This window comes from Penicillium expansum (assembly GCF_000769745.1).
Source record: "Penicillium expansum strain MD-8 chromosome Unknown contig225, whole genome shotgun sequence".
Lineage (NCBI taxonomy): Eukaryota > Fungi > Ascomycota > Eurotiomycetes > Eurotiales > Aspergillaceae > Penicillium > Penicillium expansum.
In genome coordinates this window covers 1-60703 of record NW_015971274.1, presented here as the reverse complement: position 1 = coordinate 60703, position 60703 = coordinate 1, and the positions used below count along the sequence as shown (strand labels likewise).

The 60703-nt window shown below is 48.9% G+C and overlaps 21 protein-coding genes across 21 annotated transcripts; 10 read left to right on the top strand and 11 right to left on the bottom strand.

Moving 5' to 3' along the window:
* Positions 1-2693: 2693 nt before the first annotated feature.
* Positions 2694-4577, bottom strand: PEX2_070090 (uncharacterized protein; the record flags this gene model as incomplete). The annotated part of the gene is made up of 5 exons (XM_016744280.1): positions 2694-3502; positions 3582-3996; positions 4070-4148; positions 4212-4354; positions 4428-4577. The coding sequence occupies 5 exons, from the start codon at positions 4575-4577 to the stop codon at positions 2694-2696; spliced, it is 1596 nt and encodes a 531-aa protein (XP_016599993.1).
* Positions 4578-4925: 348 nt separating this feature from the next.
* On the bottom strand, positions 4926-6160 carry PEX2_070080 (putative DnaJ domain protein Psi; the record flags this gene model as incomplete). Its single annotated transcript, XM_016744279.1, has 3 exons — positions 4926-5222; positions 5285-5955; positions 6013-6160. The coding sequence occupies 3 exons, from the start codon at positions 6158-6160 to the stop codon at positions 4926-4928; spliced, it is 1116 nt and encodes a 371-aa protein (XP_016599992.1).
* Positions 6161-7009: 849 nt separating this feature from the next.
* On the bottom strand, positions 7010-9924 carry PEX2_070070 (uncharacterized protein; the record flags this gene model as incomplete). The annotated part of the gene is made up of 4 exons (XM_016744278.1): positions 7010-8685; positions 8751-8872; positions 9172-9325; positions 9390-9924. The coding sequence occupies 4 exons, from the start codon at positions 9922-9924 to the stop codon at positions 7010-7012; spliced, it is 2487 nt and encodes an 828-aa protein (XP_016599991.1).
* An 898-nt stretch (positions 9925-10822) lies between these two features.
* cpa1 (carbamoyl-phosphate synthase (glutamine-hydrolyzing) CPA1) lies at positions 10823-12187 on the top strand (the record flags this gene model as incomplete). The annotated part of the gene is made up of 1 exon (XM_016744277.1): positions 10823-12187. The coding sequence occupies one exon, from the start codon at positions 10823-10825 to the stop codon at positions 12185-12187; it is 1365 nt and encodes a 454-aa protein (XP_016599990.1).
* Positions 12188-12379: 192 nt separating this feature from the next.
* On the bottom strand, positions 12380-14002 carry PEX2_070050 (uncharacterized protein; the record flags this gene model as incomplete). Its single annotated transcript, XM_016744276.1, has 10 exons — positions 12380-12587; positions 12648-12812; positions 12880-12937; positions 12996-13141; positions 13198-13307; positions 13372-13693; positions 13746-13770; positions 13828-13842; positions 13895-13923; positions 13974-14002. 10 exons carry the CDS (start codon positions 14000-14002, stop codon positions 12380-12382), a joined length of 1107 nt encoding a protein of 368 aa, XP_016599989.1.
* A 214-nt stretch (positions 14003-14216) lies between these two features.
* Positions 14217-15912, top strand: cwc2 (active spliceosome conformation promoter CWC2; the record flags this gene model as incomplete). The annotated part of the gene is made up of 7 exons (XM_016744275.1): positions 14217-14596; positions 14858-14883; positions 14947-14975; positions 15048-15115; positions 15166-15291; positions 15347-15383; positions 15448-15912. The coding sequence occupies 7 exons, from the start codon at positions 14217-14219 to the stop codon at positions 15910-15912; spliced, it is 1131 nt and encodes a 376-aa protein (XP_016599988.1).
* A 373-nt stretch (positions 15913-16285) lies between these two features.
* On the bottom strand, positions 16286-22289 carry cpcC (putative protein kinase (Gcn2); the record flags this gene model as incomplete). The annotated part of the gene is made up of 9 exons (XM_016744274.1): positions 16286-16584; positions 16655-17093; positions 17152-17576; positions 17632-18634; positions 18687-19016; positions 19069-21132; positions 21192-21395; positions 21897-21921; positions 21997-22289. 9 exons carry the CDS (start codon positions 22287-22289, stop codon positions 16286-16288), a joined length of 5082 nt encoding a protein of 1693 aa, XP_016599987.1.
* Positions 22290-23983: 1694 nt separating this feature from the next.
* Positions 23984-24981, top strand: PEX2_070020 (uncharacterized protein; the record flags this gene model as incomplete). The annotated part of the gene is made up of 3 exons (XM_016744273.1): positions 23984-23998; positions 24047-24186; positions 24237-24981. 3 exons carry the CDS (start codon positions 23984-23986, stop codon positions 24979-24981), a joined length of 900 nt encoding a protein of 299 aa, XP_016599986.1.
* Positions 24982-25690: 709 nt separating this feature from the next.
* On the top strand, positions 25691-27897 carry PEX2_070010 (uncharacterized protein; the record flags this gene model as incomplete). The annotated part of the gene is made up of 2 exons (XM_016744272.1): positions 25691-25736; positions 25790-27897. 2 exons carry the CDS (start codon positions 25691-25693, stop codon positions 27895-27897), a joined length of 2154 nt encoding a protein of 717 aa, XP_016599985.1.
* A 332-nt stretch (positions 27898-28229) lies between these two features.
* PEX2_070000 (Zinc finger, C2H2) lies at positions 28230-28925 on the bottom strand (the record flags this gene model as incomplete). Its single annotated transcript, XM_016744271.1, has 1 exon — positions 28230-28925. One exon carries the CDS (start codon positions 28923-28925, stop codon positions 28230-28232), a length of 696 nt encoding a protein of 231 aa, XP_016599984.1.
* A 488-nt stretch (positions 28926-29413) lies between these two features.
* ppt1 (protein serine/threonine phosphatase PPT1) lies at positions 29414-33095 on the bottom strand (the record flags this gene model as incomplete). The annotated part of the gene is made up of 8 exons (XM_016744270.1): positions 29414-29644; positions 29707-30566; positions 30637-30749; positions 30815-30945; positions 31455-32185; positions 32238-32673; positions 32766-32846; positions 32946-33095. 8 exons carry the CDS (start codon positions 33093-33095, stop codon positions 29414-29416), a joined length of 2733 nt encoding a protein of 910 aa, XP_016599983.1.
* Positions 33096-33443: 348 nt separating this feature from the next.
* spt4 (transcription elongation factor SPT4) lies at positions 33444-34016 on the top strand (the record flags this gene model as incomplete). The annotated part of the gene is made up of 4 exons (XM_016744269.1): positions 33444-33521; positions 33580-33777; positions 33857-33909; positions 33983-34016. The coding sequence occupies 4 exons, from the start codon at positions 33444-33446 to the stop codon at positions 34014-34016; spliced, it is 363 nt and encodes a 120-aa protein (XP_016599982.1).
* Positions 34017-34549: 533 nt separating this feature from the next.
* On the bottom strand, positions 34550-36209 carry gatA (4-aminobutyrate transaminase gatA; the record flags this gene model as incomplete). Its single annotated transcript, XM_016744268.1, has 4 exons — positions 34550-34596; positions 34659-35821; positions 35873-35908; positions 35959-36209. The coding sequence occupies 4 exons, from the start codon at positions 36207-36209 to the stop codon at positions 34550-34552; spliced, it is 1497 nt and encodes a 498-aa protein (XP_016599981.1).
* A 1777-nt stretch (positions 36210-37986) lies between these two features.
* Positions 37987-39344, bottom strand: PEX2_069960 (uncharacterized protein; the record flags this gene model as incomplete). The annotated part of the gene is made up of 3 exons (XM_016744267.1): positions 37987-38418; positions 38473-38794; positions 38848-39344. The coding sequence occupies 3 exons, from the start codon at positions 39342-39344 to the stop codon at positions 37987-37989; spliced, it is 1251 nt and encodes a 416-aa protein (XP_016599980.1).
* Positions 39345-42179: 2835 nt separating this feature from the next.
* Positions 42180-44353, top strand: PEX2_069950 (sugar porter family MFS transporter; the record flags this gene model as incomplete). Its single annotated transcript, XM_016744266.1, has 6 exons — positions 42180-42202; positions 42278-42558; positions 42617-42761; positions 42821-43014; positions 43082-43537; positions 43596-44353. The coding sequence occupies 6 exons, from the start codon at positions 42180-42182 to the stop codon at positions 44351-44353; spliced, it is 1857 nt and encodes a 618-aa protein (XP_016599979.1).
* A 910-nt stretch (positions 44354-45263) lies between these two features.
* On the top strand, positions 45264-45836 carry PEX2_069940 (uncharacterized protein; the record flags this gene model as incomplete). The annotated part of the gene is made up of 2 exons (XM_016744265.1): positions 45264-45409; positions 45497-45836. The coding sequence occupies 2 exons, from the start codon at positions 45264-45266 to the stop codon at positions 45834-45836; spliced, it is 486 nt and encodes a 161-aa protein (XP_016599978.1).
* Positions 45837-46507: 671 nt separating this feature from the next.
* PEX2_069930 (bestrophin family protein) lies at positions 46508-48411 on the bottom strand (the record flags this gene model as incomplete). Its single annotated transcript, XM_016744264.1, has 7 exons — positions 46508-46881; positions 46935-47108; positions 47161-47510; positions 47571-47696; positions 47760-47844; positions 47907-48054; positions 48157-48411. The coding sequence occupies 7 exons, from the start codon at positions 48409-48411 to the stop codon at positions 46508-46510; spliced, it is 1512 nt and encodes a 503-aa protein (XP_016599977.1).
* Positions 48412-49316: 905 nt separating this feature from the next.
* PEX2_069920 (Aldolase-type TIM barrel) lies at positions 49317-50621 on the top strand (the record flags this gene model as incomplete). Its single annotated transcript, XM_016744263.1, has 3 exons — positions 49317-50328; positions 50384-50457; positions 50535-50621. The coding sequence occupies 3 exons, from the start codon at positions 49317-49319 to the stop codon at positions 50619-50621; spliced, it is 1173 nt and encodes a 390-aa protein (XP_016599976.1).
* Positions 50622-51669: 1048 nt separating this feature from the next.
* Positions 51670-52875, top strand: PEX2_069910 (ankyrin repeat domain-containing protein; the record flags this gene model as incomplete). Its single annotated transcript, XM_016744262.1, has 1 exon — positions 51670-52875. The coding sequence occupies one exon, from the start codon at positions 51670-51672 to the stop codon at positions 52873-52875; it is 1206 nt and encodes a 401-aa protein (XP_016599975.1).
* Positions 52876-52997: 122 nt separating this feature from the next.
* PEX2_069900 (glutathione synthase) lies at positions 52998-54596 on the bottom strand (the record flags this gene model as incomplete). Its single annotated transcript, XM_016744261.1, has 2 exons — positions 52998-54240; positions 54295-54596. 2 exons carry the CDS (start codon positions 54594-54596, stop codon positions 52998-53000), a joined length of 1545 nt encoding a protein of 514 aa, XP_016599974.1.
* A 659-nt stretch (positions 54597-55255) lies between these two features.
* Positions 55256-59531, top strand: PEX2_069890 (putative SNF2 family helicase/ATPase; the record flags this gene model as incomplete). Its single annotated transcript, XM_016744260.1, has 2 exons — positions 55256-57669; positions 57734-59531. 2 exons carry the CDS (start codon positions 55256-55258, stop codon positions 59529-59531), a joined length of 4212 nt encoding a protein of 1403 aa, XP_016599973.1.
* Between the last annotated feature and the right edge of the window lie 1172 nt (positions 59532-60703).

The window sequence follows — 60703 nt, the reverse complement described above, 5'->3', positions numbered from 1 at the left end:
TCCCTCCCTCCCTCCCTCCCCTGCACCAACCCAGCTACACGGGTCCTGTGTGTGGCACCTGAGCAAGACTTGCACCTTTACGTGGTGCTCAGGATGAGTAGCCTTTATGGTGAAACCAAGCAAGTCCTCATTATCTAGAACTGGAATAGAACTTGATACTGGATACTTCAATATGTACTGTGCTTTTGTAAACGCTTGTATATTCCTATTGACTGGTAGTTTGACTTGCCCTGTACGAATAGCCTTGGCCTCGGATAAATACAGCGTGCTTGACGCTGCCTACGTACAAACGGTCACAAAGTTGAACTTGGAGATCTGTGTGTCAAATCTGGATACAGGCCTATGTGCTCCTACTCTTCATATCAAGGTCCCGTCCCTACACCTGTCTCTTTAAATGCACGTTGTTACAACAAACTGCCACACATTTCAACAAATCTCCGATCTATCTTAAATTACAGTGAGTGTTCACAATTCTTGGCCAGTCCCCTTCCTCCATTTGACCAGACTCAGACTCGTGAATTGTGGCACCTCGACAAGCACTCCCATATCAGAACCTGCTAACCTTGGATCTCATAGATAACAAAACTTTCTACTCCTGGGAAATTCCAACAAAGAGAATGGCCTTTCCACGCCGTTCTGGCTGGCTCGCAAGACTGTCGCCGTTTGCTACCCCTCAACAGCCCCGAGTGAGCCCAGGCAAGACAGGACGGTTGGTGACATACGATATCACTTCCGAGATGCAGTGCCCGCTGTTCGACAGGTTGCGGTGGTGCTTTGAGCTGGACTCAATGTGCGGATACCAATCTACATGGGGCCTTCCTGATCAGCGCTGGACCGAGGATAGAGAGCAGTTCTCTCAAGGGAACAAGGAGGCAGCACTTTAAGTGCATGAACTTGTTGAGTCAATCCCATCTATTGCTTAGTTATTGACACTTGCTAATTTGGGCTTTTATCGCAGTCAAGCCCTTTTCAGGCCGACACCCACCCAGCCCTCTATTCAGACCCCTGAAAAATGAGAAACGAGAAACCAATGAACGAACCCTGCCTCAACCATAATACATCACAGCAATCATTGCCTGACATATCATTTAAGGTGTTCATGGGCACTTTGCTATGTCTTCCTACAAAATGGTGGCCAAACATGCCAATCGTGCAAGGGAAACGAGACGATGAGACCGTGAATGTGGAACATCTACCACTGCGACGCCAGTCATGACTTATGCAAAGCACCCTCTTGTACGGATGAGGTCTTTCTCGTTACAGAATCTACATTTACTAACCAGGGGACCCTTCTCAGTGATAGGATGCCATTCTGAAGTTATGGCAGATCTGCCAATTACTTGTATGGGAGCTAGTGCGATGGTATTTTGCATCTAGGCCCCTGGTGATGTACTCTACTAGTCACCAATATTAATGGCAGTTGCCTTCCATTTTCATACAATCACAATCAAATCTTACTATCACTCTTTTACTTCATCTTACTACACCACAACGCCAATTGACGGTATACCAGATGAATGACAACCTCGGACGATCCCTTCTTAACTAAATATCAGCAACTTCGTCAACCTCAACCACATATATCGATGGTCTGAACACTGGAGAGCTAATTGGGATTCTTTGCGCCATCCAGATCATGAATGAGGTTATTCTCCTACACTGGAGAGCTTTCCACACGCTGGTTAGACGCGCCACTATACTCAGTGACACCATGTCAGCACTACAAGCCATCCAAACCCCATGGAACAAGGCTGAACAACAGGTCATCCATGTTATTCTACAAGCCGGCAGGATCACCAAGACACCACAGCACATCGATTTGACTATAGTGAATACCTGGGCACCGCTCAATGCCCTGTCCGGAAACAACACCGTCGATCCGTTGGCCAAGGAGGCAGCTATACTGGGAAAGGCACATCTGTTACTCTTTGCTATCACTGGAGAGGACACACATCAACCAAGAAATCCACGATCAATTACCAACATACGCTAAGGCTTTTCGATTCCGAGATGATGACCTATGCGTCTATAGCGAGCTGCTGGATCGCCCACAATTGAGATAACTACAACAGAGCATACCAAATTGCACAGAATGTTTTGTTTGCCATCAACTTGTCGTCTTGACCTTTGTTTGCCGGGCCCTTTCATGAGGGTCATATATCATTCCGCTGAGGCTTTGGATGGGATCACTCGAAGTCCTAGATATCATCGAAGTCAAGGAGCCTTTTACTCTCGATGTTCCCCATGCTATCATATTCATTCTTCCTCGCCTCGAGGAGCTCAAGATATCTGGAAATGAGTGAAAAGGCTGATAGTCGTTGGCTGTAAAGTCTTGATCCTTATGCGCCTTGCTGAGATAGACCTACTCTAACCCAGCCCTTGAGCAGACTTCGCTTTTTCATATCAATGTCCATCTGAGAAGTAATCGCACTAATGATTCGACTTGCTAGATCCACATTCATGCAATATCCGAGAGTCAGAAGTTTCTTAATGTTCTGTACACCGGATTGTTCTGTATTTTAACTTCATTCTTCCTCGTGCCAGTACTAGGTCATCAATTATAATACTAAAAAGGTCCATGCTTTAGGACTTCTCATCAAGAAACTCGTAAGACGAACACTCTGAAATCAAGAGGAAAAAAGTTGGCAAAGGTCAACGGTAGTAAATAAACCATCCAGTATCATATAAACCAATCATTCTTTCTTGTTGTGCACAGGCTCGGCCCGTTTACTTCCAATGCCAGACGACCAAGAAACAAGAGCGAGTCGCCAAAGCACCCACATAAACCCAAGAGAGATAACTACACAAGTGCCAAGCTCGATGTGTTTACCCTGGAAGTAGCCATTGCCCTCAAGTCGTAGAACCGGCACATCGATCTCCTCAACAAGACGATCACCTGCAGGCTGAAGCTGGTAAAATAGGGTTCGCGGACCGAACAAGCCGTCCCAGCCAAGGTTTGTGCGGTCGAAGGGGTTGATACCCATCTTCGTATCGTCCTCAGTAGTACAGGCCCAGAAGACAACAGGCCAAGGGACGTGGGCAGTGCGGTATCCTGTTTCGGATGGCGGCAGGTAGCGCAGGTGTAGAGGAATAGTGGCAGTCCAATTCGAGGGGTCTGGTGTGCTGACCGCGTCTTCGATCTCTGGGGGGGTTGCTAGTTCGAGGAGCCAATTGGAGCCCCAGCGCTGAACAACCCAGTCTGGGGCTTCAAGATCCATTTCACCTGCCAAGGCACGCAGGGCGACGAGATTGTGTGACTCAAGGAAGAGCGGATCTGTTGTTGCGAGCTGGTATTGATCTCCAAAGATGGTGGAGGGGAGTGTGAGGTATGTGTGTAGAGCACAGGTTGCGTCACTGGGTGCTGGCGGTCGTTTGAGGGATGATCGGGGCATGGATATGGACATTTTTGGATGGAGACCAGTTGGAGGAGCGAATGAGACGGTGTAGCTCGATGGTTCAGTGAGAGGTTGGTGGCGGGAGGGGAATGAGAACATGGTTGGTTCTATATAAAGGTTAATCGAGCCATTTGGGATAGATTTAGACAAAAGGCAAGCGATATCAGAAATTCCGAGAGCACATACTTAGCTTCTTGTCCTGTCCGACAACCGCTAACAGCCCGCCCATCTTGATCTCCTCTGGCTCAAGCCCTGCGTCGGCGCCCAAGAGACCGAACTCGACTTGATCGGCGGCGGATGCTGGCTTCTTAATTTCATCCGTCCACCCGCCTGTTGGTGGCCTAGTCCAAAGCCCGGATACGGTTAAGGTGTGCGAACTGCTGTCATAGTCGATATCGACCGAGTCTGCAGAGAGGAGAGCATTGGCTCCGGTGTCGCACTCGGGGCCATCTGTAGGACTCTGGTCACAGATAGTATTCTGAATATATTTGACTAGAGGCTGGATGGAAGGGAGGTGAGTGTGATATTGTAGGGAGGTCGAGGAAGCGAATTGTGTCGAGAGAAGCGGGGGTGTAATGAACGATTCCTGTGTAGCAGATTCCTGGTCAGATCGAACACATGCAAAACATGGCCAGGGAATTTCCCCGAAAGAAAAAGAAACAAGTGTGAGGTACCTCCTGCTTCGAACAACCCTTGTATTGAGCGTCTTTGTTGGGCGCGACTATCGTGCGGAGCAGCGTGCACAGCGCCTCCCTATCGATAACCAAATCAGTCAATCGCATTTCCCCCAAGCCCAAGATGTAGAAATAAGCTCACGAAGACGATTCCGACTCGAGCGGAGTATAATGCACGTGCAGACCAGGCGAAATCCGGCTGCTGAATGGCACGACAGCATCAAAAGACCTCTCGGAGGCCCAGCGGAGGTGGAGCTCGTGAGATTGCTCGAGGACAGTACGCAACTAACACAAGAAAATAGCCAGGTTAGCGATGCCGAGTTCTTAATAGGTTCTGCGATCGATAACCCCTTCTCACCTCCTGTGGGAGCTCGTCTAGTCCGACCGTAATGCGATCCTCCCGTGCGGCGTCCAGGCCGCGGACGGAGAGGGATGACGCGGTTAACTCAGCTTGCTGCGGGTCGAAGCCGGCATCGACGCGCTGGATGAAGGTGATTCTTCGTTTCATGGTTTATGTGAACAGATCAAGGGATATCGAGTGAAACGAAAGTAAACAAAAGTGACGAATACCAATGTTGGTTTCTCCAAGGTGTCACTGGTTTCTCCGCATTCGCTCAATTGGGTTAGACTACAACACATGCGTATATTACGTTATTTGGTCAAGTCAACCTTGGAAGCCTTCTAAACTGTCCGAGTGGGCAACCTTCTATTCATACAATTCATACATGAAGTCTAGCCTGTCGAACAAAAGAAATTATAACCTTATACAGATGTTTGTTCGTGTCATTGTCATTGTCATTAAATACTCCCCGTTCACCCCAAACGCCAGGTATATGCAATTAAATCAAATCCTTTTTCAAGGCAGCACATCCCGGAGAATGTCTTTTTGGGAGCTAGTCAAGCTAGTGGGGAAGCTGACATTGGCTCGGATTATCAGGTCGCCGCGGTTGCTGGGGTTCTTGGAGTTCACCATGCCTAGACCAGGATAACGCTCTTCGTGGCCGGGTTGGGTTGGACCGGGTTTGGACACACGAATTGACTTCCCGTCGATGGTGCGTACAATGCGGTCCCAGCCAGTCAGTGCTTCCTTCAGGCTGAGATCGACCGCTGTGATAAGGTTGTCACCAGAACGTTTGAAACTAGGATGGTCGATCTGTAAATGGTTGTTAGCAATGGTTCGTCAAGTGTATTTGTCAGTCAGGAGCGATCTCATACCTCTTTTACAATCAAGTGAACATCCTGTCGTCCCCCTTCTTCCTGGTCTCCAATGTTTCTGTACTTGATCTTTGAACCAGCACGCAGCCCAGGCTTGATGTTGGCTTCCAAAGTCACTTCCTTGGTGGTGAGCTTGCCCATACTATCAAAGGCCTTGCTCTTCGTCTTGACCTTTTTAGAGGTACCATTGTAGATTTCCTCCAAAGTGAGCGGTAGGTCTTTCTCGATGATAGTTGGCTCAGGTGTAGGTGCGCGTTTCGGTTTCGAGTATCCCGGACGGCTGCTACGGAAGCCAGCGCCCCCACCGCCGCCGCCCAGTCCTCCTGCGAGCATCGAGATAATATCTTCTTCATCCATGCCGCCCATGCCACCCATGCCACCGCCGCCGTCCTTGGCAAATGTGCGGAAAGTGTCATTGGCATCGCTGAAACTGAACCCACCGGCACCGCCAGGACCTGTGGAGAAGTGGAATTTCCGGCCTCCTCCACCGCTAGGCATGCCGCCGAAGTTGAATCCTCCGGGCATGCCACCGTCAAAGCCACCTGGGCCGCCTCCGCCTCCCCCTGGCGGGGGCGGTGGGGGGCCGCCACGCATCAGGTATTCGAGGCCGAACTGGTCGTAGACCTTACGCTTCTCGGGATCGGATAGGACTTCGTAGGCTTGCGATACATCTGTTTAAGAAATTGTTAGTCATATCTGGAAAATCGAAATTGTGCGGGGTAATGTACCTTTGAATCTATCAGCAGCCTGAGGATTGTCTTTGTTCTTGTCTGGGTGGTGCTTCAATGCTGCCTTGCGGTATGCTTTCTTAATCTCATCTTGCGTGGCATCGGGCTTGACGCTCAGAGCGTCGTAGAGCTTGCTCTCGGCAACCATAGTGCGGGGTAAGATTTGATTTATGAGAAAATGCAAAAGGTATTTCAAAGGGCGTGGCCTCAAGGCGGAGGTGTACACTTATGAATCAACGGTGATTTCTAACAGGAAAAAGAATCCTGCATGGGAACTGAGAGATGGTGCGGTGTACTTCGCGAATGATGTAGAAGGTTCGATGCAGAAATGCAGAACATGCGTATTAGAGGGAATTGAGGGAATTGAGAATTAAAGGAATATGGAAAAGCACGGTTTGAAGGTCATGAGATTGGAGAAGAAATAAAGCACAAAAGGCCTGCAGCAAAGAACGTGAATGTACATGTACTTGAATGCCAGTGATCAAGGTGTCTCCCAAGTGACGTCAGGCATCAAGTCTTGACGTGTGCGACTTAGGACAATCGAACTTTCGAGAAGATTCGACATTAACTGCAACTCGACCGATTTGACTTGAACATATCAGAAGAGGTCTGAAGATGCTATCCAAAGCCTCATTTTGATCTTCTTGATCTCTATACAATTTCCATTTTTCATTTTGAGTTGGGAGTTTGGAAAATGATCTACAATTCCACCCGTTGGCCGTTGGTGGAGTGGATACCTACGTCTGTCTACTTCTCTCTATTCTCCTATTTATCCCATTCCACAGCCACAGTGTTCCGTGGAGATAATTAAAGAAGAGGAAAATGAATATGAAGGGAAAGCCNGGGGGGGGGGGGGGGGGGGGGGTTATAGTGGTTAGCCCGTCGGAATCAGGAAGGAAGGGTTCTTGGTACTCCCCGATGGCAGGAGCAAATGGGAATTGTGGTGCAATCTGGGCAATAAGTGCATCAGAGCCTAGAAAACTCCGATCAAACTACCTCAAATCCCCATCTCAGGTAAAGGCCATGGAACATCCGTCATTAAAAATTGGTCCAGGTCAAAGTTCTGCAGACTAGGCATATCAATCATCAGATCACCCAGCCATGAGAATTCCGCATCTGATACCAGCGCGTCTGGCGCAGCTTGCTCCTGCCTTTGGCTCCGGTCGGCCAACGGTATCTGTGCAATCTGCTTGTCTTTCTGGTTGTCCGCTGGAGCCGCGGCAGCAGCATTGACCCGCAACACCTCAGCAAGAGCACGCGTATCATCCTCCTTTCGCCGCTGATGCAACGCAATAAGTAGGTATGCCGTAGAGTAGGCCACACGCATAGAAGTTGTATCATAGGCAGCGAGAACTTCGCGTAGAGTCCTCATCGCATCAGCGAGCAGCGCCAACGCAGCCCGATTGTCAATCGCTAGAAGTGAGCAGACGACTTGAAAGGGAACGTTGGCAACTTGGTGCCAGGGGCAGCTTGAGGCGACCATTCCTCGAGCGGCACGGAGCCCGCGGCCTGCCAGTGCAAGAACGCGGTCAAGGAGATTAGAGGATAGTGGGCCGTGTGGATTTAGAGCGCGGAGACGGCGATAAATGCAAAGCATTAGGTTGCATTGGACTAAGATTAGCGAGGGTTCGGAGTAGATTATATCCAGCACAGAGGTGAGGGCTGTTTCGAGTTCTGGGAGGTCTTGTGGTGATGGCCCAGTTGGGTCGAGCTTTTCGGAGAGTGGGAGGAGGTGGAAGATGTCTGCGCGTGGGACTCGGGGTGGTGCTTGCTGTGGTGGGTTGCGGGATGGGGGTGTGCTTGTGGGGGAGAGAGCTGTGGCGCCATGAAGGACAACGCGGGAGCGGCCGAGGTCGAAGGAAATCCATGTGTTAAGGTGGCGAGCCATGCCAAAGAGTCTTCGCCGGGTTTCAGGGTCGCTGGTGCCCTGGTGTTCCATGTCGCCATCTTGGCTACCATGTGTCTCGGGTGGTGATGCTTGGAGCAGGTCTGCTGCTTCGGGATCTGATGTTTCAATGTGCAATCCTGTAGCTTCGATGAGATGCATCAGTGTACAACTGGCCATCCATGCAGCATGTGGAGAGGCTGTCATGCGTAGATACGCAGCACGCAACACCCACCCTGTCACGATGTCGACCGAAGGTGTTTCCGCTGCGAGAATGCTCTTATCCAGTAGAATCCGCGCGGTCTCAATAAGTCTAAGTTCAATTCCTATGATCTCACGCCGCGAAAATAGATACCCGAAGGCAGCCACACCACATAGTACAGCATCATTGGGCTGTTCCGCAAAATCAATAGGAGATGACGAAGGTTCCCAGCGCTTTGCGATTCGATAAAAGATCGTCTTACGGTCCAGAAATGTATAACATGGATCGACTTTCTCGAAGTAAATCGCTGCTAACCGCCGCATCTCTTCCTGGGATATGATTTTGGTGATAGTGGGCGGCGGCGGCGGCACCGTGATGGGCACTGAGGGAAGCGCCGACGATAGTGTTGGCGATTTCGGTCTCTCGCCGATGTTCCAGGCAAACAACTGTAATCGCGGTGCATGTGCCGGATCAATTTTGAGCCCAAGTTTGCGAACAAACGCGGCCCCAGAATTGGCCTGTAGGGAATTGGTAACGCCCTCGGAACTGCTTGTACGACGGGGAGAAGCCTGTACCGTAGGGTTGGCTACGGCACTGATAGTATTTGGAACTGCAGTGGACCAGCCATCTGTAGGTCGTTCACTGACTGACAGGCCCGCTCGGTACAGACTATGGGATCTGGCGCGTTTCTTGCGCGCATTGTATTGACATTCCGCTCCAGTTTGGGCGCAGGTGCTACAAGGTTGCCCACCGGAACATTTGCGCTTTCGCGACTGACACAAAGTGCAGGCTAAACGCGAGCGCTTGCGAGGCGTTGACTCGGACATATTTGGAAAATTACGGGGAACATTGCGGGGAGTTGGTTGGGTAGATTGGCTGCCAAGCAAATTAGACATCTCCCTCTTTCAATTTGAACTACACAAAACTACACCAACGGACGAGGTATACTTGGTTTTTTCCTCTCTTCGCCATTCATATTTTGGCTTAATCTTTGTATTTGCTTCCATCTGGATATCCCATCATTCTCTCAATTTCCTTTAAATCTGGCATTCCCGCTGGCCCCGGCATATACTGAAGATTGTCCCGGAGGGTTGTGCCATTCCACCATATTTCGTTCTTGTGTAGCGCATCCATGATCATCGGTGCATCGATATACGTGCGGATCTCGACCATCTGGCCATTATCCCAGCGTGTGAACCAGACATTGATGATATCGAACATGTCGCCTGTAGTTAGTCAGTAAAACAGCAATCCATGAAGATAAATATTTATATATATCTCTTCACTCACCAGAATTCATCAAGCCTTTGAACTGAATCTCCTCCACTGACCATTCAGCGTTACATCCGCCGTAGATTTCCTGGGGGTGGATCTCAAACAGATCTGCATGGTCAAAAAAGAGCATGCTGACTCGACGCAGAGCGTTGACGTAGAAGTGCATTAGGTCGTGGTAGCGGCCGGCGATTGGGTGATGCCCGACAACAGTGAAGCTGACATTTTTGTGAATTAGCGTGAATAGCTTGCTCATGTCTTTCTCAAGATGTTTGAATGAGTCCCAAATGTGCGGTTGAGACGCATATTTGCAATCTGTGGATGGGTTCTCAAACTTGAACCCTTCTCGGTCATGGGGTATTGGGTCGTCTACAACCCCAGTGCCATTGCATTTGCCATCTGGATCAACAATTCCAGTGCCATCATCACATCCTGACCTCAGAAGTGGGCCCTGGGTGCTGTCCCCAAAGGTTGAGCGGATGGAGCGACTAAAAGTTGCCGAGGGTAAGAGGAATGCCAATAGGGCATAGGATAGATATTGAGACAAAATCATTGTTTAATTTTTGGATTGAAAACACTAGAGGCTACCTGTCTTGATCATTTTGCCTTGTATTCAAGGTGGTTCTTATAGCTGGTGCTACCTTCATCTCAATAATGTGCCGTGGTGTTGCCCATGGCCGCCAACGTTGCTTTTCATGAGCACTACGTGTTACACCGAGCCTAAAGGAACCCCGTGTACGACATAACTGAACCTACCGATATTCTGTAATTGAACGGCGACTTTCCCACACAGAAGACCGATAATTGAGCACCTCCTAGTGGTCAATCGCAGGCAAGGTGCAGGGCTACTGCAATGTGCTAGGTGGGGAAAAATCTGTAGTGTTGGTGTACGGTGTACGGTGTATAGTCGACAGAATCCAAGTCATTATGAAACTGTCTCAATGATTGGTATTCCCTATCTTTCAATTCTTAAAACTTATATAAATGTGATGATCCTATTGAAAAGGGTGACCAATTCTTTGTGCCTGATAACCCTGGAGATATCATTATCCAGGCCGAACCCGGCGTGCCAGGATTGGATGAGTCAGATCTCCTAAGCCGATAACAGAATTTTGACGCGCTCCGATTGGCCGACACCGGCAAAGTCGGTGAGAGCACGTGCCCACGGAGTCGGGGGTGAAAAACCTCTTGTTTCCCTTCTTTTCCGTTCTTTTCCCTGTTTCTGTACTCCCAATTCTCAACAAAAAATATCTCCATGTTGCGCTAAATAGCGAACCCCCCCATTTCTCTTTACCATACCCTGACTGCCACCTGCTCAGTCGCGCTTATGTGTTTGGCACCCTCGATTTTCACCTCCCAGGACTATATCTCGGACCACCTTTGGAAAGCCAACATCAACTGAACACCACAAATCTTTCTACTGATTTACAATTACTACCTATAAAATAAAAATGATCTCCAACCTCTTCAAGGCAATGCCTGCCCGGGCCTCTGCCTTCGCCTCCATGAAGCCCCCTGCTCAAGCTCGATTCATGGCCACTGTTCGTCAGCGTGCCGCTATGGAGCCTGCTACCTTCACTATCCGTGATGGTCCAATGTTCTCTGGCAAATCTTTCGGTGCTCGCTCCAACATCTCCGGCGAGGCCGTCTTCACTACCTCCCTGGTTGGATACCCCGAGTCCCTGACCGATCCCTCATACCGCGGTCAGATTCTGGTTTTCACCCAACCTCTGATCGGCAACTACGGTGTTCCTTCCGCCGAGAAGGATCCCAATGGACTCTTGAAGTACTTCGAGTCCCCCAACCTCCAGGCAGCTGGTGTTGTTGTTGCCGATGTCGCTGAGCAATACAGCCACTGGACTGCTGTCCAGAGTCTGGGCGAGTGGTGTGCCCGTGAAGGTGTCCCCGCCATCTCTGGTGTTGATACTCGTGCTATTGTTACCTACCTGCGTGAGCAAGGCTCTTCTCTGGCTCGTATCACCGTCGGCGAAGAGTACGATGCCAACGAGGACGAGGCTTTCACTGACCCTGAGCAAATCCACTTGGTGCGCCAGGTCAGCACCAAGCAGCCTTTCCACGTTGCTGCTGCTGATCCTCACTCCCACGTTGCTGTCATCGATTGCGGTGTTAAGGAGAACATCCTCCGCAGCTTGGTCGGCCGTGGCTCCAGTGTCACTGTCCTCCCCTTCGACTACCCCATCCACAAGGTCGCCCACCACTTTGATGGTGTCTTCATCTCCAACGGCCCCGGTGACCCAACTCACTGCCAGGATACCGTCTACCACCTCAAGCGTCTAATGGAGACCTCCCAGGTCCCCATTTTCGGTATCTGCTTGGGCCACCAGCTTCTGGCTCTTGCCACCGGTGCCAGCACCATCAAGCTGAAGTACGGAAACCGCGCTCACAACATTCCCGCTCTTGACCTTAGCACCGGTCGCTGCCACATCACCAGCCAGAACCACGGTTATGCCGTTGATGCTTCGACTCTGCCCTCGGACTGGAAGCCGTACTTTGTCAACCTGAACGACCAGAGCAACGAAGGCATGATCCACAAGTCTCGTCCCATCTTCAGCACACAGTTCCACCCCGAGGCCAAGGGCGGTCCTCTTGACTCATCCTACCTGTTCGATATCTACTTGGACTCTGTGCTGAAGTACAAGAACAGCCAGGCTGGCCTCTACCCCCAGCGTGACAGCCGTCCCAGCCCTCTGCTGGTCGACCTGCTCGCCAAGGAGCGTGTGGGTGTCCAACCCACCATTGGCCAGCAGAACGTGGTGGCTGCTGCCGCCGCTGCTGCCGCTGCCGGTGCTGCCTAAGTATGCCAACGTATTTGCAGTAGGAGTTCGGGTTATTAGGAGGATAAATTGGATTTTTGGGTGAATATTATTTTGTGTATTTTGTTCATAGGTTCATGGATAGATATGAAATCAACAGCATTGAAAACATACTTTCATACCCAAGCTCTTTGTAGTCGTGTCATTTTCATCATCGCTCTCGATCCCTAATTTCTACTTGGCCACTATGGATACCACATCCTCATCAGCCACCATATGTGCCAATCCTACCCGCTGCGGAACATGTCTCGCGCTCGCTCCCCACACCATCGCATACTTGAATGTGTCCTTGATTGTGCGATGAATCTGGTCACAAACATCCTCAATGGTGGAGTCCTTGCGTACGATGAGCGCCTCATCGAACTTAGGATCCTCTCCCTTTCTACAGATACGATACTCGTCAGACACATCAATGAAACTAAAAGTCATGGATATAACATACCGTTTTGTGTAAAGCCGCATTAGTCTCAGTTCCTTCCAGATGCGTTCAACAACGTCTTGCACGCCGAGGTCAAGTTCACAACTCATGACAGCTGTGTAAGGCTCACGGGCAAGGGCATCAAGGAATTCGAGGCCGATGCTGTCGACCTTGTTGTAGACGTAAAGACTAGCAGAAAAGGAGAAAGGTTAGCATTTGCCAGTTGGATATCAGTTATCATTAGTGCCAATCTTACCAGCGGATGTACTTGCGGTGGTCCTTCATAATCACATCGATAAAGTCGTCGATCGTAGCTATAACGGGGTTGCAATCAGTGATTTGGCCTGGCTGTTGCATCAAAGCACCACATACCATTCTCATCTCGTACGAGTACCTCGCAGTTAAGAATTTTGTAATCCCGGAGCACGTTGTAAACCATCTTTTCATCCAAACTCTTTGGGGGCGTCGCAAAGGAGATCTTCATGCCACCGGCCTTCTTGATTTTCAAGTAGATATTACTAGGATTGTATCAGTACTTGATTTCAAACACGACTTCGGATAAGGTATGACATACGGCGGCTCCTTGTTCAGCCGAATGCCCACAGCATCCAGCTCGGCCTCGAGCAAGGCTCGCTGTTCGGCACGCTTTGTGGCGTCCAGAACCATCAAGATCAAATCACTTGTCTAGAAGCAAAAATTTCGTCAGTGTATCTGTACTCTTTCCCATTAGAAAAGCTAGCCCGCTCACCTTTGCGGCCGAAATGACCTGGCGACCACGGCCTTTGCCCTCGGAGGCACCTTCGATAATACCCGGTAAATCCAAGATCTGAATCTCAGCACCGCCATACTCCAGCACTCCGGGAATGGCTGTCAGGGTAGTGAAAGAGTAGGCTGCAGCCTCACTCTTAGTCTTGGTGATTTTAGACAGAAATGTAGACTTTCCGACAGAGGGAAAGCCAACAAGGGCCACTCGTGCATCGCCGCTCTTGCTGACATCAAATCCCGCACCACCGCCAGAGCCAGCACCTCCCACTGGCTCCAAGAGCTGGGCTCTTAGCCGGGCAAGTTTTCTGGAAATATTGTTAGTTTATGTTCGAAATTGAAGAGGATTTACGACTATACCCTTTCAATAGACCCAAATGGTATTCTGATTTAGAAATTGGAAATTAGATCACATCTTCCTTCGATCAAAAGAGCATCTTACCTGTCGCCTTGTTCTCTGTGGGTCATTAGCGGGGTGATATATGGTTTTTGAAGATAAGAACACTTACTTTGCGTTCGACGCATCTCATCCTCGATCCTGTAAAAGATCAGCAAATTGCTATATTCAACAATTAACAAGTAACATACTCCTTAATCTTTTCCGTAATGTTCACCATCGTGTCGGTTGCTGAGGCTTGTCGCCTGCGAAATCACTAAATCCTTTTCTCTGCTTCGCTGTGCCTCAGAGAGAGAAATACCAAATCCCACCGATGTGCCCGCGGCACTTGCCAAGCATTATGTAAGCACTTCAGTTGGAACGGCGGACGTCAACCTTTTTTTTGAAGCTCAAGCTTAACCTTCCAACTCAACCTCTCCAACACAAACACGACCATGGCAGATACATCGGTCGCTGAGCCACTGGCTCCTGTCTCTATCACCAATTCCGAAACCCTTGACCACAATGCCGACGAGCAGATTGTGGCGACAACCGGCGCCGCAGATGACACTACGCAAGGAGATCAGCAGCTCCAGACAGTCAAAAAGACCAAGATTATTCGCAGGAAGAAACGCCCAGCGAGAATACAAGTCGACGCGTCAACCGTCAAAGCTGAGCCCGCACAGCAGCCCGGACTCGACTATAATATTTGGTACAACAAAAGCGGCGACAACGACGACAAATATGGCCTCAGCCAACCCGCGCCTAGTCGCTGCAATATTGCGCGCGACTCGGGATACACTCGCGCTGATCGTATTCCGGGCTCATTCTTCTGGTACGAGAATCCATCCATTATGGCTTTCCGGTTATCTTGCGTATCGCAGTGGACATTTGCTAATACTTTTTTTCTTTTTCCCTAGCATACATTTTGCGCGAGGTGTTTGTGTGAAAGGTCAGGATTGTGAATACCTCCATCGTCTACCGACAATTCATGATATGTTAGTGTCATTCCCATGTCATACACGATCCGAGGATTCTTTTACTTCGTTAAGAGTCATTGGATACAAAAATAGCCCGCTAATCAAGTCATTTATAGGTTCAATCCGAACATGGACTGCTTTGGTTAGTATCATTTCCAGCCTTGCTGTTGATAATCCAAAACGGGCGACTGACTCAAGACTATAGGGAGAGACAAGCACAGCGATTACAAGGAAGTGCGTATCATATCTTTATGATTGGGAGATGTTGTTTCGGTATGAACATATCGCTAATGCTACTTGAAACAGGATATGTCCGGAGTAGGCTCGTTCACACGCCAAAATAGGACAATCTACGTGGGCCGGATTACAGTTTCGTGAGTACCTCGAAAGTTTATATTTCATCTTCTCGCTAATCAATATCTAGCGATGACATCGAGGAAGTGTGCTCAAGGCATTTCGCGGAATGGGGTCAAATCGAAAGAACTAGAGTACTTACCGGACGGGGCGTGGCTTTTGTGACCTACTCGTCAGAAAGTAACGCGCAGTTTGCGTGAGATCCTTCCCCCTAAGCCCTCTGTCCGTACCGAACTAACACATTAGTAAAGTCTAGTTGCGATGCAAAACCAAAGCTTGGACCATGAGGTAAGTTCAATATTTCAACCCGTGAGATGCGATACATGATACAAAGGTGCTAACACACAAATAGGAAATTCTCAACGTACGATGGGCAACGGTCGACCCGAACCCAATGGCACAGAAGCGCGAGGCACGCCGGTTAGAAGAGCAAGCTGCCGAGGCAGTGCGCCGGGCTCTTCCTGCAGCTTTTGTAGCAGAGATCGAAGGCCGAGATCCCGAGGCCAAGAAGCGGAAGAAGATCGAGGGAACTTTCGGACTACAGGGCTATGACGTTCCGGACGATGTGTGGCATGCCAGAACCCGTCAATTGGAGGATGCGAGCCAGGCCGCTCAGCTTGAGGCACCTGAACAACCTTTGATGATCGAGTCTGCTTCAGTTTCGGCACAACAGCAGCAGCCACAGAGTAATGGCATATTCTCTAGCTCTGCTGTTGCAGCCCTGCAGAGTCTTAATGGTGGAAGGGTAACGACCCAGGCACCCAAAGCCACTGCCGGACCGTTAGTCGGCTACGGCAGCGACGATGAGAGTGATTGATTTACGTGCAGTATGTGCGGCACCTTAATCCATCATGATTGCGAACTTTTTCATGTACAACAGCAACGATACCTCTGTCAAAATGTTTATTTCTGTCCCTGCATCTCCATACAAGATATCCGTAAATATTATTTCTGGGCGTCATTCATCACTACATGTATGGTATCATCCCGAGCACTCGCTAAAAGACAGCATTGAGTGTCAAACAAAATGAGATACATCCACCCATAAAACAAATGTAAACACCATGAGCCCCATTGACCTGAGACTTATGCTTAACTTAACTCCACCTCGTCAACCCCCCCCCCCCCCCCCCCCCNCCCCCCCCCCCCCCCCCACCCATGAGATCAATCAGTCGTAAATTCATTTCTCGCTAGGGTCCCAGGTCATAGTACACGCAGGAGCCTGTACGGTAGTTGTAGATGAAAGCGTTCGTGTAGCTTTCTGTGGAATCATTTGTACGATTCTCCATGGCCAAGTCAGTGAGTAGCTCGTACACTTGACTAAGATACTTCCGCTCTGTTAGCGGTGCGTTCTGGATCACGCTGCGCCAGCTCTCTGCGTCGGAGAGACGGGTGTCCCGAATAGCGTCCAGGATATCGTCGCGGGCGTCGATGGCGGCGACGGGGCCGTTGCGAGCGTTTTCAGCTACTTCGCGAGCGGAAAGTAGGGCTAGAACACAACGTATCAGTAAGTATATGGGAATGGACTGAGGATGGATTCGCTTGAAACATAGACATACCTGACTCAACAATATTCCTTCTGTTCGTCTTCTTGTTTCGATGCTGGGGGACGAGGATGCGCACATCATTTGCCCGTTCCTGGAACGCGAGAGCCTCCTGCTGGCTCAATTGACGGGATTGGCGGGGATCAGCAGTTCCCTCCCGATAGTGGCGCGCCTGCACTTCTGATCCAAGCCATAGCAAAAGTTCAGGGGTGCGGATATCGAATTCTTCCTTGCGCATCAGGTTCCGAACTTTAAATCCACGCTCCTTGCTATCTTGCTTGGCGATCACAATGCACCGGTGATTGGAGTCTTTGTATTTTGCTAGAAGTTCTTCAAGGGACGAAGCATCGACTGCAAGCTCTGCGCTTATTTTGTTTGACCAGAGCTCTTCGATGAGTTTGACTCCTGTTGTGCGGAGGACGGTTGGGTCAAAACTAGCAACAAGTACATCACACTGTGTTGAAAATCAGCAAAACAGTATATCAAAGAAGTTGATATGGGAGGTCACCTACCCGACGGGCTGCCCAGTACGACTCGTTGCTTGTCTCAGAATCCTTTGACGGAGCCTTGGCCTTCAGGTAATCGATCATTGATGACCGTAGTCGATCCGAGCCGAGGTTGAAGCCCACAGCATGGGCTTGTGGACGATTTGATAGGACATTGGGTGAGAATTCCTGGATCAACCTGTCATATCTGCCTCCTGCAGCAAACACATCGCGTCGTTTGCTATCAAAAATACACTGGAACAGAATACTACCGCGGTAGAATTTGTCATGAACACTGCTGAGTGGGTTGATATAGATTTTTCGTTTCACGCCGAAAGTTTGCAAATAGGTCATGAGCACGTTCAAGCGAGCGAATATTGGTGAAATCCGCTCTGCGTATTCCGTCCCCTCCATGATGTTCTGCAGCCTGCGTTGTGTCTCCTTCAATGAGTCTGTATCATATTCATTAGCATATTATCCCTGGTCTGAGAAAGTAAGCTTAAGTACCTCTGAAATCGAAACGGGCAAGGTCATCCAATGAGGTCGAAGCAACACCAATTGCCGGGGCCCGGAGTTCGCTTCGAATCTTTTGCATGTTGTACTTTCCAACATTCAGCTTACTGAGAACCTCCTTGGCCTTTGGAATTTGCGTAGGTGTGACGCGACAGAATTCCATGATAAGTTGGAGCAGGTCGGAGTGGTTTACAAGGAAGCACATCGGCGTAGACCGCAAAGGTGGAAATTCCTCAATGATTTCATCCAAAACCTTGATCACTTCTGCCTCTTTTAAGGCTAAATCCAGAGTATTGTAGGACACAATATCAAAGTCAACTTCGCGGTGAGTTCGTGGTTCGCTGCCATGGGGTGAATCTCTATAGACTGTGCCGAAAGCAAATGTCTTCTCCAGTGAGCGATCTTGTCTTGGAATTGCTCGTGCGTTTGGAAGTGTGAGATCATATGGCAGCTGTAAAAGATTGCCTGATGCATCCAGCACACGTACTGCACCGTTGTTGTAATGCTGGGATCGGGGAAATAGCATTTGCCTTGTTGACTCGACAGCACCATGTCTTCGAAATATCGAGGTTAACTTCTTCTTGACCAGGCCCTGGACAAGTAGCTCGTTGGCAGCTGGTACTGCATGCGAGTCTATGTCCCAAGCAATATCTTCGAATTTCTTAGGCGACTGAGAAAATATGGCTGATAAAATCTTTTTGTAGTCAGGTGAATTTGGATCCGAGAGCAGGTGCACAATAGCCCGTCTGAATGTCTCTTCCTCGACCTGAAGAGGTATCTTTCCACTAGACAAAAGGTCGGAGGCTGTGGGGCGTTCGCTCGGGGTATGGCTCAGAAGAGATTCAATGATCTGGCCTTGGAGCAACTTATCAGATTGCTGGAAAGTGGGCGGGAGAGTGTGGTTCTTTTCTCGAATCTGTCGAAGAGTTTGGTCTCGTTCCATGCCAGTTGGCAATGGATGACACATCTCAAAGAAAATAACGCCGAGCGAAAACATCTAGAATGCGTAAGCATATACTTGTGGTGCCAATTGTATATTCACTACTCACATCGACCTTCTCGTTGTAGTGCCCGGAAACAACCGACTTCATCTCCGGTGCCACATAATAGGTTGTACCCAAACTGCGAGTGAAATCCCCTTCGAAGTCGGCGGCTGCAGATGAACGCACGGCCGTGGTGAATTGACCACTTGTTGCAAGACCAAAGTCACCGATGCGGGGGTTATTTGCAACGTCAATGAAAATGTTGTCAGGCTTCAAGTCGCGGTGTATGATGCCGTGACTATGAATGTGGCTCAGGCCATCGAGAATTTGCCTAAAGAGACGCCATGAACGCTCGCTATCATCGCACAAATCATCCTTTATCAGATCACGCAAGGTCTTGGGCAATATTAGTCTAGAACAACGAGCAGAGCGGCATTAAAACACTTACATGCTTCTCACAGTACTCCATCTGGATGTAGAGTGTGGTTAAAATAGGCCTGGCATAAGAACCAGATCTCGCTCGGCTGAGCTCAACTTCCTCCGCACTTGCGGAATCAACGCCAGAATCATGTACCCTGTTCCTCTCTGGCGTCTCTGGGTGAGCTGGGTCGGATAAAGTTCCTTCGTTTTCGTCATCGCTGTCTGATGCGGCAAACTCTATTTTTGGATACCCGCTAGAGCTGATGAAATCGAGACCTCCTGTGCTGAATCCGTGGTGATCCTGGCTAGCAAACGGGTCACCTTCGGTAGAGGACATAGCCTCTTCCTCAATGTGATTGAAGTCCTCTTCAAGCCAAGCAGTGTAATATCGGACAACATAGGAATGGTTCAGTCGGGAGAGCAACATGGTTTCGGAAAGCGTGTCTTTCAACGCTGCGGCGGATGTTTGAGAGATCTTCTTTATTGCATACAACCGACCATCGAGCTTGTTCCGGGCTTTGACTACCTGTCCAAATCCACCACGGCCTAGCTGACCTGCTTCGTCAAAGTCTTGGTGGTATCGTGAGAAAGCCGGTATGGCCCCAAAAGAGTCTAGGCGTGGCCGTCTCTGCAAGGACACAGATCCCGACGCTCTTTCTCGCATCTTTAACGGCGCATCCACCCGGAAGAACTCAGAGGGCTGGAGTTGGAAAGCAGTCGGACGCTTCCTAGGATCTGGGCGGAAGAATTCACAGAGCAAATCTTGCAGGGGGGGCGAGAGCCCCATAGATACCATCAACTGGTTAGCGGAGGTATACCTAAGGAGAACATCCTTTCCAAAGCCCATCTGAAGCAGCACAATTCCAAGATCCCAAACATCGGTCTTCATGGAGGGAGCAGAACTGTCCTGTGTCAGCTCTGGGGGTACCCAAAGTGGTGACTTTGACGCCGCGAAAGAGGACTTTCCACAGGGAGAATCTGGCAAAGCTTCTTCGACATTAGACTGGAGTTTAACGATAGTTTCACCAGAAGTAGTCCTGAACAAAAAGATTCTGCCACAGTGAATGTTCCCATGCACAAAACCGCTGCGGTGGTAGAACTCCAGAGCCTCGAGTAACTGAATCATCCAGCCGCGAAGCATGTCAACAGCTACGGTCCCCACGATATCCAGGAGCTCGGCAAGAGAACCCTTGTTTGCATACTCCAAAAGCGCAAAGACGGTCCAAGAATTGTCGGGTGAATCGAGGTGGCTAATTGGGCGATTGATTTTGAACCCCACGAATTCAACAAGATTAGGGTGTCGCAATCGCTTGATGCCCTCTAACTTATCCTCACTAGTACGCATCTGCTCGCGGAATGTCAATCCTTCGGAATTATGCTCGTCGAGACAAAATTCCTTTAAGACAAGCAGCGGGACGTGGCATCGGTTCTCAGACACAACAGGCCTGACGGTAAAGGTCTTTTTGCACTGTTTACTTTGCAGCAGGGTCTTGCCATGAACGGCACGGAAAACCAGCGGCTGCTCATCAGTGTCGTTGACAGCCAACGGAGGATCAAAGCAGATGGCGCCGGGTGTATTTTCCACAAGGTCATCAGCATAACTCATATCCGCACCGCCAGTTCGACTCTTTCGTCTCAAAATGCGAGCCTTGTTCCGCTGTCGCATCTTATCTTGAAGCATTTCTTGTAATGCGCGCTCTTCCTCAACAGCTGCAGCCTTTTGCTTGCGAAGTTCCTCTTGTTTTTCTAGGTCTGCGCGTTGAAGAGCAGCCGCTTCTTGCTCCATGCGCTCCTCTTCAAGGCTGGGTAGGTCTTTGTCCTGTGCCTGTGCCTGAGCAACATCCTCCAGAACATCCTGGATGGACACTGCCAGCTCGTATATCATCTCACTTCCGAGTAAAGATTTTGGCTTATTGCATAGAATTTCTTGGATCCGGGAACGCGCTCCATCGCGAAAGCCGTCGAGGTTTCCAGGTGAGAGATTGGGGACTGTTTTAGGATATGTAGCTGGCAGTTCGACCAGTAAAATGAGGAGTACGTCTGGATTCGAGGAGGATCGCAAATGGAGTTTGAATGTCACATCGGAGGATTGCTAGAGTGCACGGGTTAGTGGCCACGAGGGGTCCAAAATAGCTCGAAGACTGCACCCACCTGCCAGGCCGACCGCCTATTTTCTACTTCTTCAAAGTCATCACCATAGATTGAACGCAGAGCTTCCACCTCTGTCTGGTGGATTTCTCGGTAATTGGTTGTAAATATGGGGGACGTCACGGAGGAATCGGAGGATCGATTTTTCTGGCGGGAGGGCTTCTTCCTCTGTTTGGGAGACATCGCGGGGCGTGGCGAGAGCTCGCCCTACATGCGACCCTGAGCGTCGTACGACATGGGGGCTGGCGATAAAAGATAAAAGGGTTATGGGAGGTGGAAAGAGAATTGGGCAGTCTTTTTTTTTTTCCCTTCCCCTCTGAGGCTAGAACAAACAGGCGGTCAGATCATACGCCCTTCCATTTATAGAGTGGAGATTTTTAGTATAAATGACGTCCCCGTTGGTTTAACTATGGGTTTAAGGATTTACTATTTATATTGTACTGTAATTCGATTGAATGTCATGATTCTTCCATGCTGTGTTTACTTCGAACCCCTTCACGAGATATCCCGTGTGTCTATTGACTTGAGATAGAGTGTATCATCATCGTCAAGCCAAAGCACCATTGTCCCTGCCCAATAGTGGACCCAGATATCATGAGGTGGTGAGCTGGTGAGCTGGCATATGTCGCGAAGGGTGGCAATTGTTGTCACCGCAATAGTCGATCATTTCTGCTCGTGTCGTCTTTGTTCCAGATGTGACCGTCACACACGATCGAAGACACCGAGCAACAAGCTACCAGCCACAGCAATCATTGGTGCGTATCCCCAGTGATTCCACTGCCCTTGGCCATGGGTCCAACAAACATACCCATCTGCAAATGCAACGCTGCTAGCGGCAATCAAGATCCAGCCTAGAGTTGAACGGGTGCCGAAATACGAAGCCGCATATATGGCAGCCCCCATGAAGATGTCCCGGATTCCATAGATTGCCATTAGACTTTCAACCATTTGCTTGTCTACTAAAGAGGTAGGTGGCTGAAACTCGAAGAAAGTGAGAGCATGGTCTGGACGTAGGATAGCGTTGACGCCGAATCCGACAAATGTGGTTGCAAAGACGCTAGCAGCCAAACGGAGAACGACCGAATGGGAAAGAGGCATCATGCTGTGCCAAGCCAGGCTTATGTCTGATGTTTGCGTAGTATCTGTAGTGGCTTGAAGGTTTCAAGGATTTGAGCGCCGTAAGGGACCCCACAGTAATCTTCGAAGTTTCACGATAAAGACAAGAATTCAGGAGGTTCTTATACGAGACTAGAAAGCAAATTTGTAAGAATCCTCTGAGGGCAGTCGGAATACCGATAATTGATCTAGACAGCCAGGCTAGGAGGTAGTTGTGGACTCCAGGGCTGATTGATATGTCAACCCCGGGGTATGTCCTTTTGTACACGCACGTGTGTACTCCGTACACATACACCTACTATGGAGAAATCAACAAGGCCATTATAGTAACCAAGTCCAATACATTCCATCTCAAATGAAAAGAAAAAGAAAAAGAAAGCCTTCCAAATCCCAAAATTAAAAAGTCGCAAAGAAAGTGCCAAGATTGTAAATAAAAGACAAGGCCGGATGAGAGAGAAAACGATGAGATGACTCAGCGAGGAATTGTCAGGAGGATAGTGAGGCAGGGCGCAGGTTACCGCCCTAAGGCGGTCACTGCCTCTGCCGGACGGAGAATACCTTCCTGTCCAGTGTATTTGTAGTTCCTTTTCTAGTTTTAGGAATAGTACCACCTCCCATTGATCAACCTGTCCATCGGATAGATCGCCTGTTCTATGAAATCCGAAGGATTTGCCACTCTCCTGTAGCATTGAGAAACCCCCCTGCGTCTATAACCCAGTAAGTCTACAGGAGGAGTCGGCCACGGGGAGTGTGGGCCAGATTTCCGGTCGATCAGAATCTGGTAGTTCTAGAGGGGGGCTTCTAACGCTGGCAGAGGCGTCCCTTTAAAATTCTTAATTTCTTCCCTTTAACAGCGGTAAAAAGCAGATAGCTAGAGAGCGTTTGATTCGTTCGACGAGCCCTTTAAAACAGCCCTTAGACTCTAGAGCAGTGTGGTATCTTGCTACCCCGCACAGATTACGACTAGACAGTGCCTTCCTTACTGACGCTGACCATTTAGCCACTATCAGATAGGAATTAGAAGGAGCAGTTATCACAGACGTACCTCCCCTAAATTGTTTGGGAGCTGATTCAGTATAGCCCGAGCTTAAATTAATTTTCCTCCCGATTACTTTCGAACCGTTAAGAGACGAAAGTGACAACGATATACCGTCCTCCTTTAGAGTTAAACCCTTCTGCGGGCTCTAAGACGGACACGACCTATAGACTTTATCGAGGATATCGAAACCTCAGTTAAGAGAGATTATGTATATAAGACAGTAGCTCTGAGAGAGTCATATATATCTGTTATTTATACCATACATTGCTGTATACGAGATTTCTGTTATTAAAAAACCAGGCAGAAATAAGGCGGTGTCAATATATAAACTAGGGATAAACTAGTAAAGGAAGAGGTAAGGGTAATGTTTTGATGGGTATTAAAATTTTGGAGCTTAGTTCACCAAGAGTCACGTAATACCCGGTGAACTGAGCACTGAGTTCATCAATGAACCGAGCTGTCTTCTGGTCTAAAGATCTGCTTCAACTCCAGGCGACTTTTGAGTACCGACACAGGGGGATTCTTAGTGTCAGCCAGGTAATTGTTCTTTGGCTATCAGATTGTTGTCCGCCATCCACAGGATTCCGCCCCACCCCCATACCCTTAAGTTTCTTCTACTCCACTCCTTCGGACCGATCTCATGCCCGACACCATGGTACGTCACTTGTTTTCTCTACAATAATTGATCTGCTTTACTACCTAGGTAATCCGCTACCAGAGTGCTTCCGCCCAGACCCCACCACTTCTACCCGCCCCTGAGCCCACTCCGGGTCGAGTCCTCCGGGATGGCTCGTCTGCTGGCCCCCAGTCCAGCAATAACCCTGTCCGCTTAGCCACAATCCGGTCGGTTGAACGCAAACCGAACATTGATGAACCGGGCCTTCGGGCTAAAGTTGCCTTCATGACCAGCATCCAACTCTCGAGGAAGAGACAATGGTTCGGTCGCTGCACCCTGCTCTGAAGCATTGCGATTGTGTTTCAGTAGTTGAGGGTGGTCCGGTGAGGAAACCAGTGTGGCTAGTCAATGCCCGCGGCGCCCAGAATATCAACAACACACACGCCGCTGGCAGGGAAATACATGTCCTGCCGGCACAAACTCTACCACCCGTTTCACCCTTGGGTTTGTTAATGCGTCCTGTCAATATCGAGCGTATCAACCCCCGGTCTTTTCTCGAACCCCAGAAAGTCACCTTAATTCGCGAAGCCTTCCCAGGTTCCATCGGAGCACAAATACTCATCACTGGTTGGCTATTGATTTTGTTTCCGGAGAAGAAGTCGCTAAAGACATGCTGGGATAAGGGTGTCACGGATGAGGTCGGTGGTTTACGGGTCGGATATATCATAGCATCATTCCATGCGACAGCTAATATCGTCGAGTCCGGTCGAGCGGTTAGCAGTGCGCCAGGAACCCTTGCCCAGCAGGCGGCACTCGGCCTACGATTACGGCTCCCAGGTGGCCAAGAGGCAATCACAACAGTGACGCATGCGTTTGTCCGTCTTGCCGATTCCAGAATGTCAAGAATAAGGAAACGTTTCACAGAGTATATCTTGACGGCGAAAGATTACCTTAAGCGGATACAACCACCGCCGCGGCAGGTACCACAGGCTAATGATATGTATTGTCGGGGGCGACGATGACTCCATGGGGGATCTCTGAGGGAGAGAGAAAACGATAAGAGGACTCAGCGAGGAATTGTCAGGAGGATAGTGATGCAGGGCGTAGGTTACCGCCCTAAGGCGGTGACTACCTCTGCCAGACCAGGAATACCTTCCCGTCGATTGTATTTGTATTTTATTCTTAGTCTTGAGGAATCCAAGATCACCTTCCCATTCGTTTCTTTTCTTTGATCCATCGGACAGATCATCAATTCTGTATAGTCCGAAGGATTTGCCATCCTCGTGTAGTATCGAGAAATCTCCCTGCACCGCGTTCACCAGAGAGTCTACAGGAGGAATCGGCCACGGCTTGGGCGTGGGTCATTCCGGTCTGTCAACTGCATCTGCCGGACAGGGAATATTACCCGTCCTATGTATTTGTATTTTATTCTTAGTTGAGGAATCCATCACTTTCCCATTGTTTTTTTCTATCTATCGGAAAGATCATCAATTCTGTGTAGTCCGAGGGACTGGCCACCTTCGTGTAGCACCGAGAAACCTCCCTGCACCGCTTCCATCAGAGAGTCTACAGTCGGCCACGAAGAACGTGGGTCGGATTCTGGTCTGTCACCGGACACGAGCTTATCGATAAAGTGATCGGCGCTTCTGCTTTTTCCGACCGCGCGGACCATAAACACTGGACTTCAACTTGGCTGCACGGATTTCGTTTCTTCCAACCCTGGCAGTCAAAATGCTGGACTGGATCAAGGGGAACGAGCAAATTGCACAGGCTACAGGTGTGGTGATTATTTTGACCTTTAAAGCTCCCCTGTCTAACCTGATGCTACAGATGACTCCAAGTTGCTAGAACCCCCTGAGACCCCAGGCCATGTCTTTGCGATTCGTGCTTTCAAGAGCGCTTTGTTTGGCACTCCGGGAGCAGAGGAAGATGAAAACAACGCGTCCCAGAAAGAATCCGGTCACCAACGAAGCAAGAGTGACACGATCAAACTAGCGTCAACAGAGATCAAGACCGACGCGAAACCAGCCGACGCGACTTACAATCCTACGGGATCCCCCACGAAAAGCATACTTGTTACACCTGGAACTGCATTGCGTCGTAAGACGGTATCCTTTGGCGAAAGTGTTATCGACAATGAGGGGAAACGCCCTGGCTCGGCTAGTAAGCCAGCCAAGACTCCGCCAAATCCGTCCGGAACCCTCAGTACTCAGTGGATGTCCGGATCGTCCGATGGAAGTGGCAAGCCGAGGAGCAAACTCACCCAGACACTCATGAATGCACGCGATAACGCATCCAAGAACTCCGAACCGGCCAAGTCTGATGAGAGCACAGGAGAAGCGAAATCGGTCATAATCCCTGGGTCAAAGGATACCCTCGAAAATGAAGATATCACTGTTAATCTGGAGGACCCTCACTCAGAGTCAGGCAAGTACTGGAAGACCGAATTCGACAATTACCGTGTGAGGACCAACCGAGAGATCAAGAAATTGATCCATTACCGGTCGATTGCCAAATCCTACGCTCGGAAGAAGGACACTGAAGCTATGCGGCTGGCCGACAAGCTGAAGGAAGAAGAAGAAAAGGTCGCCGAGATGGAAAGGCAGGTGTCACGGCTTGCTTCTTCGATGGTCGAGAAGGGATCCACAGGCGATAAGGAGCAGTTGCTTCAAGGTTTGACAAAACAAACCGCTCTTGCATTACAATACAAGCAGCAAGTTTCCTCGCTGCGCAACACCTTAGAACGGCATGATGTCGTAAGCGATGCGGCAAATATCTCACAGAAGAAAAAGGAAGAACTGCCTCCAAACGCCCCAACGGACGAGCTTCGCAAAACACAACAAGAATTGGAACAGGCCAATGCCAAGATTGAGGAGATGAAAGCACAGCAGTCCGAACTGAGCACACTTCAAGACCTTGCGCAGAGCTCAGAAAAGAAAGCCCAAGCACTCGAGAAAGAGAACAATACTCTGAAACAAACGCTGGCCCGAGTGAAACAGGAAATGTCTCGATATGAAGGCCGGCGAAAGGACAAGGAGACAAGGCTGAAGCAGCGAGAGGCCAGACTAGAGCAGCGGATCCAAGAATACAGAGAAAAGCTCAAAACAGTCTCCCAAGAGCACCGTACCTCGGAGGAGAACTTGAGAAATACTTCCGATGCAGAGCGCCGCCACATGCAGAAACAGATCGACCTTCTGAAGCTGCGACTTGGTTCTACTGAACGCTTCCCGGCGCTACCTTCCACAGAGCGGCAATTCCTAAGTCCTCGCAAAGACCACACGGGCGTGGAGGTATTTGACTTTGCCGGCCAGGATTTTACCGGTCAGGATCTTGAGAAACCTGAAGAAGAACCTACCGAAGATATCGAGCTTCCCCCAAGCCCGAGTCCGCGCTCCAAAGTACGCGATTCGCGACCTGCTTTGCGTAGTGCCACGTTGGGTACACTTCGCACGAGGCCGAGTGCCCGAAATATGGCCGCAGACGACGACGAGGTCACACATTACCTAAACGAAATTCTACTGAAGCCGCGGCACGAATCTAATAATGCTGTGTTGGATGAAATTCCCCCGTCCTCGCCTCCCGACATCTCAGCCCTAAAGTCGCTGAATCGCACATTCTCAAGACGCCGACTCGGTGAAGGCCAGCGGTCCTATCGGAATCTGAACCTCCCTACTGACGATGACACTCGGCTGAGCAACCGACAAACACAACGTGAACGAACCCACATCAAATCTACCCTCGATTCGATTTCAGGCCTTCCATCCCGTAGCCGGTATTCAGGGTACACCGTTTCAGCAGGCGAACGCGTGGCCAAGCGGTACGGGTTGGCCGATCTCCAGCGTGAAGCTCTCTCTCCTGAACGAATTGCCGCTGCCAAGTCACGGCTCAGACAGAAGGACAGTCGCAAAATCAAAGCACTTGGAAAGGAGAATGCTTGAAGTCTTCAGTCACGTTAGCTGGCTTGTTTGGATTCGCTTTCTGATTTGGAAATAAGGAGTGACTTTTGAAGCATAACAGGATGGTGTTCGGGTTCATAAGCGTTACTCATTTTCATTCTTGCTATCTACATTTTCAGCGAAGAACAATTGTCAAATTATTACTCAATCAGTGACTCTTCTCTAGTCAATTGTTCAGGGCCGTATCCACTGCTCCCAACCTTTCCAGGCCAATCGCTGGAGCAGTGGTGTCTCTTATAGCAAGCCTCTTCGCTTCTCTCGTTGTTCGAGAAAGCTTGGTACATGGTTATCGCACCGTATCTCAACGTTTTTAATTAGATCCGACATCGTGGTTTAGTGTAAAATGTGTACATAGTCTGAGTCTGAGGATCCGCTGAACCCCCAGACTTCGGAGGTAGAAGTGTGTTGGCCTCTTTTTGGCTCAAAGAATGTACATTCCGTAGATGTATACGCACTGAAGTTGGCGTGGTGAACCATTTGTCGCACGTGTCTACTGGACATTGGATATCGGGATTGACACGGCTGGAGTGTGTAATGCCAAAGCTCTCGAGATTGAGTACTTGAGTCATATGCATGTCATCGACGAAGCATTTGTTGAACTCTTCTCCACTGAATTGGAGAATCTTTTGTACGGGGCCACCAGTGACGGCGTTTGTCACTCGTGGGTATTGGTGTACCTCGTGATTTTCGTCTTTGGAACCCTCTGTCTCTGTGTCGCTGTCTAAATCCATGTATTCAGCTAGAATCAACGAAGATAACGGGAGAGCAGAGTCAATGCTTTCTTTATTCGAGAGACATAAAAGCGAAAGCGAGATTTTGAATAGGTCACAAGATGATATGTCCGACATCAGCGGCGAGGATTCAATTGCGGATGAAAGCATCCTGAGTCCGGGCTCGCTGGCCGATGCCAGATGGAGAGGCGTCAGGTAGATGTTGATAGGGAATTGAGGCGTAGCAACAACGGACTCGGCATCCGTGGCCTCCAACGGAGATACCAAATCAAGAGGCATCGGGTAGATGTTGTCAGGGGATCGAGGTGGAGGAGCAATGGACTGAGCATCGTGGGTTCGTGACAGAGGATGTAGATCTGCTATGTAAATAGGAGATACTGGAAAATCTGTAGATGCGCGGAGGAGGGAACTACCTATATATAGATGCTAACTAGACTAAAGTAGTAGGAGGAAACAGGGAAGTCATATGACTTCTGACACCTTCCACACATAGTACAATCTATAGTTTAACATTAAATAAGCTCTCACGCTAATTTAGGTAAATTAGACTTATCGCTTTAGAAGCAGGCATTAACGGCCTATAGGGTTCATCATATCATATCACACCTTGATTCACAATATAGATTACGTATTAGCTCATCTACTTCCAGCTGTGATCTTTTACTACTCTAGTTTATCTACAAATGTTCCATATCGGCATATTCACCCAGTGTGCAACAGAATCTAAAGTCTACCATAGAACACCTTCAGTCGTGCCTATTGCGCACTCAGGCCTTGCCGTCAGAAAGCGACACGACAGCCCATTTCCCGCCCCAGGCCCACTTGCGAGACTCAGAGCCGCCGCCTCCAGGCAGTGCACGGAGCTTCTCGTCCTCGCCAGCCGGGAGACCAACAACAGGATCAGCCTTGCAGGTACGGAAGGCTAGAACACGGATCCCGGACTTGGGGCCAAGCGGGCCAATGGCTTCTGTGAAAGGAGTGGTGGGATCCCATTGGGCCTAGATATTGTTAGTCAGAACCCTAGAGCACAATAAAGAAAAGCAAGGAACGCCGGACTTACATCATTGACCAACTTCCGATAGTTTAAGTCGCCCTTAAACAGAACAAGCTCGCTCTCCTTCAAATCTTCGAACAACTCCGGTGCCACAGATGGCATGCGCCAGTAACCGCCCGGGGTGGTCCAGAAAGCGTGAGGGCGCAGGATCAGCTTGCCATCCTGGTGGAACTGGCTCCACTGCTCCAAGAGGAATTGCACGTTGGAGACTTCATTCTCGGAAAGAGGAGGGAATGTCTTGCCCGAGTCATCGGCTGCTGTGTAAAAGGCCTGGGGGTCGACCATACTGTTGAGCAGATCGGAGAAATCCTTCGGTGTGACATCTGACACGAACCACGGCATGCGCTTGGGGTGGAGCACGACGCTGGTCGCCAGCCCGGCGGACAGCAAGTATCCAGCGAGGATTAGGTCAACGAATAACTCAAATCCGGAGTTGTCTAGGACGATGTCGACGCGACGCTCGCCATCCTTCTTTTCTCCCCGCGCCTTTTGCATTGCTTCGAAAGCAGCATCGAGGTCGTTGACAATGATATTCTTCTGCGATGCTTTGCGCGCCTCAGAGCCCTGTAGTTTCTGGATATCCTCATACGTAAGAGATGTCAGAAGGGACAGATCGGTGGCATTACCCCATAAGCAGATCTCGCACATCTCCGAGAAGAGAAGTTTCTCTGCCTGCTCGATCTCCTCTGCCGACTTGTTTTCTCTTGCTTTTCCTGACTCTGCCTCTATCGCTAATTCACGGTATCTCGCAGCGAGTTCTAGTACGGCGGGACGGGACGACTTAAATGTATCCATCTTCTGGCGGGCGAAAACGTCATAGCCCTTCCAATGCTTGGACAGCGCAAAGAGGGCTTCCATGCGGCGATCTATTATGGTTGTCGAGTCAGTATTGCCGTAATTTATCTTGCTTCCTGTGGACTTGGGCTTGGGGCTTACAGAGGTAGCACTCTGAATACAGCCACGCCACATCGTGCCAGTGAGGGTTTCCGCGCTCCTCGAGTTCCTTGTTATACGAGGCAATATCGGGGTGTCCGTCGTCATCCAGGGGACTAGCCGCAATTTATATGTTAGGTTGAGCTCTTGTAAGCCCGGTATAGAGGATGCAAGAACTCACGTCAGTTGTCGGTTATGCTGAAGCTCATACTTCAACTTGGCCAAGTTGGCAATAATGCTCTTGCCTTCATTTGCCTTCTCGTTGTCATTGACACCTACAACAGTGCGGTGAAGGTCATCGATAGCGCCAGTCTAGAGTCGTCACACATATTCAGCAATGGGTCCCCTGACTATCGATTGTCTGCCGCAAGCTCACGATGATGACAGGCCACCGCTCGTTAGCCGAGATCGAGGCGAAGCTCGACTGATCGGAGGTGAGATATTGGGCTGCTCGGGTTAGTCCGCCATATTATATGATAGGGCAAGAATACTTACGGGTCTTAGGATCGAATTCCATGACTGCTATGCAAGATGTGTCTAGACCGAGGGCAAAAAGAAGTCAAAGTGGCAGAATCGAGGGGACAGCGCGGGGCAAAAGCGGTGTGAAGTATACAGTTGGCGACGTCAGAGCTACTCGGAATACATGGATCATTCATGCACATAGATACATTTGGAACATCAATTCTAGGTAGATCTCTTAGGCAACGCCGCGCTTGAAAATCAAATATGCCATCACATTCCCGAAAGAATAGAGTTATTTGCGTATGCCTGGGACAATTAGCTGAGGGAACGTGATTATGTAGATGTTGGAAGGTCCTCACCATCGGCTTGATATCAGGGTGTGGCACTGCCTCGAAGACTTCATATGCAAGCTTGAGTTCGGGTCCGATGTTGATGTAGGCACCCTTATTTTCAGTCGCATCGCAGTACTTAGGAGCGGAAAAGACGGTGATGCAACGACCATCGTGTTCAACCTCGTAACCGCCCATCCGCACCTCGTGGGAGCGAATGATAGCCTCCAGGCCGTTGTTTTCGCAGAAGCGCTTGGTCACATCAGGGCCAAATTGGAGACCGACACCACGCTTGCTGGGGCCGCGACCAACCTCGGTCTGCGGGTCTGTCCAGAGCATCTCCATCATCAGGCCGGCTTGGCCGGGCTGCCGTTGGTTGTGGCGGTTGAGCTTGCGGATATCATCCAACTTGATCTTGTCATCGGAGAAGAGACCACCGTGCAGGACAAGGTACTTGTCGCCAATCAAGGTGGCCAGTGGCAGAGCCGAGAAAGACTCGGAGAACACCTTGAAGACCCGCTCGTTATATTTAGCCTTGCACTCGCCTTCGAAGCCGTATACCTTATTCATATCGTCCGTCTCGTGGTTTCCACGGTTAAGGAAAAGACCGTTAGGACGCAACCACTTGTATGCGTATAGCAGCAGTGCGATTTCGCAGGACCAGGAGCCACGGTCAACAAAGTCACCGTTGAAGAGGTAGGCGTGAGTATCGGAGGGGGCACCGTTTAGTCGGAAGATCTCGAGCAAATCGAAGTATTGGCCTATTCAATCAGCAACTGCTCCACTCACCGACCATGGACAGACAATACATACCGTGCGTATCACCGCAGACTGTCAGCTTCTTGCCCGACTCCACACCAATTTCCACCATAGTAGGCTCGTTGTATACCAGATCCTTGACAGCCTTGATAATCTGGAAGACATATTTGCGATGGATTTTCTTTCCATCCTTAAAGCGCTCAATCATATCATCGATAAATTCCTGCGACATTTCCTCGCCAAGGCGCACACCATCGTAATCCTCCTCGACATTGATAGCACCGATGTCCAAATCCGCAAAAGCAGAAGGCGGGTCTGCGATCTCAATGGCCCGCTCGAACTCTCTGCGGCGCACGAGCTTCTCACACTCGGCAGCCTTCAACTTGGCATTCTGGTTGTTCGGTTCGCGTCTAACCACGGCCTTGAAGTCCTTCAAGGCCTCCTTGTAGCTTAGAATGGCGGTATTGGCGAGGGCACGTCTCCAGTAGGCCTGTGATGGATATGGATTTAGCATATATCCCCACTACGCCTCCATCTGCAGGCACAAGTTGTCTCTCTTGCCGGCTGGGGATACCGACTAACCTTCACATAGTTAGGATCCAATTCGATTGCCTTGGTGGCGTCGGCGATAGCAAAGCCAAAGGCCTCGAGCTTAATTTGAGCCTGTGACACCAAACAAAAGAAAATCGTTAGCCATGCCGATCCTTACAAAAGTGCACGCGACTCTTTGGGAATGTGCCACTATGATCGTCGGAAACACACCTGGGCCCGGTTGCTGAAGAAAGATGGGTCTTTATCAAATTTGGCAATAGCCTGGTTATAAAAGTCGACTGCGACAGGCCAGTCATGCTGAGCAAAGGCCTTGTTGCCCTGCACCTTGAGCGCAGTGGCCACTTCTTGATCGGTAGCCATTTGGGCGGAGGGAAAACGCGAGGGGCACGAGACAGCGATTATCGGTGCGAAACAAGGGCGCGGAGGAAAAGGTGACAATTATACGAGCCGGAACACAAAGACACAGATGCCAGAAAAAAAATAAAACTCCTCTAAATCCTTTATAGATTAAGGGAAAAGAAGAGAAAAAAACGAGAGCGTGGTCAAAAGAAAAAAGAGAAAAGAGAGAGAGAGAGAAGAGAGCCTTGTCCCTGCTTCTCCCATGTTCTTTTTCCCCGATCGCAACGGGTCTTGGCATCTATCCAGACTTGACGGCTAACTCCCATTCATAGCTTTCTTTCTCTCTTCACATCCTCATATCTCCTCCACATGTCTTTCTACGCCCCTCCAAACCAGCAGCGCATGCTGCGCGCCTGCATGGTTTGCTCTGTCGTCCAAATTCACAATGTAAGAGCTACTCCGATCTCCGTTCCGCGGCCGACTCTAACAAACCCGATTGCTCCAGAAATTCATGCGTGAAGGCTGTCCAAATTGCGAGAGCACCCTCCAACTCCGTGGGAACAATGATGCTATTCAAGAATGCACATCACAGGTCTTCGAGGGCCTGATTGCTGTTCGGGATCCGGCTGCGAGCTGGGTCGCTCGTTGGCAGCGGTTGGATAACTACGTGCCGGGCACATATGCGACCAAGGTCACTGGGACAGTAAGTGCATACCTGATTACTGGAGATGTGAGACTTTTCTCAAGCACGGAATGGCTAATTGTGTTTTTCACATTGACAGCTTCCGGAATACATTATCAACAGTCTAGAGGACTCCGGCATTAAATATGTCCCGTACGTGTTCCTTGAACTCATTCCACCGTTTCTGATATATGTCCCTTATCATACTAACGATTGCTTATTCTAGGCGAGACGGAAGCACTGGTGAGGAAGATGCATGAAGCAGCTACTCTTGAGTCTTTAACGCTACACGAACCCACCCTTGCCCATACAATCTTGGTTCTGGATACCCCTACGGCGCACACACCATTGATTCAATCAAGACATGGAATTCGAGGGTGGTTTCAACAATTTTGCTGGTCGTTCGGAGTTTCGGATGGGAAGCATTACCTACTTTTCTTCATATCATTTATTGGACTACAAGGGCACACAGAGCAGATTTGGATTACTTCTCAGGAGTTTATAGTTCCAGTTCCTTCAGCTAGGGGTATAAAAGATAAGGGAATGGCTTGCAGAGTAAACGTCCCTACTCTGGCCCCAATGATTCGGTTCGAGTCATAAGTCGATTGTGGACAAGGAGAATGTTCAAAAATATATGGCATTTTTGTATTGACATAAGGTCGTAGTAGAACAAGGAGCAAAGTGAGCCCTCCAGAAGAAAAAAGAAAAGGGAAAAAACGAGAAAAGAGAAGAAACGCTAATAAGCCAATTTGAAAACGCCCGGGTAGTTCTAGAGGTCATTGCTGGAATTTTCTTAGAGGGCCTGGACGATCTGCTCGATCTTCTCGAGGAGAATATCGGCTGTAGGAGAGGATACATTAGCAAATGACTTTTAGGCACAAGAAAAGAAAAGTTTAACATACCGTGGTGCTTCTGGAAGACCAGCATAGGGCGCAGACGGATAGCAGAGGGGCCACAGCCACCGATGTTGACACCGAAGGACTTGGCCTTGGCGACGAACTGGTCACGCTTGGGGGTGTCCCAGGCGATGAAGGTACCCTGGTTCTTACCACGGAGGTTCTGGAAGTGCTGGGGGTACTTCTCGGCGAGACGGGCGAGACCACCATAGAGGTAGTCACCGGTGATGCGGGTGTTCTCGACGAGGCCGAGGCGCTCGACCTCCTCAATGATTCCGCGGTAGACCAGGGCACGAGCTGGGTCTCCCATCCAGGTGTTGAACTGGCGGTAGGGCTTGTTGGGGCGGAGAGCGGGGTTGCCGAAGTAGTAACCGGCAGTCTGGGCCTTCTTGGAGAAGGTGACCATGTCGGGGGGGGAGGACAGGTTCCAGTGGTCGTGAGCCCAGAACTTACCGGTGGCACCAACACCGGTCTGCACCTCGTCGACGATGAAGAGGACCTTGGTGCGCTTGGTGATGTCACGGAGACCCTGGAAGAAGGCAGGGGAGGCGTGGTTGTCACCACCCTCGGACTGGATGGGCTCAACCATCACGGCAGCAACGGGGTTGTGGAACTCCTTGATGAGACGCTCAACCTCAGCCAGGCAGCGCTGCTCCTCAGCGGCGTTCTCCTGGACGTGGTCCTCCAGCGGGTACTTCAGCTGGGGGAAAGTGGCCTGGGGCCAGTCAAAGGCGGGGATATCCAGCTTGTGGATGGCCTTGCTGCGGGTGGTGGACAGGGAGCCGAAGAGACGGCCGTGGAAGGCAGACTTGAAGGAGAGGATAGACAGCTGGGGCGAGCCGGGACTCTGGTTGTTCATGGTAGAGAGCAGCTCCTCCTCGGTGAACTCGACCTCGGGACCACCACGCTGCAGCTGGCGGTAGTACATGAAGGCCGCCTTGTAGGCAGTCTCGTTGGCGTCAGAGCCAGCCATGGCGGTGAAAACCTGGTCCAGACCCTTGGGGGCAGCGCGGAGGGCACCAGTCTTGAGAATGTGAGCCCAGTCCGAGGAGGGGAAGTTGCCCAGGGCCGGGCGGTTAATCAGGGCGCAGGCCATCTCGGGGGAGGCGGCAACCTTCTGGAGGTGAGGGTTGTTGTATCCAACAGGAATGGAAGCAATCTGAGCATAGCTACTGGGGTCAGCTTCTCTATTTCCAATTGACTTGTAGCTGGTGACTTACACATCAAGGAACTTGTTTCCATCGAGATCAGCGATGCTAGAGGCGGGGTTAGTTGGGTCTTGATGGTGGGTTGGGATCTGTCATACTAGTTTCCAACAGACTGGTTGTAGTCAGTCAGCATGTTCAAGCTGCGAACATCAAAGACCTCATCGAGCTCGGTAGCAGCGGCCTGGTTCTTAGGTCCGGGAATTGGCCCCGAAACGGAGGGTGCGGTAGGCTCATTGGGGAAGTAAGGCTTCTCCGCTGCACGCAGACCGGCAGTGGTAGAGAGAGCGCGAGCTGCCGGGAGGCGAGCTGCAGAGCGCAGCCGTGTGCTGGCACGGAAGACTGAGGACATTCTGATTTTGATGTGAAGGGGGGTGGAGGGGGCAAGATAAATGGTGCGGGGAGAGAATAGCGGGTCTAATGAGCTATTCGGTGTAGGAAAAGGGGACCCTGATCAATCTATATAGGTCAGGTGAAAGAGAGCAACAGATGTAGGACAGACGAAATAGAATGGAACACCAACAGGCGCAGGGTGGCTTTATACCAGGTGCAGTTGGAGTATGTTATCGGCCTTATCCTGGAGCTCAATAGCTTCTCCCCGCGTATATTACTTTTTTTGTCGGTGATATTGACCAATCGGGGGCTGTTCAGGACAGCGAAACGCCGAGGATCCGGATGGAGTATCTGGACGAATTGAGAAAGTCTACGCTGGTGGATTCTTGGTCAAATCTATATGGTAAGAGTTTCCATTCGGATGCCCACGGGGGCTTATTTTATTTATCTCAATTAGGGTCGAGTCACGCACAAAGAGCAAAAAAAGAGTCGAGGTTGTCATGCCCCTGTTGTAGATCCGGCTGCGATAAGCTAATCTAACCTTGGGAGTCTTGGCATAGTCCCTTATCTAGTGCACGTACTACGGAGTAGTGTACTGCTATATTAGGGTCAAAAGTGCGGAGGTCAAGAGGGGGGGCTTTCACCGCAATTTATAGTACATGTGAGGTGCATTCATTCTTATTTGATACTGTATTAGTTCAATTGGTCATACAGACCTTGTTCTGCAACTGGGATTTCCTGTAAAATCTTGATATATATCGCTGGACGATGTCAATAAATATACGATATAACAGTACATCTGCATGTTTTAGCAGGAAAACACCGAGAATAGAATATCAGATGAACCAATAAAAAGCTAAAATAAATATCTTGTTTACGTTAGTTTGAATTGAATTTGGCAAGTGACCTGACCTTGTGACGCACCACCAAATATCTTTATTACAATTAGTGCACTATTTCTGTTAAACAACCAATCAACTGGGCTTGTGGTTTAGTGGTATAATACTCCCTTAGCATGGGAGTGGTCCGGGGTTCGATTCCCCGCGAGTCCAGATCTTTTGCCTCCTCAATAATGAGGTTCAATATTTTTTGGCTTTCATTCTATCTTGATTCTTTTTTTAATTGCAATGCCAATTTTTAATTCAACATAAATAATTTCGTTATATTTAGACTTCGCTAATAGTATAAATGTCACGCGTGAATACCTGTATGACCCTTGAGGTTCCAACATGCCTTCACACGGAGACTATATATATCTTTCTGTATGCTTGACCCGTAATGGTAAGAAGATAACATCTTGAACCTACCCCACCCCAATACACAGGATATCCTAGCCAACTGAAACTTGCTGTTAAATAGTGTATTTCCTTAAACACGTACATCAAGTATGTTATTAATGAAGATGGGCCAAGAGTGCACCACAAGGTTGGAACTAGCTCAGGACCGTGCTTTCCGCGCACGGTCTAAATGGATATGTCAGATCCTGGGGTTGAGGCTGATGATTGCCTGGAAAATGCCCCACGAGATCGCGTATGTGTACATTGATTGTATTGGATAGATCGTATTCTGATATAATACAGGAGGGAAGTGACTCGATGATAAAATTATCGGGGCCAGTTATTGTCCATCTGTCAAGCAAGCGTTCATGGGAGTCATGATAGTCTCAAGGTGTATCGTTGTTTGTGTGAAGTATCCGTTCCAGCACAATAAAATCATATAGGCTAGAGTGACATAAAGGTTCATAAAAAAAAGGAGAAAAAAAAGATAAGAAAAATGAATGTACCAAAACAGTGCGGTTAACGCGACTGCCGATCATCGAAAGGAGGGTGTGTATCGCTTGGTCTTGACGCAGAGGAGCCAGAACTCGTAGGAGAGGCATAAAACATGCCCATCTTCATATCAACATCATCCACAGGGTTGAAAGCACGGCCATGGCTATCAAACGTAATATCATAACCGTGTCCCATCTTATCATGGCTCGTGAGTCGTGACTCAACCCAGCTCTCCATCTCGACGGTGCGCATAATCTCAACTCGATCGTTGCTGTAGCCGGGCGGGTGCGCCTCATCGGTAGCAAGACGGGATGCCCGAGAGCGGCCGGTTGAGTACCAGAGCCTGTGGGTGCGATTCCGCTGACTGTAGGAGGCGCCGATGTTGCGGCTTGAGCTGAGCAGGCGGGGTAGGAAGGCTGCGAGCAGGGGGCGGAGGGCAGGAGCTGAAGAGCAAATCTGTTGGTTATTAGCATTGAACATCTCTAGCAGTGAGGCTGTTGGTCCTCTTACCAAGCCTAGGCTAAGTTCCACCGCGGCAGTGATCAACCCCGGCCATCCAACCCAGGTCCCATCGTAGCCGGTCATTAAACTCTTCCACACGTAAACGGTTCGTACGCAGCCAGCTACGTTAACGACGACACCGAGACCGAAGATAGAGATAACGGCGAGTCGTTGACGAGTGGGGAGTTTCAGACTCCAGATCAATGGCATTGGTAAAGCTGTGACCAGAATATCGGTAAAGATGTTGATCACGCTGGCGGCAAAGACAATCGCGCCATCATCCATACAGTGGTATGGCTTGGTGTTAATATCCCAGTATGCGTGGATAGGTCTATAGGAAACATTAGCAATGGGTTGAGACACGACACAAGATAACCCACTCACGAGCACTGAAAGATGCTGATGACAAAAAACAGCAAGCTAGAACCCACAACGAAAATGATGGACAGAATAAACGCCCAGTTATACAGCACAAAGTGGCCCTTCCCGATAAGTCGTCGACAAAACCACAACAGAGAGACCTTGATGAAGCAGGACGATAATAAGAACAATAGTTGAAAGCAGAGGTTCAGTTTCCGCACAGTGATGAATCGATGCAATTCAATATCCCAGATATGGCGGTTCATGCCCCATTGTTCAGTGGCGATTGAGGTGACGATGGCCATTGCGATGGCGAAGATCAGACCGATGACAATAAACACATCATCGATACCAGCGCTGCATGTGACCCAGACCCTGGTGTATAGACGGAGGGAGACGATTAGGAAGGCCCAGGTGAGGCAGACGACGTTTACAATGAGAACGCCGTGCCCACGTGTGGGAGGGTCGATATAGTTTGGGGTTGGCCATGACTCCGCAATGGCTGGTGGAGGGAATCTCATTATTTTATCTGTGGAAGGGAGAAGAACAATAATATCTGCGGTGTCACGGTGAAAAGAAAATAGCCAAGCGTGTCTAGGCAATTGCCATCGCCATGACTTGAGTTAGCAATGGGAAAAGTCAAAGATCAAAAGAAATGATGAGAGTTAAGAGGGCCGAGTCATACGGGTATATTGCGTACAAAGTACATACTAGTACCTATGCAGACCAAAGGATAAAACACCCTAGGGACATGCAGATATAATGTACAGGGGTGGTCGAGACCTTTTCCCAACACAGAACCATAAGTAGTAGATCCAAGGAACATTTCGAATTTTCGGGAAAAAAAAACCTACCATGATTCGAGGGGAGAGTTTAATTCATACATTTGGTAAACCTAAGCACAAACGGCCATACAACATACGAAAGATGAGCCCTAGACCTCCACCAGATCACGAGCCATGGCTCCACGCTCGAAAATGGTAAAACGACCGATGGTTTTGGTGTGGATTTGGACGGTGATAGGTAGTTCCAGAGCCCCCCTAGTTCCATGTTCGGCCCCACTGTGCTTTTAGATCGGTGATCTGCCTCAGGCGAGGCTTGTGAGAGGTTAAGTATTATAGCGTGTGAGAGAAACTGACCCCTGGCTCGCTTCAAGTACGAGAGACTGCGAGTTAGTGGAAACTCAAAACAAATCGATCCCGTGAATACGGAGTACCTTACGGAGACCGATGCTGGTGGATAGGCTGATGAGCCGAGGCTTAATAGATTTTGAATTTCAGTCTAGTTGTAAATTGTGTGCAGTAGCCACAATGAACAAAGACTAATTCTATGTTGTAGGATAGATAAATGTATTACTTTGGAAATATTTAATTATATATCATTTTTTTCCCACGTACTCCGTACTCCGTACAAATCCATGGATAGTTTCTCCCACGAGGATGCGGGGTCACTTTTTGCCTTCCCGTGCTAATTTCTCCACTTTCCTCACTATTGATGCAAGATCATTTAACTCTGACTGTAATAATGATGATTAGAATAGCCTGGCACATGTAAAACAATGGCAGCCAAGAAGCGTAATCCAAAAAAAGATGGGCTCCGCAAATATTGTGTTTTCCCCGCTGAATTTCCGGTTGACAATTGTCCCCGAAATCAAGACTTGTCGAATTTAATTCTCATACACATTGGTGCTGCTAATACGGAGTAGTACATACCGACATTAGAGAATAACAAACACACCTCGACAAACCTTTGGGTGGGTTGTTGATGCCCGCATTCATTGAGGTTGCTGAGCGAGCACTATGCACTCTTACACCATTTATCGCAAATTTACAACTCTTCCCAGAATACCGGGTTCGTGTATGCCATAGATTGGAAATACTTGACAGATACTCCATAGAATGGTTATAACTGCCTGACATGGAGACTAAAATCACAAGGACGGAAGAATCCCTAAAACTGGACATGATCTCCAATACCCCTGGAGCACATGTCTATGTTGTACGTATGCTAGCAGACGCAAGTTCCAAGCTCCAAATTTTCATTCGTTAATATTTCAATTAATGTCGCCTTGGGTACCTTGAGACTTTAGTTTGGTGACATTTCAATCTGAAGACCTGGCATACGTGCTAGACTTGCTCTCTCACTTGATACCTATTTGATTCCTATTAAGTCTAGAAAGCACCCCTGGCAGCAACAAAGCACGTGCACAAAATGTGAGTTTGGACGCAATGGCAGGTAGTACCTGGTATAAATCCAAAGCAACGAGTCTAGGAACTGCTGTGGAACAGTGCACCACAGCCTTGGGCTCAGTCCAAGGTGTAGCACAACGCGCTATGGTCTTAATAGGCCATCTGAGATAAAGTAACATAGACTTAAAGCTGTCCAGGTATTTAATAGCGGCTGAGTATGCGTGCCGACCAGCCCGTCATTGGACACATATATGCCAATACAACCATGCATCCTCTTGGCCTGCCATGTACTCGGCGGGACCCTGAACCCTTGTAGATACTCTCTACTCTCACCATTCCAAGGTTGCAACAGCATATCTTTTTAACTCAGAAACTACGCACTAAGTGGGTCATATGATAGTCTTGGAAATTGCGGGGACTCTTGCTTGGGGATATGCTTTTATACCACGCTCCTCCCCAGTGGTGCAACGTCTTCACACCTTGGGTAATCTCCCAGACACCTTTTGTGTTTCTTTGCTGACTGTATAAGCCGAAACCCTTCGACCCAAAGTCATTGACGGTGCTCGCATCCGAAATTCCATTATCAAGGCCGTCTCTAGCTAAGCCTTGGTCCTCTGCCTAAGGGCGTTGTATCCACTGCCTGAGACAATAACCCTAAGTGTGCTCGGAATATAGGGTCAATAGTAAGTGGGAGCGGGGCGCTGGGGATTATGGATAGATTGTTATATTTGTAGCACCTGAATGCTCACACAAAGGGCCGATATGGCTGCTAATAAGTTGCTAGGCTTCTTGGTTGTCTGACAAATTTCTCCATCTTCATCAGCATAGGTAAAATTACGTAGGCGCATACATAATCCAACTCATTTTTCTCCTATTTTGATTGCCATCTGAATTTATCCTTAGAGCTCTTTCCGTTTGCTTGTCATCCATCGTGATTTCCTCTCCACCACCTTCTCAACCTCTGAGCCCTATTCAGAGCTTGATTTCATTCATCGACTTTCACAACAACATTTCACCATAGTCTTTCTGCTTCGCTTTTCCCCATCAAGGGAAAGCTGTCAAGTATTAAAATGCCCGATCCAATCGGAAATGACGCGGTTGGGGGTAATGTAATCACACAATGACGACCATCCTATCCAAAGCTTTGGTACTGACCTATCAACTAGAATGACCGAGAATGTCACTGGGGAGTAAGTAACGCAGCACAAATCTATGCTGGGAGGTAAATCTTGAATTTGGCTTCAGGTCAAGCTGATATACAATAGGATCAAAAATCCCCTCGCCGGAATCCCCCATGGTCAGCTCATGGCAGATGTGACGGCTTATGCTGCCGAATATGACCTTGAGGATATCTTGCCCCTCTTGCAGAAAGGTGCTCTGGTAGCTCAGTCACCAGCGGGGATTGAAGAAATCTCCGAACTCAATGATGATGACCGCCGTGTTCTTTACGAGGAGCACACTCGGCGTTGGAAACACCCGTTTGCGTTGTACTACACCATCATTCTAAACTCGATCTCGGCAGCTATTCAAGGCTGGGATCAGACTGGTCAGAATGATACTTTGTTCAAGCATTCGGGTCCAGTCTTGGCTAATGTTTCTCATAGGTTCGAACGGTGCTAACCTGACCTTTGATGTTCAATTTGGTATTCCAAATAACTCACCTCAATGTCCTGACCCAGAGACTTGCAAGCGTAACCAGTGGATCGTCGGTTTTATTAATGGGACTCCATACATCACCATCTGTCTATTGTGAGTAATATACTTGTTTTAAGCTCACTCAATCTTCTAACGTATATATTACCCTACAGTGTTGCTTGGCTCTCCGATCCCCTGAACCATATCCTCGGCCGCCGTGGCACAATCTTCCTGGCCGCAATCTTCAGTCTCCTAGCGCCCCTGGGCTCCAGCTTCACTCAACATTGGGGTGAGCTCGTTGCCTGTCGTGTTCTTCTCGGACTTGGCATGGGTCTCAAGGAAGTCACCGTTCCTGTTTACTCAGCTGGTAGGTGGTTTTAATCTATATATCCCAGATGGTCATAAGTACCACACTAACACTAAAAATCTGATAGAAAATGCACCCACAAACATTCGAGGCGGCCTAGTTATGTCATGGCAGCTTTGGACGGCCTTTGGTATCTTCCTCGGAACGTGCGCAAACCTCATTGTGGCAAACACTGGTGATATTGCCTGGAGACTACAGCTAGGCTCTGCATTTATTCCAGCTGTGCCATTGCTTATTGGTATTTGGTTTTGCCCCGAGTCTCCACGATGGCTGATGACCAAGAAAAACCACAAGGAAGCCTTTGCGTCTCTTCTCAGACTGCGGAATAGCCCTTTACAAGCTGCCAGAGATTTGTATTTGATTTACGCCCAGCTGGAGAAGGAAAAGCAGTTGCTTGCCCAGTCGGGATTCTCCAAGAGCGACAACATGTTCATTCGTTTTGTGGAATTGTTCACGGTGCCCCGTCTGCGTCGTGCCGTCCAAGCCTCTGGCATTGTGATGATCGCCCAGCAGATGTGTGGAAGTAAGTACAAAACTCGAGATAGGAGAAGAATTGAACTAATGATGTACTCGCTTTCTAGTCAATATCATCTCGTTCTACTCCTCAACTATCTTTCAACTCGCCGGTGCTTCCAACATTGAAGCACTTCTTGCATCATTCGGCTTCGGCCTTATCAATTTCGTGTTCGCCTGGCCCGCCGTGTGGACAATTGATACATTTGGCAGACGGGGTTTGCTTCTTTTCACCTTCCCACAGATGTGTTGGACACTTCTTGCAGCTGGGTTCTGTTTCTGGATTCCCACCAGCAGTAACGCGCACATTGGATTGATCGCATTCTTCATCTACCTCTTTGATGCTTTTTATTCTCCCGGAGAGGGACCCGTTCCATTCACCTACTCTGCCGAGGTGTTTCCGTTATCTCACCGTGAAGTTGGAATGGCCTGGGCGGTTGCAACCAATAACTTCTGGGCTGCTGTTATCTCGCTGACATTCCCATGGATGTTGCGAGCATTTACTCCGCAGGGTGCCTTTGGATTCTATGCAGGCTTGAATCTCATTGCATTTGCTATGATATTCTTTTTCATGCCAGAAACCATGCAGCGCTCGCTTGAAGAATTGGACTATGTGTTTGGCGTCCCGACCCGAACTCATGCCAAGTACCAACTTACCAAGGTCCTCCCGTGGTGGATTAAGAGGTATGTTCTCATGCGTAAGGATGCGGTCTGCCCCGAACTTTACCAGGTCACCCAAGATTATGCCGCAGCCCCCGGTACCGTTGGAGACTCGGAGAAGCATGTGCAGGCCGACGAAAATGAGCGTCACGCTGAACATGTTTAATCGGAGCTTAAGATGCAACCCATGATCCACAAGATCAGATTATTGCTGCTTTTTTCATTTTTCGTTTTTCGATTTCGTATGCGGGTGGGACCTTGTTTCTCGTGGATTTCAGATAGGGGGGTTCGCCCATTTAGGGCTGAACTATGACCGTCTTGGCCACTTTATCAATTGCTTTTAGTTTACTTCAATCAATTTTACTCAAATCTCTCTTTATTACACATCCACAATTCTACGTAACATTGACCTGACCGCAACTAAAAATGTCTAGCCCATCTCCTTTCCTCCGCCTCATTGCAAGCAAAACCTCATGTTCTCGCAAATTGTTCAACCTCCACATCCCTTGTTATGTGAAGCCAAACTCCTCAGCTCGTCGCACAGGTATTATAAGCGTGGGTACTGATAAAGTCGAGGTTTCCGTGGCTGCTGTTCCACGCGACGGGGCAGCTAATATTGCAGTGTCGCATATCTTCGCAGAGGTGGGAATTACCCTTGATGTGTTTTATTGCGTCCAGTCTTGTCTATGGAATAAAGACACAAAGTCACAAAATTTTATCTGACCCTTTTTTTAGATCTTCAAAGTTCCGAAATCGAGCGTCCAGGTTATTCGTGGCGCGAAATCACGAGAGAAAATGTTGTGTGTTGCTGACCTGGAGGTCGGAGACGACGGCGAAGAAGCATACTTGCAGCGTGCAACACAAATATTAAAGGCCGCCATCAGGACATGAAACTCCTAACATAAACTTTGAAACTATAGCCTGTTGATTTCCACTCGCTGGCTCATATTCTTGACACAACTTGATTATTGTCTGATCCCGTGACGCAAAATCCCGTCACGGTTTTTTTTTTGGCGGAGCTCCGGCCGAACATCAACCTCCGACCACCCCGAACATTTTTAAAAAAACCAGCAAGAATGACAGAGGATACACACGGCGGCATGGAAATTGACACGAATGTCCCTTCAACGGAAACTGTGAAGCGCAAGGCGCCAGAGCCAAAGCCAAAGACTCTCCACTTCACGTCGCGCAATCCACCCTGGACATACCTCAAGCTCAAGCTGTAAGCTATCCACCCGCTTTCTTTTTTCTTCGTTCGTCCTGAGACAGCGATTTTGCGGTGGAAACCAAGCTAATCTTGAAATCGTAGTGTCTCCCAGCCAGGAAGTGCACCACAACCCCTCGACCCCCTCTCCGCACGAACCTACCTCTCCTCCGCATTATCGCAATTCCTCGGCCTAACAGGAACAGCCATTCCGATCGACATCTTGAAAATTGAGAATGGATCTTCATCAACCACAAAGTACGATATAGTGTGGATTCGCGTTCCTCGCGAGGATGCCTCGGCCGTCGTGAGCGCAGTGAGCTCATGGATTGGCGGCGGAAATAATTCGACAGGCTCTGGGGATGTTGCATGGAGGGTTTGCGCCAAGGGAAATTTCCTAGGCGCCCTGGTTGCCGGCTCTGGGGCCGATTTATTCGTTCCCTAGGCTTGTGGGTTGTACTCCTGCTTCAAAGTGAGGACTACGAGAAACGATTTTGAATATAGCTAGTCTATATATTTGACTCTTTGTCGAATGATTGCCCCCGGGCCATGGCGAGACCCATGCGACTTTTGTCACAATCCGCGCGTGCTGTTGTGCATACTGCGTGGGACTAGTGGCGTGGCATGGGTGTGGTTGCAGGGCTGCTGCAGCAGTAACCCCTGCGATACATGCAACGACGATGTCAGCTCCAAATGAAACGACATTCACTTGGCCTGAGACCGTGAGCCTGGCAATAATCGAGGGCCTGGGACTGAGCCCGTATCACACGGGGCTGCTTGGGACGTAATGAGACGCATACACTTGGCCTCCATCAGCAGCTGAAGACATATAGTACTTTTTGGCAAGTTCGTGTGCAACAAGGGAAAAAAGAGAATCGATTTTGGAGTCAATATCAAACTATGTACGTAACTCCAAGACAAGCCAGATGTCCTTTTTTTGTGATTCGATTTGGAGTCAACATGACTCAGATGAAAACGCCATAACTCACACGCTGATTAACTATCACAAGCAATTTGATGCCGCTCATTTAAATGCACAATTAATTTCCATCTTCTGCTAAGAAGAATATCTTTTGTATTTCCCCGTAGTTGTCTGCGACAAATTTGGAAAGAAAATCAGACTGATGATCTAGTGGTTTTGGGGCGAATTTCCTCAACAATTGTAGATGTATCTGACGCCCCAGATGCAGATGCAGATGACGGGTTGACAACCACCTTGGTGCGAAGCGCGCCACGAATATCCTCGACGGTCCGTTCTTTCCAGTCAGGATATCCCAGCTGGCTAAGAGGGAATAGAACAAGGTTGTCAGCGCGTGTCATGAAGTCGTTAACATTCGGTCGGGGAGTGGCAGTTATAATGTCCATTTCCACGGCGATCTGTCGACAGTAGGTGTCCAGTGGAAGATCATTGACATCCTGACCGAAGGGATTCTCAATTTCACTGCCGATTGTAGCCAGGCCGAGGATGATATAGGCGGCCACTTCGATGTCTGTTAGAATTGTTCTTGTACTTGCGTAAGGGAGATAATTCAGTAGTTCTTACCAATTGTTCCTGGGATGGTGATCCATTCTAAGGCATTGTAGAGCTGGAATGGAAGTACCAGGATGTAGATCCATGAAATCTGGGCAATGGCAATGCTGTATGCGGTAGGCAAGGGGGTATCCAGGACACGTTCTGTGCCAGTCAAAACTTCATTGAAGGTGGCCATCATGGTGACTTTTATTGGGTTAGAGTTGGGACACCACAAGATAGGGGGCTGAAGACTTACTAGCTTGTCCCTGGTGCAGAGTTGAGACCATGGTACCGTTGGCTACACATGAATCGATATAGGCGGACAGATGGTTAAGAATCTCAAGGGGCAAATGTCCGAGAGGCTTCTTGGACCGCTTGACATACTTCCGAGGATTTGACTCGGCGAAGGACATGCCGAGATACTCTCCTGCGGATTTCCAAACAGATTTAGCTGGGGGGTTGACAACCATACGGTCGTGGGCATCACGAGCGAAAGTGTCGAGGTGTCCAGCCAGGCCAGCCAGATCTTCGTATGCGATATCAGGCTCGAAGCGGAGCTTGTGCTTAAGGGCGACGGCGAAGGCCAAAATGAGGTTCATCGCGGAGCTAGACAGAGCTTGTTAGAATCGATAATGCCAAGATACACCCCCCTGGAGTATTGCGTACAGTTTTCTCAAGAGGTCATCTTTTCCTTCTTCTCCTTCTCTCTCGCCGGTATTGATCCAAATTGTACGGGACAGGTTACGAGACGCTTGAATGAGCTGGGCCCAATATTTGCGTCCGTCTGCCCATCTGTAGTGTAAACTGGGTTAGTATATAGCTCGAATCGAAGCTAAAAAGGAGGCAATAGTATACCTCTCATATGCAGTTGAGCTGCGGAATGATAAAGCCAAACCCACCACGAAACCCAGCACGGTGAGTAGGATGTTGTTAATACCAACTTGTTCGAGTCAGTTTATAATACCAATAGATACCTTGGTCTATTAATTGGGGGCTACTCACGATCATGGACCTTTTTCGAAAAGACAGTAACAGCGGTTGACCAAATAGCGACAGTCACAAGTGGCATGATCATTTTCGGCATGACACTGCCGTGCATTCGCATCATGATGGGCCATTTGGAGTGCTTTTCCATGTTCCGGGGGCCATGCTAAACAAAGAATATGTTAGCTTGTCGATCTATTATTCTATACCATGTTCCCTCTATTCGCCTTCTATATAAATATCTCGCAATAGAATCATATTGGCTTACAAAGTATCGGTCCAATTCGCTTGAATCTCGTCGATCAAGGTGGAATTGCGAGTCTCGCGAGGTGGCTAGATGTTCCAAGAATGTCGGTCGAGGGGTGATGCGGCCAATGGAGGAGACCTGCTCCTTGTCATGGGTCGGTGCCGGCTGATGATGGGCATGCGAGCGCACATCTGCCGGTACTGGCGCAGCAGTGCAGTCTGCTGCTGCTGCTGGTGCCGGTGCATCAGCTGGAGGGGCACTGTGGCCGTCCGTCATGGCGAGACAATAGAAGTAGAAAGTAAAAGGCGAAAAAAAGAAGGTGAATGCAGCCGGAACTGACCCGGTTCTGATAATAGATACTAGAAGAAAAGAAATATACAAACGAAAGTAGAATATAGAACAAGAAATGTAACAGCCGAAGAAAAAAGGAAAAAAGTAGGGGAAGTAAAAGTGAAACACGGGCTGTGCGCTTGACAGGGGAATTTCAACGGGATCTAGACTGGAGTGGGGTCGACGGACACGTCCGCATGTTTAATTTTAGCCCTCCAGGGGAAAGTTTCTTCAATTGATCTTTCCATTGGTCTACGCACATTTCATGGGGAATTGCTCGTTAATAATCGTCCGGATCACGGATCACGATTGGGCTAGGGCTAGTGTTCCAGATTCTAGATCCAAGCCCCAAAGTGTAGGACGATTTAAAAACCAGGCGCAGTGCGGAGTGGGCCTGTTGTATAAAAAAAAAAGCGGAGGAAAAAAAGAGAAAAAAACTTGAAACAGAGGTGTTAATCGTCATCTATGGGCTGTACCACGTGCTTCAATGCAGGTACGAGAGTCTCTCCTTACCTAGGTAGACCATGAGGTGGGAAGAGGGTAGAATTAAACTCAAGTACGGAGTACTTGGTAATTTGAAGGCTTATACTCCATACTCCGTACTCCGTACGTAGATTCTAACTGTCCAAGCCCATAAGCCCCCAAGTTTATATTGTTTACGGAGTACATCCGTACTCCGTCCTTCGTATGTTGTATATTAATAATTTCCTAATTCGGCTCTGACGGCTTGGACACTAATCCCAAAATGGAAAAAGGATCCGGCAATCCATTGTACCCCTACCCCTGTCAGCGGTTTCCCCGAGGCCTTTCCCTTTTTCCACCTTGGAGTCATAGGAAGAAATCATATGAAAATGGATCGAAAGTCACTCGAGACATTACTCAATTTAGATGAGATTGAAGATGCCGCTACTAAAATAGTGAATAAAAAGGCATGGGCCTATTATTACTCGGCATCCGACGACAAGATCAGCAAGCACCGAAATACCGAGGCCTTCCGCTCCATCCAATTGAGACCAAGGGTCTTTGTCGACTGCACCCAATGCGATTTAAACACAAAATTGTTAGACAACCATGTCTCTATTCCAATTTATGTTTCCCCAGCAGCTATGGCCCGGCTAGGGCACCCCTCTGGTGAAGCGGGAATCGCAGAGGCATGTCGCAGCTTCGGTGCTTTGCAGATCATTTCAAATAGTGCGTCGATGACGCCCGAGCAGATCGTTGCGGGCGCCGCCCCAGGCCAAGTATTTGGCTGGCAACTATATGTGCAGCACGATCGCACTAAGAGCGAACGAATGTTGGCTCGAATCAACAAATTGAGTGCAATCAAATTTATTGCTCTCACACTGGATTCCCCCGTGACTGGGAAAAGAGAGGATGACGAACGCAGCGGAAACGTAATCGGTTCTGAGGCTCCATTCCAGAGTGACAACAATGACACTGGGCCAATCACCCAGACTGGAGACCCAGTATTCAAGGGAATGGATCCTTCTCTTACATGGACGGAGACCCTCGGGTGGTTGGCCAAGCACACCGATCTTCCGGTTGTTCTCAAGGGCATCCAAACCCACGAAGATGCGTATATCGCCACACAATATACGCCCCAAATCAAAGGAATCATCCTTTCAAACCACGGTGGTCGGTCTCTAGACACGGCTCCTCCTGCTGTTCACACCTTGCTCGAAATCCGGAAATACTGCCCCGAGGTCTTCGACAAGATTGAGGTATGGGTTGATGGCGGTATCAAGAGGGGAACCGATGTAGTCAAGGCTCTTTGTTTGGGTGCACGAGGCGTTGGAATAGGAAGAGCTGCGCTCTGGGGCTTGGGCGCCGGAGGGGTGGACGGCGTGAAGAGAACATTGCAAAGTATGATTGGCGACACTTGAGGTCTTCTGCGAAGTGAATTACTGACAGAGCTTAGTTTTGACCGACGAGACCAAAACATGCATGCGACTTCTGGGAGCGAAGAATATTGCTGAACTTGGAACACAAAACGTACGTCTGCATATGCGCCGAATTTTTTCAATTTGGAGTTTTGTATTACAAGTGAACTGACTAATATTTTCTTCCAGATAAACACTCGACTGGCAGAGACACAGATCTACGACGGGCCATCTGGCCTCGAAGCCTGTCGGACAAATCCCCGGCCGAAATTGTAGGATGACAACCGGTTGGGAAAGAAAGCACATTGGGTTGCTATTGAATGATTTGACATATCTTTGCGTAGAGTTCTTCTCAGCTACCCATGGACGCTTGGGTATAGCGGTATATCGGATAACGGCTATTTGGTTAGTTGAGCGGCTGTCACCTACAAAGGAGGTTGGGTTTGGGGGTTTACCTGGCAGAAAATCGTTGAATATTCCTAATCGTGCACATGATATCAGCTTGCCATAGGCAATTCCAGGTCAGCCCCTTCGAAATCTTCATGCCTGTAGAACGGAATGTAGTAAGGATTCCCTTTCACCCGCTGGTATCTCTCTTCTACCCGATGCGGATCAGGGTTCTAGGCTGGGCCAGTTCTAGGCATGTCCCATGTTCCATCGAACGCTCATGCATTGATGTATATGAATCTATATGAATCTTAGAAGGGTCTCCAAACTTGCATGCTCTCAGAAGAGACTCGTATGTATTGTGGCGTGGCCGACGTTTAGGAGCACCCACCCGCTGATCTTCCAGTTGGATTCGATCTTTCTATCTTCGTGGTACTCTGAATATCGCATGTTATATGTTGAAAAGTCGTTTTCTTATGCCTTTCACCGTTATTCTACGATTTGCGGTTATCCATTTCCAATCACCCTGCTAGCTGCAGCTAAAAAGGATATCCTAAAAAGATATCCCAAAAGACCTCCCGAACAATATCTAATAAAGCCTTTCATATAAAGTCTCTAATATTGCGGATGAAATAGGATTATTACGTTATTTCAAACCATCCAAGGTTATGGCCGTTTCAAGCTTGGTTGTCTGATGTTGATGGGTACCCCATAGCTTCTCAGTCTGGTTGGAAGACCCTCAAATCGTGACGCTTCCTCAGGATGTTACGCTTCCCAACTTCCATATTTCGTGTGAATTTTTTTTGAAACTTATCAATCCCGCCTCGATCATATTTTGTTGGGCAAGTGTCTCATCGTGCCCCAAAAGGATCCAACCGAGTCTCCCTCCCATCGCTATCTCGCTTCCGATCCCAGCTTGACTGACAATTGTCTCATCATGTCTGAGCGAATTCTGACCGACCTTCCGCTTGAGATCTTCTGGCTCATTGTGAAGGGCCCTGAGTTCAACAAAGACATCAAAGCTCTAACGCAAGTCAACCGAGGTCTTTACGCTCTCCTCAACCCATACCTGTACCGAATCAATGTCGAAAACTATGATAATCCTGCCATTGCTTGGGGCGCCTACCACGGCCAAGAAGAAACCGTTCGAAAGGCCCTGAAGCAGGGTGCCCGGACATGGTCTACCTATGGCGAAGGTAGCTTACCAGAGCCGATTACTATTGCAGCACTACGTGGTCACGCAAATATTGTCAAGCTTCTCCTCGACCATGGAGTCGACCCGATGTCCTCCTGGCCAAATGACGATGACGGTAAAGAGACAGGGTTACGGATGGCAAGGTTCCGGATGGATTTTGATAATTACACTGAGTTGTATCCAATCCGAGACTGGCCTCCCTGGACAGCGGCGCTTGCCAAGGACAATGCAGAAGTGCTACAAGTCTTGATTGAGAAGAGTGGATTCGTGCCGCGCCCCTGGGATTTTTTTGAAACCGTCAGCGAAGGCTATTATGAGACCCTGAAAGTTCTTGTGAAAGCTTGTCCTAAATGGGAAGATCTTGCTCGATCCAACTACAGCACTATATTGGGAAAGGCAATCAGTGTATCACCGCATAACCTCGATATCACTCGCTTCCTTGTCGATTCAGGATCCCCAATCAACCACATAGACTACAATCAACAAACCCCGTTGGCCGCAGCCGCAGAAATCGGGAACATCGAGACAGTTCGATTTTTGCTGGACCGAGGAGCCGATCCCGATCCCGAAACCCCACTGTGGCCGCTGAGGCTTGCCGCAGAACAAGGAAATACCAAGATTGCAGAACTACTGTTGGAAAAGATTGACGTCCAAAGCAAAATTACTGGTGGCAGAGATGACCAGTTTTGGCTACTTTACTCGGCGGCGGCCTGTGGGTTTGAGAAGATTGTGCGAGCTTGCTTGGATGCTGGGTGCAATCCAAATAACAGGCTGTACATTGATTATTGTCCTTTCAGCGTGGATGCTACAAACCAAGTATCTGACGGCGGGTATAATTTAACGCCGCTAGAATGGGCCCGTGGGAGAGGCCACTCTGAAGTTATGCGTCTGCTCGAGAATGTTGGAAGCTCCAACAGGGCAAAAATTGCAGATTCGACCGCCTCATGAGAGCCAGGGTCTCATGCTTTTTGTCTTACAGGAAGTGTCACAGAGCTGCCTACTGGGTTGTATGTTATGTATGTGTATAAGCATCACTGAATTGTGGATATTTTAAATGTCAAATGTGTTATTTAAAACAAAATGGCACTGTCCAAACTGGAGAATCCTGCGGCTACGCCACCTTCATTCACCTCTTTCCCTTTAGTCCTCAACAGATAGCCGCCTTGTTCATTGTGTAAAATCTTTCCAGTATTCTCCCAAAGAATCGTACCATAGACACCAAGCTCAGAGATAACATCTCCTCGAATGACTTCGCCGTCATTCCGTAAGGCAACATTCTGGGCATTGGCTGCAGGGTTGATGAGTTCCATAAGCACCCAGCCTCTCCAATCAGATTCTGGAATGGATTGCAAAAAGCCTGGAATGTCGGATTTGTAGACATTATTGCCACCTCCCTCACGCTGTGGCTTGAGCACATGGTTCAGGGCAGTCTCTGGATTGAGGGCTAGATCGCGACCTTGACTGTTGATCGACAGGTCATATTGCGGGGCGAAGGTATCCCGAACTCTTTCAACAAGCGTAGAGTCAACGCCCTTCAAGAAGCTTGCGAGATGATCTGGTCCTGTCGGCTCTGCTAAGACCTGCTGGACCTTCTTGCAGCCAGACAGCTGATTGAGCACCGTGGGACACTTGATTGCCGCTGAACGTTCCAGATGGGTTCGGGCTAGCCAGTCACGGCTAGATTTGTACTCGTCTGGTGCATAATAAGCTCGAAGATAAACAGTTGTTACCTCGAAGGTTGAGTCGGGAGCGTGAGGGGGCTGGTACAACAACGGCCGCGCGGAGTTTGAACTGGGGATGGATGTCTGATCCAAAACATCGACGCTGGCCACACGGAAGACTGGAATGTTGTGAGCTTTCTTGAGCTGTGTTGAGATTGCATGCTGATCAAAAACGTTCCGTTCTGTCTCCTGGACTACAAAGAGGACACAAAGAGGGAGGGCCGGGGTGGACTTGGACACTCCGTAGGCTTCATGGGCTGCTGCCAAACCTGCTGAGAGGGTTTCCACTGCGGTATTCTCGGGTGGAACCCCGGATTGTAGCAGAGGATGGGGCGGATAATTGATTGATGAACCCGGCGGCGAGGCCAGAAGCTCGGTGTGCATCTGTCGCACAAGAGCTGAAAGCCCTCCAAACGATGACGAGATCGTGTTAAATTCAACCTGCTTCAGAGCTGGGGCACCTGTAGGCAGAACATGGGCCATGTAGTCGGATCGGAAGAGGCCCAGTGACAGGTTTTGAACATATCCCTCCTTTTGCACGTCCAGATGAACCTTCCACAAGTTCGAGACAAAGTCATCAACCTCAATGAGCCTGCAAACGGCTAATCATTAGCAATGAACCGTGCAAGAGCAGTTATATTCCTACCCTTCCACGACCTTCCCTAGCCATTCTTCATTGCATGTAATCATAGCATAAAGTTTGTTGTAGATCTCTTGGAGAGCAGTCGCTTCCTCGAAGCAAACTCTGGGAAACGGACTGGGGAACAACGTCACTGGCGCATTTGTAGCTAACACCCCATTTGAATCTGCCCCAGTTGGGAGAATTGCTGGGGATGGTCGAACAGCAAGACCATTTTGAATAGCCCAGTCTTTCACAGATGTGACAAGAAACTTTTGTTGAGCTGGGGATAGGTCTGGCGGATAGTTTGAATAAATTGATTCTGCCATACTGCTAGTGAAGAGGAATTGATTTACTGGGGCACTCAATGACTTCTCAAATTGTGTAGACTTTTCAAAGATTCCAATCTCACCGAGGCTCTGGCCTTCTAAGAAATTCTGGGGATTTGTAATTGGCGGGGCATTTGTTGACACCTGAGGCAGAAGTAGATGACGCGAACGCGAGACCGCCCGTGTGTACCGCCTTCCATTTTGAGAATAATTGGCCCAGTTCTAGCCCAAAAATAGCTCACCGCCTAACAAAATACTGGCATTAAAAAAGAGCTTCACGTAGAACACGAATTGGGAAGGAGGGGGGTTGTGGACGTGTTTTCTTTTGTTTGATGTCTCATCTCTTTTCTTCTCTCTCCTCTCCCCCCCTCTCTCTTTCTTTTCACCCAAATTTACTCTCAAACATTGTGCCTCGGTTCACTTCTCTTTGACGTAAGCTTAGCTCAATCCTTCATTGTTATTTCGGATTGAACTCAGTTTTACATAGTTGAGTGAGACTAGATTGACTTCGCCTTTGATTTGCATTGGGGGCCCTGACATGGTAAGTCAAACCTATGTTCACCCCAAACTTGTCTCTTCCCCAGTTGCGTCCTTGAGACAAATGTGCGCCTGGCACGTCTGAAACACCCGCTAATCTAATACAGGCCCCCACAGCAAATATGCCTTCAAGCAAAGACCCGTGGGATTGGAAAGTTGACGAGATTGTCAAATTCCTCTGCCATGACGAGCCCGGTGACTGGTCATACAATTTGGCTTGCCCGGATCTCGTGGTTCTGGAAATCTCTCTCCGAGAAAATTCCGTCTCAGGCTTGATGTTCCTCGCGATCACAAACGACGATGTGAAAGACCTTGGCATAAAGGTTATTGCCCAACGCCATTATATCCTAAAAGCCAGTAAATGGTTACAGCGACGATCGCCGAAATACCAATTGGACCAGCAACAGCAGCAACAGCCTCCTCTCAATCCCCCCAAAGCACTTCTCAACGAAGAGCGACTTTCACCAAAACACATCGATGATCCCACCGACGCCAGCCCTCTTGTGAATGCTCCCGTTAACCCCAGCACCTCTCTTGATGGTTCCTCCAACCCCACCCCTCTTCTCGATACGTTTTCACAGGCTCAAATAGAGGAAAAGAAACCTCGCCGGATGGAAACCACTATCATCGAGCGACAACCAACGTCTTCTCTCCTTGAGACACATTCATCTCATTCACTACCTGCTCCGAATTCCTCCTTTGGGAACGATGACTTCTTTGATCATCTTGTGAAGAGTTATCCCCCAAACGATGCTGATGTTCTCTCACTTCTTGGAGATTCCACCTCCGATAGTGAATATGATACAGAGACTCGGGAGGAAATGGAAGAGGATGAGGGACAATCCTACCCGGGGACCCCCCCGGATGCTTCAGAGAACCTGGGAGATGCTAAATTCAATGATATCGTTGATGAATATATCAATTTACTGAGAACCCAATTCCTTGAAATTCGGTTGCCAAAAGAGCAACCGAAAGCGTTTCAAATTTGGATCAGAGGTCAAAAGTTCCCGAGCATGAAAAGCCAAATTTCGACACGGGTCGCCCACCTGGAGAAACGGTGTCAAGCCCTCCGCAAAGCACTTGCCGAGGCACAACACTCATCCCGCTCATCTTTACTCCAAGCATGTGCATGCCTCGACCCGACTGTCGTTGATATTTGCTTGGATCAATGGAAGCTTTCCGTTCTCGAGCAAACTACCCCGCCGGCAAAAGTTGCTCGTCCTCCACGAGCCCCACGGCCAGAAAGGCCCAAGGTGAATTCAGACGGTGAAGAGACTTTGAGCTCGGATTCGGATTCCGTGCATGACACCGGAGAAGAGGAGGACGATGAATCATCAGACGACTCGGAAGACAGTCTTGCTCTTGCCCTTATGTCTGATATTGAAGAGGGTGAGATTGCACAGCACAAAGAGGAGCCACGTCCTCGCGCAGCTTATCAACATGGACCGTTCCATGACTCCTCTTCAGATGAGGACCTCGGTCATCTTTTCTTCAAAGAAGAGAACTACGAGCCCCCAGCCGCCAAGAGGCGCCGCCTGAAGGAAAATAGCGCCCCCCAAGATACTCCAACTTCGCCCCTGATGCCGATGACAATGCTTCCCTTGGACCGGGACGTGGCGTTGCCTTCGAAGGAGGGTGAAGTAGAGGGTCAAATGGAAGAAAATACTCATCCTGTCAACCCGATGCGCCTCAACACACATGAGTTCGTGGACTTGACGAGTGACAACGGCAGTGGAACTGATGAGGCTCTATGTGTTTTTGACGACGTTTATTCTATGATGTGGAGAACTATCGAGGAGAGTGGAAACCGACTTCATCTGGTAGCGAAGGCCCTCACGGGTTTGCCGAAGAATCGGATCGATGGACTTTCCACTTTTCTCGGTTCTTATATGTCCTGCCTTTATCTAGATTATGCGCGAGATGCACTGAAACACATGTCCGACGATTCATCGGTGATTGAGGGAATGCATCCCGAGGAGAGCCATTCTGCAATGCTAATGACTGCCTTGTTCGTGTCGTGGATTAATGTCACCCAAGTCCCTTATGGCGCCTTTACAGCAAAAGAAGTCAAGGCTGCACTTGCGGCGGTCAGAGAGGACCTTGAAGAAGACCACTTTACCCCATTCTTCAACTGTCTCAATGACCTTCTCAAGGGATACAAGAGATGGGTGACTTTGTCATCTCGTGTCCAATCAAACGAACCGAACCCAGGAAAGCGCAAATTGACTGACGCCAAAATTATCCTGACTGGGGCCCAGAAGGAAGGCCAAGAACGGCATCACAAACAAGCCAAAGCTAAAAGAGCATTGCTTGCGTCTCGGTTTGCTCAAGGGCAAGCCCACGAGGAAAATAAAAGTATTCCAAGGCCGGTTTCTTTCCAAATTCCCATGATATGCCTGGACCCCTACATCGCGCAATATGTCAAATCCTACCAGCTCTCTGGAATTCAGTTTATGTTCCGAGAAATCATCGAGAATAAGAGAGAAGAAGGGTGTTTGCTAGCCCACACTATGGGGTTGGGCAAGACTATGCAAGTGTGAGTTATGATTATTGTGATATTGACATAATCATTAGGACCCAGCTAACTGCTTTTTGCCTAGGATATCACTTCTTGTGACTATCTCTAATGCTGGCGTATCACAAGATCTATCCATTCGAGATCAAATTCCTGAACAGTTGCGAAAGTCAAAAACTCTGCTCCTCTGCCCAGCATCTCTGATTCAAAACTGGTGCGACGAGTTTGAAATGTGGACCCCCCCGAACCACAATCTTGGGAAGGTTCGGTCAATTACGGTAAAAACCCCGACCCTTGACCGAACCAAAGAAATTTGTGAGTGGAACGATGAGGGTGGTATACTGATCCTCAGCTACCACATCTTCCGCGATCTTGTCAAAGACAAAGCAGAAAAGAACAAGGACGGAGCACAGCGATCGGTCAACGAAAATGTCAAGAATTTGGTGTTGAACAGCCCAACTCTTGTTGTGGTCGACGAAGCTCAGAATATACGCAACCATGAAAGCCAGATTGCCGAGGCAGCCTCCCGCTTGCGCACCCGGAAACGGATTGCCCTCACTGGCACTCCGATATCCAATGGTTTGGAAGATTACTATTGGATGGTTGATTGGGTTGCTCCCCAATACCTAGGAGACTTTGCCGATTTCAATGATCAATTCATCAAACCAATCGAAAATGGCTCGCAGATTGAAAGCACCAAGTTTGACCGAAGAGAGGCGCTCCAACGCCAGGAGCTGTTCCTTCGCATCATTGCCCCCAAGGTACAGCGAGCGGACACGTCCGTACTGGCAAGTGACTTGCCACCAAAGTACGAGTTCTCTGTTTACTTCGAGCCCACAAACCTCCAAAAAGCCGTCTACAACATCTTGATTCAAGGTGTAGCACTAAAAACCGAAGCCGGTGTCCGCCAGGAGCTTATGTCTTGGCTGCCTCTTCTCAAGCTTTGCTGCAATCACCCGGCCCTTTTCAAGGCAGAACTGGAATCCCGAAGGACCAAACATGCATCCAGCAAACAAAAAAGTCCTAGCAGTGATCTTCCCGGTGCTAACATCGGCTTCAATATGCCCGTCGAACAGCAAATCATTCCAAGGTCAATGTTATCTGAACTTGATGATGTGTTCAAGGAAGTTCCTAACTTGCTGGATCCCAGCCTATCTAGCCGAGTGGTGATTCTCAATGAGATTCTCAATCAGGCGATCACAGTCGGAGACAAGATCCTGGTCTTTTCAACCAGTATTCCAACACTGAGGTATCTGGCGGAAGTGATGGACGCAACACAGAGAAAGTATTCACTCCTTCATGGCAATGTGCCCGCGGCTCAGCGTCCCGAGGTAGTTCGGAGATTCAACAACGATCCATCGACCTCCGTCTTTCTCATTTCAACCAAAGCTGGTGGCCTTGGCTTGAACATTCAGTCCGCAAACCGAGTTGTCATTTTCGATTTTCAGTTCAACCCTACATGGGAACAGCAGGCAATCGGACGCGCCTATCGAATTGGACAAGAGAAGAAAGTCTTTGTTTACCGAATGGTCGCTGCTGGAACGGTCGAAGAGAAGATCTATAGTAAGACGATCTTTAAGAGTCAGCTTGCTGGCCGTGTTCTCGATAATGAGCGTGTTGCTCGTATGGGCTCTAAGGCGCTACAACAGTGTCTGGCTCCCTGGAAAGAGAGCGACCACAAAGGTGGGATTCATGAAACTGCATTCGCAACGGATCCCCAGATGATGGGAAGGCTGAGGGCTGTATGTGGTAAATCAATCGTGAACGCCAAACTCTGCATTGAGGAAATTGACCCAGAAGACCGGTTGACTGATCAAGAGAAACAATCCGTTGAGGATCAATTGAGACTGAGACGTCTACATCTTGAATCCCTGGGATTGTAAGTTTTAATCGGGCGCCCTATTTTTGTTTCTTTTTTGTTTCTTTTCCATTTCTTGTTTTGAGTGATACCCCATATGTATGCAATGAAATGTACGATTGTTTTGTAATATTTTTCCTAGTAAACACAAACGTAGATTGGACCAGCCCGATATTCAGTATACATATCAAAAGTCTATCAAATTTGAAGGCTACCAGAAAAGGGTGTGAGATCAGAAAAATGCTGACTATCTCTTGGGTCATCTATTCTTAGAGAGAGGAAGCCGAGGTTGAAAATGCGCAGATCTCAAAGGCACAGAAGCCCAGTCAGTGGAAACAGGAGTGGTTATATGTGTGCCTATATGCGTAACCTTCTTGGTCTTTTAATTAATCGAGGCTATTGGGAGGAGCGAAGCGAGGGGTCATTCCTTCCACCAAGCCAGCCAGGAAAGCCAGCCGTCTCCCGTTTAGTTGGATACGGAACATCTAAAGTGCCACTGGATGAGACAGCTTCGAGATACAACTGGCCTGCCGTATAAACTTTTGCATATGAAGCAGTATCGGTTTGAACGGGATTTGGAAAGCACACTTCCCGGGTGTCTTTCGGCGGGTTTGTTACGCAAAGGTTCTTTGGCGAATACTGGTCATACGACATACGTATATGAGGATCAAGCTAATGGTTGAAAATGATCGTGTGTTCTTGTTAACAAACAACAGAATGGAGTTAGCAGCGACTTTGAGGGAATGATCAGTGCCTATGGAGAATTTGTGGGATTCAATGAGAGCCAATAAGCCAAGCTCGGAGGCATTAACGGCCTCCAGGTCTGGCAAGCCTACATACATAGTACAGTACTATGATACTAGATTTAAAGTACCCAAGTATGTCCATGGGTGTATATATGCATGTAGCATGTGATGGGAGGATCAAGTACCATGTGCCTGGACGCCTGGGTACCTCTCCGATTAGGTGCCTTCCCTTTTGGGTCAAAAATCGTCACCCACCCCAGTTCCCCCATCGCCTTAAGCCACAAGGAAGGTATAAATACCTGCTCCCTCCCAATTTTTCTATCTTCTTCTCTCTTTCTTCTTCAACCCTCCGGGCCCACATTGCACTCCGTGGCTCCCTGGACACCCAACATTTTTTTGAACTTCCTCAGCTCCAGGTCCATACTTCAACATATGGATGCTGTTGTCCGGT